This window comes from Panulirus ornatus, chromosome 10 (assembly GCF_036320965.1).
Source record: "Panulirus ornatus isolate Po-2019 chromosome 10, ASM3632096v1, whole genome shotgun sequence".
In the NCBI taxonomy this organism is placed as follows: Eukaryota; Metazoa; Arthropoda; class Malacostraca; order Decapoda; family Palinuridae; genus Panulirus; species Panulirus ornatus.
In genome coordinates, this window is record NC_092233.1 from 52,948,369 (window position 1) to 53,020,457 (window position 72,089).

The 72,089-nt window shown below is 40.5% G+C and overlaps 1 protein-coding gene across 1 annotated transcript; it reads left to right on the forward strand.

Annotated features, from left to right (window-relative positions):
• The first annotated feature begins 1,173 nt into the window (after positions 1-1,173).
• On the forward strand, positions 1,174-46,243 carry LOC139750944 (uncharacterized). Its single transcript, XM_071665867.1, has 9 exons — positions 1,174-1,258; positions 10,094-10,298; positions 10,594-10,842; positions 14,915-15,102; positions 21,934-22,113; positions 28,918-29,152; positions 30,088-30,206; positions 32,685-32,820; positions 42,743-46,243. The coding sequence occupies exons 2-9, from the start codon at positions 10,116-10,118 to the stop codon at positions 42,818-42,820; spliced, it is 1,368 nt and encodes a 455-aa protein (XP_071521968.1). The 5' UTR covers positions 1,174-1,258; positions 10,094-10,115; the 3' UTR covers positions 42,821-46,243.
• Positions 46,244-72,089: the final 25,846 nt, after the last annotated feature.

Genomic DNA, 72,089 nt, shown 5'->3' on the forward strand with positions numbered 1-72,089 from the left:
ATTAGATGGTTACCATATCGAGGCATTCTTTCCTTGCGACCCGCACTCATTACCTTACATTCACGTGGGCTGAACTTTATCAGATCTTCTGAGGCGTCTTTCAAGGCCTCCCTGTAAACTGATGTAATCCTCGCCGTTTTCTACCTCCACCATGACCACTTCCTCATCTGCAAACATATCCAGATAGGAGTCCATTCCTATGAGCAAGTGACAGTCCCAGAACATACGGTGAAATTTCATCTGGACCATAATCCTTGTGTGGGTTATAACCCTTTAGTATTCCGTTAACATCTTTTCTACATATTCATTGCTTCATTTCTAAAACTACGTCATCATTCTACGTCATCATTCTACGTCATCATTCTGTTTTAAAATCCTAAAGGTTGTGATCAGGGCATCCCTCGCTCTTCTCTCTTCCATGGTAGACAAATTTAAAGCCTCTGCCTTTCTTAATTCAAGGGCCATCTTTGCTACTTTCCTCTGAACTTGCAGAATCATCTCTTTGTCCTCCATTAAGTGTGGTGACCGAATGTGGGATGCATACTCTAGTTTTGGCCTTATAGAAGATGTGAACAACGTACTGAATATTTCCTTATCCACAAACTTGAATGCAATTTTCACATTCTCTACCAGACGCCAGATCTCCTTAATTGTCCACCTAAGATGAGTTTCAAATGCCACATCTTTTTCACACATCCCTGCAGCTTGTTTCGTATTATATCATTATAATATTGTGGCCATGATGCACTTTGTCTGATCCTCATTACTTTACATTCAGTTTGGTTGAATGTCATCTACCATGTATAAGACCAGTTTAAGAGTCTTGCAAGGTGTGTGTGTTGTGTGTGTGTGTGTGTGTGTGTGTGTGTGTGTGTGTGTGTGTGTGTTTGCTCGCGCGCGTGGTTATTCGTATTCAATCATATTTTCTTTTGATTTAGTAAAGATAAATACGAAGGAACATTGCCAGGAACAGTTAGTTTTATCCACTGTGGTTTTCAGAATATCATATCATATCCAAAACACATTCTCCTCTCAAATATGTTTGATTCAATGAACATATTCCGCCAGACAAGTTATAAAGGGGTATGACAATGCAAAGATAAGCCAAGCAAGGGGAGATACGAGAGATAACAGATAACTCGTTGATAACAGTTTTGAGGGTACTGATCCTTCAGTTTCAAGCATGTTCCCAGTGTTGTCGGGTCATATAAGTGACGTGTGGAAACATATCATTAAGGTAGCACAGAACATCATACAGGTAAGAAACGAACCTAAGAATATGCAAAAGGAAATTGGCGATGGGAATGAATAAAGGCAGCGTGAATTGTGTGCATGTGTATAGATGTATGTGTCTGTGTGTGTATGTATATATGTGTACATTGAGATGTATGGGTATGTATATTTGCGTGTGTGGACGTGTATGTATATACTTGTGTATGGGGGTGGGTTGGGCCATTTCTTTCGTCTGTTTCCTTGCGCTACCTCGCAAACGCGGGAGACAGCGACAAAGCAAAATAAATAATGAATAGAATAAATATATATATATATATATATATATATATATATATATATATATATATATATATATATATATATATATATCCCTGGGGATAGGGGATTAAGAATACTTCCCACGTATTCCCTGCGTGTCGTAGAAGGCGACTAAAAGGGGAGGGAGCGGGGGGCTGGAAATTCTCCCCCCCTCTTTTTTTTTTTTTTAATTTTCCAAAAGAAGGAACAGAGGGGGCCAGGTGAGGATATTCCAAAAAAGGCCCAGTCCTCTGTTCTTAGCGCTACCTCGCTAACGCGGGAAATGGCGAATAGTTTAAAAGAAAGAAAGATATATATATATATATATATATATATATATATATATATATATATATATATATATATATATATATATATATATGTGACAAGTAGAGACCGAGTGTGAGCAAATGTGGTCTTCTTTCGTCTGTTTTCCTGGCGCTATCTGGCTGACGCAGGGGGTGGCGATGTTGTTTCCTTAAGGGCTGGGTGACGCTGGGAATGAATGAAAGCAAGCAGGTATCATTATGTACACGTGTACATATGTATATAGTTGTGTATGTGTATGTATATGTATGTATCTATGTATACGTTGATATGCATATGTACGTGTATGACAGTGTATTGTATATATGTGTATATATGAGTGGGGGGTCTTCCTTCGTCTGTTTTCTGGTGCTGCCTCACTGACGGAGGAAACGGCCGATCAATTATGATAAAAAAAAAATTATATATATATATATATATATATATATATATATATATATATATATATATATATATATATATATATATATATATATATATATTGGAAAGGATCACAATTTTGCGCGTGATCAAGATATTCCTGAGTCCAGGGGGAAAATGAAACACGATAAGTTCCCAAGTGCACTTTCGTGTAATGATCATATCATCAAGGGAGACACAAGAGGGAAATATAACAGTCAGTTGATATACATCGAAGAGACGAAGCTAGGACGCCATTTGGTAAACATGCAATTGTCCAAAACAGGCAACGAGCGTTCATAAAGTTATCATTTTACAAATTTCATCGACAATAAAGTTATCTAATTTGTATAGACCATCGCTAATATTAAGATTATAATTCTTTGTGTATTTAATAATAGAAGGTTTAATGATATTTCTCGTGGTAATAGAGTTAGAGTTAATAACTGAGATGGCTTTACTCCGGTCAATACAATGATCATAGATTTTAACGTATTTAAACAAGGCATTTGATTCTTGTCCCGTTCTTGTACTATATTTATGTTCCTTAAGTCTAACAGAAAGATCCTTACCAGTCTGCCCAACATAAAACATCACAATTTCTACATGGCACTTTATAAATGCATCCAGGAGAATTTTCTGGTGAATTCCTGATTAAGATATTCTTTATTGTATTATTGTTGCTGAAGGCAACATTTACATTAAAGGATTTAAGCAACATGGGAAGTAAAGTAGAATTATTATTAAAAGGGAGAACTAAAAGATTCTTGGTGTCAATGGGAGGTTTGAGCTCAACTCTATAAAATCATTTCTTTACTAACTTAAGGGATTGATCAATGAAAGATTTAGGGTACTTTAACTTAGATCCAATAGAACATATCTTCTCAAACTCATCATCAATAAACTCTGGACTGCAAATGCGTATTGCCCTAAGGAACATAGATTGAAATGATGATAATTTAACTCTGTCATGTTGAGATAAGTAATAATGGATATATGAGCATACATAGGTAGGTTTTCTATATATGCTAAACTTGAACTTGTTTCCTTCCCTATGGATCATGCAATCTGAAAATGGTAACCTACCATTATTTTCATTTTCTGTAGTAAAATTGATGGAAGGTACTAAATTGTTAAGTATGGGAAGAAATATTTGTAAATTTTCATTTGTCGGCCAAACACAAAGAACATCATCTACATACCTAAACCAAATTGCATTAGAAGGTAAGATATCCTTTAGTAATTTTGTTTCAAAAAATTCCATATAAAGATTACTTAGTGCAGGTGAAAGAGGGTTACCCGTTGCCATACCAAACTTTTGAGCATTATAATCTCCATTAAACTGAAATACACAGTCTTTTATACACAATTTTATCAGTTCAATGAAAAGAGACATTGAAACAGGTAAATGAATATCATCCAAGACATCAAATGAATATTCTAAAAGGTCATCAACTGGAGCTTTTGTGAAAAGTGAGGAAACATCAAAGCTAACTAGTTTGAAATCAAGATGAACATTGATATTGTTTAGCTTGTTGACTAAATCTACATTGTTCATGATATTAGAATTTGATACCTTACACACACTACCAAACTCAGTCACCAGCTTCTGCAGTTTCTCACTCGAATCAGCCACCAGCACTGTATCATCAGCGAACAACAACTGACTCACTTTCCCAAGCCCTCTCGTCCACAACAGACTGCATACTCGCCCCTCTCTCCAGAACTCTTGCATTCACCTCCCTAACAACCCGATCCATAAACAAATTAAACACCATGGAGACATCACGCACCCCTGCCGCAAACCGACATTCACTGGCAACCAATCACTTTCCTCTCTTCCTACTCGTACACATGCCTTACATCCTTGATAAAAACTTTTCACTGCTTCTAACAAGTTGCCTCCCACACCATATACTCTTAATACCTTCTCACAGAGCATCTCTATCAACTCTATCATATGCATTCTCCACATCCATAAATGCTACATACAAGATGAGAAAAAAGGAGAGGTAGGTAGTATGTTTGAGGAAAGGAAACTGGATTTTTTGGCTGTGAGTGAAACGAAGCTCAAGGGTAAAGGGGAAGAGTGGTTTGGGAATGTTTTGAGAGTAAAGCCAGGAGTTTGTGAGGATTATGTGATAGAGTGTAAGGAAGTAAACTCTAGATTGATATGGGTAAAACTGAAAGTGGATGGAGAGAGATGGGTGATTATCGGTGCATATGCACCTGGGCATGAGAAGAAAGATCATGAGAGGCAAGTGTTTTGGAAGCAGCTGAGTGAGTGTGTTAGCAGTTTTGATGTACGAGACCGGGTTATAGTGATGGGTGATTTGAATGCAGAGGTGAGTAATGTGGCAGTTGAGAGAATAATTGGTGTACATGGGGTGTTGAGTGTTGCAAATGGAAATGGTGCAGAGCTTGTAGATTTGTGTGCTGAAAAAGGACTGTTGATTGGAAATAACTGGTTCAAAAAGAGAGATATACATAAGTATACATATGTAAGTAGGAGAGATGGCCAGAGAACGTTATTGGATTACTTGATAGGTGTTAATTGATAGGCGCGTGAAAAAGAGACTTTTGGATGTTAATATGCTGAGAGGTGCAACTAGAGGGATGTCTGATCACTATATTGTGAGGGGGAAGGCGAAGATTTGTAGAGGTTTTCGGAAAAGAAGAGAGAATGTTGGGGTGAAGAGAGTGGTGAGAGTAAGTGAGCTTGGGAAGGAGACTTGTGTGAGGAAGTACCAAGAGAAACTGAGTGCAGAATGGAAAAAAAGTGAGACGTAAGGGGAGTAGGAGAGGAATGGGATGTATTTAGGGAAGCAGTGATGGCTAGTACAAAAGATGCTTGTGGCATGAGAAAGGTGGGAGATGGGCAGATTAGAAAGGGTAGTGAGTGGTGGGATGAAGAAGTAAGATTATTAGTGAAAAGAAGAGGGAGTCATTTGGACGATATTTGCACGGAAATAGTGCAAATGACTGGGAAATGTGTAAAAGAAAGAGGTAGGAAGTTAGGAGAAAGGTGCAAGAGGTGAAAAAAAAAAGGGCAAATGAGAGTTGGGGTGAGAGAGTATCATTAAAATTTCGGGAGGATAAAGAGATGTTTTGGAAGGAACTAAATAGAGTGCGTAAGACAAGAAAACAAATAGGAACATCGGTGAAGGATCTAATAGGGAGGTAATAACAAGTAGTGGTGAAGTGAGCAGATGGAATTAGTATTCTAAAGGTTTGTTGAATGTGTTTGATGATATAGTAGCAGATATAGGGTGTTTTGGTCGAGGTGGTGTGCGAAGTGAAAGGGTCAGGGAGAATAGTTTGGTGAACAGAGAAGAGGTAGTGAAAGCTTTGTGGAAGATGAAAGCCGGCAAGGAGGCGGGTTTCCATGGTATTGCAGTGGAATCTATCAATAAAGGGTGTGACCATGTTGTTGACAGGTGGTAAGGATATTCAATGTATGTATGGTTCTTGGTGAAGTGCATTGTGCCATTGTACAAAGGCAAAGGGGATAAAGGCGAATGTTCAAATTACAGAATTATAAGTTTGCTGAGTATTCCTAGGAAATTACAAGGGAGGGTATGGTTGAGAGGATAAAGGCATGTACAGAGCATCAGACTAGGGAATAGCAGTGTGGTTTCAGAAGTGGTAGAAGATGTGTGGATCAGGTGTTTGCTTTGAAGAATTTATGTGACAAATACTTAAACAGATGGATTTGTATGTAGCATTTATGGATCTGGAGAAGGCATATGATAGGTTGATAGAGATGCTTTGTGGAAGGTATTACGAGTATATGGTGTCGGAGGTAAGTTGCCAGAAGCAGTGAAAGGTTTTTACTAAGGATGTCAGGCACGTGTACGAGTAGGAAGAGAGGAAAGTGATCGGTTCCCAGTGAATGTCGGTTTGCGGCATCTGTTTTTCTAAGTATTTGTCACATACAGATATATATATATATATATATATATATATATATATATATATATATATATATATATATATATATATATATATATATATATATATATATACATATATATATATATATATATATATATATATATATATATATATATATATATATATATATATATATATATATATATATATATATATCCTTCTTTTCTTTTAAACTATTCGCCATTTCCCGCGTTAGCGAGGTACTGTCTCCTTGAGACATACCATGCATTGCGTATTGAAAAATCCTATGAAAATATAAATCAAATTATCTGAACTCCTACCGAACTGCGTTTATTTTTACCTTTATGCCTCTCACCAGGGCCTAGTGTGATCATCATATCAACACCTGTATACTAATAAAGTTCAAATGATGGAGCCCCACGAGAGTAAAGTCTATCCCAGTACAGTACAAAACAAGGCCGTAGTGGAGGAGCGATGACATAAAGAAGTGCTTTTCTTGTCAGAAAGTATCCAGCCGTGTTCATAATGAGAGTAAGGGGCAAGGATGAATGCAACAACTACTCGTCACTTCCCTGATATATGCTAGGCTACAGATAAGATAAGCTACCGCACAGGAAACAAGGCGGTGAGGGAAGATAGTAGGATCGGTCTGGTATAGTGTAGGTTGGAAAACGAGGCAGTAGAGGAACAAGGTGAAATATGACAACTTGAGGTTACTTCCCAGGTAGATAGGAGAGCAATGCAGGGTAGCGAGCATGGCACGACAGGTGAAAGCAAAGTTCAGGTAGATGGGTAACCTATTGCCACTACTGCTCTCTCTCTCTCTCTCTCTCTCTCTCTCTCTCTCTCTCTCTCTCTCTCTCTCTCTCTCTCTCTCTCTCTCTCTCTCTCTCTCACACACACACACACACACACACACAGATACTAGTGATGAAAAGTCTCAGTAATGCATTATAATATCTTAAGTTGATGTGCGGAGTTCAGGTTACAAGTTTTCTGTTAAAGACAACTGCTTGGAAAGATAGCTACAATTAGATGACTATTTCTGAATATTTGTTAAATACTAAGCAGGAATTCATTGCCGAATACGAAATTCCTGGGTAAACTCTATTCAAGAGTGACTGGGGAAAATAAAGTAGATGATGGTGCCTTACGCTCCGTTAAAACTCGTCTGAATCCCTAACTGGAAAACGTTGTGATTGTTCATGAAATCGACTCTGTGTCGAAATTAAAGATAAGCTTTGCAAGAAAAATAACAGTAGGACTAGTTTATAGCCACCGCCACAAACTACACAAGTACATGAAATATTTCATAATCATTTAGTAGAAATTTGTAACGAACAAGATTCTACCATAGTTTGAGTTTTTCACCAATCAGCATCTAAGACAGGAGAATACCTTCCAGTAACAAGGGACAGGGGATCTACCTAGATTTGCTTGATAGCGCCCCAACACAATCTGTTAAGAAACCCGCTCGCGACGAGAACCTGCTCGATGTATCAACTTACAAATATCAATGTCGTTTAAAACATTGAAGATGGAGAAAAGTCTGGTGCAAATCATCACCAGCAACTCACTTTTGAGGTAACTTGCAACATGGATGCAATGCTGGTCAGCATGGAAGTTGCAAAAAAAAAATAACATCTTAGAATTGCAAATTATAATGATCTTTGTTTTGCCCTTGACAGGCAAATCTGGGATGGTACTATTAATGAAAACGAACATGCACGTAGGTGGGTAAGCTTCAGCAAAACTTTCAAAGTATCGGAGAGGACATTTATACCAGTGGGTATTAGAGAGACTTCTTCCAAAACGAAGCCGAAGTAGTGGAGCGATGACATAAAGAAGAGTTGGTGTCAGTTGTTGTCAGAGAAAAGCAGCACATAAGAAACTCAGCGAGCCCAATAACCAACATGATTCTGTAAATACGCATAGAGAAACTAAGAGACTCATACTACGTCAAGCAGTATGAAACGTTCATATGTGACTGAAAATAGCAAAATAAGCCATAAAGGGTTTTATAGTTAGCTCAGCTAAAAATACAACTTATGTCCTAAATCCAGTTCCAGTACTAAGAGGGGAACTGTTTTGGAGTGTGTTTTATCCAACGACTATGAGAGAGGCGAAAAATGAGAGTTAAACGCTTGACTGCTCTATTCCATAAGTCACTTGTTACGGGGTATGTTAAAATGATATTGGTAACAATGAGCTGCATATAAATTCAAGGACGATACTAAATTGAGAAACAGATTTACAACAGAAGCTGGATGTCTGCAGCTTCAAACTGGTATAGACAGACTGATCACAGGGATCACAGGTTCTACATGATATCTTGATATTGACAAGTGCAAAGTTTTGCGCATCAGCAGTAAAAACGAAAGGCAAGCTACCAAAGGTGAATGAGGAAAAAATCTTGGGTGTAATAATATCTTGGTGACTTAATACCAAATAAGCAATTCACAGAAGCAGTATAAGAGGCATAAAGAATTATCTTAACTCTTCACAAGCCGCTGGTGCGCTTGTCCCCATCTAAGATGTTGTCTTCAGCTTCTGGTCACCCTACTGCAGAAAACACATAGACTGAACGGAGAAAGTGCAGGAGAGAGCTACGCAGATGATTTCCAGACTGAACGTAAATCCTATGAAAGCCGACTAAACTTGAATTCATTCAGTAAAGAGAAGGTTAAAAGAGGCGATTGAAAATGATCAAAGTCTTCGATGATCTCGATCTAACAAGCTTATCTGAGACTTGATTCTTCTGGTGTCACTCGTAGACATGCATACAGACTCATGGGTAAACGCATTACCTCAAATGCAGCGAGTTACCTTTTCTTTAACAGCCTTGCTAACATACGGAAGGATTTACCAATTAGATTAGTTAAAAGCTGTACTGTAGGTACATTTAAGCACAGACTTGACAGATTGTTTGCTTCAAATTCACGATTGCAATAATTTGCGCCTCCTTGTCTTTATGAAAATTTAAAGGCTTTTCTCTTAAAAAAAAAAAAAACCTTATATGTCTTTCTGTTCTCACTCCAGTAATCCATGATTATCTGTTCTCCACCACCACAAACAGCCTCGTTAAGACCAGGTGAACTATTACTGTTTGACATCCTTTGTATTCCTTTGTCTGCTTCATTTGCTTCGTGTGACCAGGAAAAGATGAACAATTCTTTAACGTTTCCTGGTCTAACGGTCATGAAAGAGACCTTGAGGGTTCCTTTCACTGATCTTGTATTATACATGCTAAATGTCACATCCACTTTTAGGAGAAACAGATCACTCTTATCCATTCAGTATTCAATGTATGTATGTATGACGTTATGTACAGGTATATGTGCAAGCACACACACACACACACACACACACACACACACATGCCATAAATTTTTCATTAGCTATTTGTTATCATCATTTCACCGTGAGTTACGCATAGTTCCATCACATAGAATGTTCCCACGGGCTCACTGTTCTCACGGGCCGCTGGTAATCAGGATGTTTGAACACGTAAGAGCTAATCTGTTGTTTGAACATGTTGTTGAATGGGTGTTGACGGACTCCAGTAAAACCCCTGCCAGTGTTATATGAGGGACACACTGGCCAGCCTCGTTCACAGGCCCAGATAAATAGCTGGGCTCAGTATTAGTCAAGTCATGGACACACACTGGCCAGCCTCGTCCCATCGTTCACTAATGTGTGTCGTAGTGTGTCATAAGACCATAACCCAGAATACTACAGATGTACGTTCTTACTTTTTCTAATAAAACTGCAAAGGTCACCTGATCTTCATTGAGTACCACGAAACGAAGAAAGGCCCGATCTCCTTTTTATCAAGTATTGTGTGTTGGTCTGAAAATGATCATCTTTAACATTAATGTCCAGCATTGCCCACGAAGAGTGACATATGACGTTCCCTCCGCAGCAGTGACAAGTGGGGTCAAGAAATGAAGCGGTTAATAGTGGTGGTGGCCATGTCGGCGATGTTCCTCCTGCTGTACATTATGTCCCGGAATGTCATAACCAAAGACGACTTGTTTAGTGCAACCAACTTCAAGGTCCACCCACACACCCTCGGGACAGAGTACAAAGTTTGGCCTGCGTTCAGCAGCAAAGGGAAACATTCAAAGGTAAGGTTTATCCAGTTAGAGTTCGGTCCATTTGATATGTCCACTGTCTCAATAAGCATTATCAATAAGTAAGATGGATTTCAGCGACATTAGATGTCATAGATTTATGTCATATGATTATTCATGTGACTTTTCTTACCCATTTTCGTTTATCTTTGTTGTGCTTTGATATAAGGTTATGCTTTGGTTCGATCTACAAAAAGACATACAGAACCATATTGCTATCATCCTAAGCCTATCGGTGAGGTGACTGGTAGTATAAAGTGACTAAAAAAAACCTGTCTTCCTTTTGTAGGAGTGGTACGTCAAGAACTGCTTCGGTGGAGCTTTCACGGAGGGTGTGAAGGAGTTGATTTTAAAGCAGATCCCCCAATGGTCACGGTCCACAGTGCCGGACTGTGTTGACTTGTACGACCAGTTCGATCAGCTATACGAAGTCCACCATCGCTACACCCCTAAACTGACCTTTCCCCAGAAATACGCCGAAAAGATGGAAAAGAAATTCCATGGGAACAAAGCTTTCCTTGAGTCTGTCCATCACCAGGTATTCACATTCTTGCTTCCTGTTTGGTTCGTAAACTATACAATCATGGTATTCCTTGTGGCAATAGATCATCTACAAACAAAAGACAGCAGCGACGGCTCACCATTTCCCAGACCTGATTGGTGATGCAGTAGATCATCCAGTAAAGTGAGTAGACTCAATGTGGCGTATCATCCGCGAACAAAATACTATCGTTTTAGCACTCCATCCACTAAAAACGTCACTATATGTCATATGACTGTCACTGCAACACATCATCCTATAACAAATTATTGTCACAGTAGCATATCATCCGATAACAAGAGAAGTCACAGCAGAATATGATCCAGGAACAAAATACTGTCACCGTAGCATTTTATCCACTAACAAAGTAATAACGCTGTAACACTTTAGCCACAAGCAAAGTCCTGTCCTGTAGCACATCATCCACTGACAAAGTACTATCACTATAGTACACACATCCAATGACGAAGTAGTGTCACTGTAACATATCATCCATCAGCAAAGTGCTACGATTGTAGTACATATCCAAAAACAAACAACTGTCATCTATTATGTCTCATAGTAACATGGAACTCTCAGTGTAGCACACAATCCAAAGAGAAAATAGTGATAGTGTGGTACATAATCAAATAACATAATACTGTCACTGTAGTACATCTTCCAATAACATAATGTTGTCACTGTAGTACATCTTCCAATAACATAATACTGTCACTGTAGTACATCTTCCAATAACATAATGTTGTCACTGTAGTACATCTTCCAATAACATAATACTGTCACTGTAGTACATCTTCCAATAACATAATGTTGTCACTGTAGTACATCTTCCAATAACATGATACTGTCACTGTAGTACATCTTCCAATAACATAATGTTGTCACTGTAGTACATCTTCCAATAACATAATACTGTCACTGTAGTACATCTTCCAATAACATAATATTGTCACTGTAGTACATCTTCCAATAACATAATATTGTCACTGTAGTACATCTTCCAATAACATAATACTGTCACTGTAGTACATCTTCCAATAACATAATGTTGTCACTGTAGTACATCTTCCAATAACATAATACTGTCACTGTAGTACATCTTCCAATAACATAATGTTGTCACTGTAGTACATCTTCCAATAACATAATATTGTCACTGTAATACATCTTCCAATAGCATAATATTGTCACTGTAGTACATCTTCCAATAACATAATATTGTCACTGTAGTACATCTTCCAATAACATAATGTTGTCACTGTAGTACATCTTCCAATAACATAATATTGTCACTGTAATACATCTTCCAATAACATAATATTGTCACTGTAGTACATCTTCCAATAACATAATATTGTCACTGTAATACATCTTCCAATAACATAATATTGTCACTGTAATACATCTTCCAATAACATAATATTGTCACTGTAGTACATCTTCCAATAACATAATGTTGTCACTGTAGTACATCTTCCAATAACATAATACTGTCACTGTAGTACATCTTCCAATAACATAATGTTGTCCCTGTAGTACATCTTCCAATAACATAATATTGTCACTGTAATACATCTTCCAATAACATAATACTGTCACTGTAGTACATCTTCCAATAACATAATACTGTCACTGTAGTACATCTTCCAATAACATAATACTGTCACTGTAGTACATCTTTCAATAACATAATGTTGTCACTGTAATACATCTTCCAATAACATAATACTGTCACTGTAGTACATCTTCCAATAACATAATACTGTCACTGTAGTACATCTTCCAATAACATAATGTTGTCACTGTAGTACATCTTCCAATAACATAATATTGTCACTGTAATACATCTTCCAATAACATAATACTGTCACTGTAGTACATCTTCCAATAACATAATACTGTCACTGTAGTACATCTTCCAATAACATAATACTGTCACTGTAGTACATCTTCCAATAACATAATACTGTCACTGTAGTACATCTTCCAATAACATAGTGCTGTCACTGTAGTACATCATCCAATAACATAGTGCTGTCACTGTAATACATCATCCAATAACAGTCACTGTAGCGAATTATCCAATGATATAATACTGTCACTCTAACATATCATCCTATAACAAAGTACAGTCACTGTAGCACATCATCGTATAGAAAATGAGTGACCTAAGCACATCATCCAATAACAAAGTACTGATACTGTAGTACAACATCCAGTAACAAAGTACAGTAACTATAGTACACCACCCATTAACATAGTACCCTCATTGTAGCACATCATCCAGAAACAAAATTATGTCAGTGTAGCACATCATTCATATATCACATCATTTAATGACAAAATACTGTCACTGTAGTACATCATTTAACGACAAAATACTGTCACTAGCACATCATCCAATAACAAAGTACTGTAACTGTAGTATAACAACCAATAGCAAAATATTGTCACCTAAGCACCTCATTCAATAACAAAATAGTCACAATTGCCCATCATCCAGTAACAAAGTACTGTTATTGTAATATATCATCCAGTAATATCGTACTGTCACTGTAGAACATTTTGCCATAACGAAGTTCTGTCACGGTAGCACTGTAGTACTGTCACTATAGCATATCATCCAATAACAAAGTACTCTGTAGTATATCTTCTAGGACCGCTGTAAAACGTCATCCAACAGCAAATTACTGTCATTGTGCCACATCATCGAATCAATTTGTCACTATGATGTATCACTCAATAACACAGTACAGATATCAAAGTACTGTCACTGCAGTACATCATACAATACCTAAGTACTGTCGCTGCAGTACATCATACAATACCAAAGTACTGTCACTGCAGTACATCATACAGTACCAAAGAACTGTCACTGCAGTACATCATACAATACCAAAGTACTGTCACTGCAGTACATCATACAATACCAAAGTACTGTCACTGCAGTACATCATACGATACCAAAGTACTGTCACTGCAGTACATCATACGATACCAGAGTACTGTCACTGGAGTAAATCATCCAATAACGTCATGGTGACACTGTGACATATCATAGCGTACCAAGATTCCATCTTTAAGTGGGACAACATAATTTGTGGTGTACCCCAGGGTACAAAGTTAGGACCTAGCATATTCTCGGCTGTGATCAATAATATCTGTAATAACTCAAAACATCATGTAAAATATGTCGACGATCTTAACCCTCTGTGAGAGTGTTGATGTTAGTGATATAATGACCTTCACAATGCAAGCCACCTTAAATGAATTTGAGCATCACTGTGTCACAGTCATAATTGAATGTGAGGTTAGGTTTGTGTTACCACCAAAACGATCCACTGTTCTTCCACAGTCGGTATTACATGGATGTAACTTACCCATAGTGCATAACTGTAAACTGTTAGGTGTGCACATTAACTCAGCTCTCATTTGGAATGCTCACGTCGAATGAATGGTCACGAAAGCCAACAGGTAGATGTTTATTTTGTAGCGAGCGAGACAATTTGGTTTTAGTAAGGAAACAATGTTCACATTATACAGTTGGTTTATACGTACATTTCTAGATGATGCAGCTCCAGTAATGACACCCTGGGTTGACTCAGGCACAACACTCACACCTCGAACGTATACAGAAACGATCTTTCCCAGTTATATTTGGCAGTCAGGGCACAAAAGAAACTGCTTTAACAAGCCTGAGCTCCCTATTATTATATGAAAGGAGATATGACTTAACAATGTAATTTGGAAAAGTCTCCTAAACTCTGACAAACATCATAACTTGCCACGACAAATATTGTATAACTTACATGACTAAAGATACTAGAAGTGATAATTATTGCATGCTATAAGAAGTAGAACTATACGTAATCAAAATTAAAGTTTGCTATATATAGCTAGAAAATTTCATGTCAGGTAAAATTCTGTTTTGTAATATCTGACTTTGCTGTTTTTCACTCGCATTTTCTTTTATTATCTTCAGCCGCCAGTAGAGTGTTGTTCTAATATATCGTTCATTGATAAAGGACTCTATTGTTCATGTCTTATTCATTAAGTCTCGTATTTTCAGATGATCATACACGTATTCCAGCCCCTAACTGGAGAGCACTCGATGTACAACGATGTTCGGACGAAGCGGCCACGACCTAAAGTCTTGGTCAACTTGCACGAGTGGGTGGACCGGCAGGCCAACGAGACCCAAGCCAATTGTGACTTCTGCAACATGAAGAACATGACAGCGACTGATGCTTTCGGCAGGTACGACGCCCATTGGCTACTTAGTGAAGGGAATGTGTCGCTTATCATGTAAGGATAAACCAGAACATTATAATGACGAGAGAATAACCCAGAATGTATAACAAGAACCATCGTCCGTAAATAATTCAGTGCAAATAGTAAGTAATGATATGTATATATATATATATATATATATATATATATATATATATATATATATATATATATATATATATATATATATATATATATTTTTTTTTTTTTCGTTTTTTTTTTTTTTTTTTTAATTTTCCACAACAAGGAACAGAGAAGGGGGCCAGGTGAAGATATTCCCTCAAAGGCCCAGCCCTCTGTTCTTAACGCTACCTCGCTATCGCGGGAAATGGCGAATAGTATGAAAAAAAAAAAAAAAATATATATATATATATATATATATATATATATGTATATATATATAACAATATATATATATGGCCAGAGAGCGTTATTGGATTACGTGTTAATTGATAGGCGCGCGAAAGAGAGACTTTTGGATGTTAATGTGCTGAGAGGTGCAGCTGGAGGGATGGCTGATCATTATCTTGTGGAGGCGAAGGTGAAGATTTGTAGAGGTTTTCAGTAGAGAGAATGTTGGGGTGAAAAGAGTGGTGAGGTAGGTGAGCTTGGGAAGGGGACTTGTGTGAGGAAGTACCAGGAGAGACTGAGTACAGAATGGAAAAAGGTGAGAACAAAGGAGGTAAGGGGAGTAGGGGAGGAATGGGATGTATTTAGGGAAGCGGTGATGGTTTGCGCAAAAGATGCTTGTGGCATGAGAAGCGTAGGAGGTGGGCAGATTAGAAAGGGTAGTGACTGGTGAGATGAAGAAGTAAGATTATTAGTGAAAGAGAAGAGAGAGGCATTTGGACGATTTTTGCAGGGGAAAAAATGCAAATTAGTGGGAGATGTATAAAAGAAAGAGGCAGGAGGTCAAGAGAAAGGTGCAAGAGGTGAAAAAGAGGGCAAATGAGAGTTGGGGTGAGAGAGTATCATTATATTTTAGGGAGAATAAAAAGATGTTTTGGAAGGAGGTAAATAAAGTGCGTAAGACAAGGGACAAATGGGAACTTCAGTGAAGGGGGCTAATGGGGAGGTGATAACAAGTAGTGGTGATGTGAGAAGGAGATGGAGTGAGTATTTTGAAGGTTTGTTGAATGCGTTTGATGATAGAGTGGCAGATATAGGGTGTTTTGGTCGAGGTGGTGTGCAAAGTGAGAGAGTTAGGGAAAATGATTTGGTAAACAGAGAAGAGGTAGTAAAAGCTTTGCGGAAGATGAAAGCCGGCAAGGCAGCGGGTTTGGATGGTATTTCAATAGAATTTATCAAAAAAGGGGGTGACTGTATTGTTGACTGGTTGGTAAGGTTATTTAATGTATGTATGATTCATGGTGAGGTGCCTGAGGATTGGCGGAATGCTTGCATAGTACCATTGTACAAAGGCAAAGGGGACAAAGGTGAGTACTCAAATTACAGGGGTATAAGTTTGTTGAGTATTCCTAGTAAATTACATGGGAGGGCATTGATTGAGAGGGTGAAGGCATTTACAGAGCATCAGATTGGGGAAGAGCAGTGTGGTTTCAAAAGTGGTAGAGGATGTGTGGATCAGTTGTTTGCTTTGAAAAATTTATGTGAGAAATACTTAGAAAAGCAAATGGATTTGTATGTAGCATTTATGGATATGGAGAAGGCATATGATAGAGTTGATAGAGATGCTCTGTGGAAGGTATTAAGATTATATGGTGTAGGAGGCAAGTTGTTAGAAGCAGTGAAAAGTTTTTACCGAGGATGTAAGGCATGTGTATGTGCAGGAAGAGAGGAAAGTGATTGGTTCTCAGTGAACGTAAGTTTGCGTCAGGGTTGTGTGATGTCTCCATGGTTGTTTAATTTGTTTATGGATGGGGTTCTTAGGGAGGTGAATGCAAGAGTTTTGGAAAGAGGGGCAAGTATGCAGTCTGTTGTGGATTAGAGCTTGGGAAGTGAGTCAGTTGTTGTTCGCTGATGATACAGCGCTAGTGGCTGATTCATGTGAGAAACTGCAGAAGCTGGTGACTGAGTTTGGTAAAGTGTGTGAAAGAAGAAAGTTGAGAGTAAATGTAAATAAGAGCAAGGTTATTAGGTACAGTAGGGTTGAGGGTCAAGTAAATTGGGAGGTAAGTTAGAATGAAGAAAAACTGGAGGAAGTGAAGTGTTTTAGATACCTGGGAGTGGATTTGGCTGCGGATGGAACCATGGAAGCGGAAGTGAATCATACGGTGGCGAAAATTCTGGGAGCGTTGAAGAATGTGTGGAAGTCGAGAACATTATCTCGGAAAGCAAAAATGGGTATGTTTGAAGGAATAGTGGTTCCAACAATGTTGTATGGTTGCGAGGCGTGGGCTATGGATAGAGTTGTGCGGAGGAGGGTGGATGTGCTGGAAATGAGATGTTTGAGGACAATATGTGGTGTGAGGTGGTTTGATCGAGTAAGTAATAATTGGGTAAGAGAGATGTGTGGTAATAAAAAGAGTGTGGTTGAGAGAGCAGAAGAGGGTGTTTTGAAATAGTTTGGTCACATGGAGAGAATGAGTGAGGAAAGATTGACAAAGAGGATATATCTGTCAGAGGTGGAGGGAACAAGGAGAAGTGGGAGACCAAATTGGAGGTGGAAAGATGGAGTGAAAAAGATTCTGAGTGTCTAGCTGTCATGTAATAATGCACCGAAACCACAGCTCCCTTTCCACATCCAGGCCCCACAGAACTTTCCATGGTTTACCCCAGACGCTTCACATGCCCTGATTCAATCCACTGACAGCACGTCAACCCCGGTATACCACATCGATCCAATTCACTCTATTCCTTGCCCTCCTTTCACCCTCCTGCATGTTCAGGCCCCGATCACACAAAATCTTTTTCACTCCATCTTTCCACCTCCAATTTGGTATCCCACTTCTCCTAGTTCCCTCCACCTCCGACACATATATCCTCTTGGTCAATCTTTCCTCACTCATTCTCTCCATGTGCCCAAACCATTTCAAAACACCCTCTTCTGCTCTCTCAACCACGCTCTTTTTATTTCCACACATCTCTCTTACCCGTACGTTACTTACTCGATCAAACCACCTCACACCACACATTGTCCTCAAACATCTCATTTCCAGCACTTCCACCCTCCTGCGCACAACTCTATCCAAAGCCCACGCCTCGCAACCATACAACATTGTTGGAACCACTATTCCTTCAAACATACCCATTTTTGCTTTCCGAGATAATGTTCTCGACTTCCATACATTCTTCAAGGCTCCCAGTATTTTCGCCCCCTCCCCCACCCTATGATTCACTTCCGCTTCCATGGTTCCATCCGATGCCAGATCCACTCCCAGATATCTAAAACACTTTACTTCCTCCAGTTTTTCTCCATTCAAACTTACCTCCCAATTGACTTGACCCTCAACCCTACTGTACCTAATAACCTTGCTCTTATTCACATTTACTCTTAACTTTCTTCTTTCACACACTTTACCAAACTCAGTCACCAGCTTCTGCAGTTTCTCACATGAATCAGCCACCAGCGCTGTATCATCAGCGAACAACAACTGACTCACTTCCCAAGCTCTCTCATCCCCAACAGACTTCATACTTGCCCCTCTTTCCAAAACTCTTGTATTCACCTCCCTAACAACCCCATCCATAAACAAATTAAACAACCATGGAGACATCACACACCCCTGCCGCAAACCTACATTCACTGAGAACCAATCACTTTCCTCTCTTCCTACACGTACACATGCCTTACATCCTCGATAAAAACTTTTCACTGCTTCTAACAACTTGCCTCCCACACCATATATTCTTAATACCTTGCACAGAGCATCTCTATCAACTCTATCATATGCCTATCATCTCTATCATATATATATATATATATATATATATATATATATATATATATATATATATATATATATATATATATATATATATTTTTTTTTTTTTTTCATACTATTCGCAATTTCCCGCGTTAGCGAGGTAGCGTTAAGAACAGAGGACTGGGCCTTTGAGGGAATATCCTCACCTGGCCCCCTTCTCTGTTCCTTCTTTTGGAAAATTAAAAAAAATTGAGAGGGGAGGATTTCCAGCCCCCCGCTCCCTCCCCTTTTAGTCGCCTTCTACGACACGCAGGGAATACGTGGGAAGTATTCTTTCTCCCCTATCCCCAGGGATATATATATATATATATATATATATATATATATATATATATATATATATATATATATCATTCCTGGGGATAGGGGAGAAAGAATACTTCACACGTATTCCCTGCGTGTCGTAGAAGGCGACTAAAAGGGAAGGGAGCGGGGGGGCTGGAAATCCTCCCCTCTCGTTATTAATTTTCCAAAAGAAGGAACAGAGAAGGGGGCCAAGTGAGGATATTCCCTCAAAAGCTCAGTCCTCTGTTCTTAACGCTACCTCGCTAACGCGGGAAATGGCGAATAGTATGAAAATATATATATATATATATATATATATATATATATATATATATATATATATATATATATATATATATATATATATATATATATATATATATATATATATATATGTATATATATTTATATATATATATATATATATATATATATATATATATATATATATATATATATATATATATATATATATATATATATATATATATACATATATATATATATATATATATATATATATATATATATATATATATATATATATATATATATATATATATATATATATATATACTCTCCTTCCAAGGAATCTCAATAACCCTTTTCTGTTTCAAGAAACGGGATATGCCACTATACTTTCAACTTTTGCATTAACCTGTCGTACATCTCTTTGTAACACAATATAACTTAAGTACACAAACAAAATTACTTCTACTGAAGTTTACGGTGAAATTTGCCTTGTCTAACCTTCTAAACATTTTCCTGATCGAGGAGACGTGTTCATTCCACTTTCTAGAACACAACACAATATCATCAATATATACAGAACAATGATCAACATCACGCAACACTTCGTGTACTAACCTCTGAAGACGACTTTCACTGTTCTTCATGCCAGTTGGTTACACTTTATCCATCCATGGTTACAAATGCTGAGATGGATTCTGCCCTCTCAGTCAGGCCTACCTGCCAATATCCTTTCAACAAATCTCACTTACTCACAAACCACGCATCTCCCACTTGGTCATGAGTCATCGACTCCAGGATCAGGATAAGAATCAGTTTTGGTCACATTATTGACTTTCCTATAGTCTGTACATAATCTGTAAGAACCGTCAGGTTTAAGAACGAACACACAGGGTCACTTCAAAGGGCTGTTTCTTGCCTCTATCAAGTCATGCTCGAGCATGTGTTCTACTTCCTTCTTCATTATCTCCCTCTTCTTCAGACTCACTTGGTAAGGATGTCGTTTAACTGGAGAAACACTTCCTCCTTGTACATCATGGATTACAACACCCGTTCTTCTGGGAGCATCAGGAAACAATGATTTGTACTCATTTATGATTTCCAGAATTTCACGCTTTTGTGAAGTGTTCAAAACGTTCATTGTGAGTTTGAATGGGGAAACATTGGAGGAAGCAAAGTGTTTTAGATATCTGGGTGTGGACTTAACAGTGAATGGAACCATGGAAGTGGAAGTGAGTCATAGGGTGGGGGAGGGGGCAAAGGTTCTGGGATTGATGAAAAATATGTGGAAAGACAGAAGGTTATCTCGGAGAGCGAAAATGGGTATGTTTGAAGGAATAGTAGCTCCAAGAAAATTTTACGGTTGCGAAGCATGGGTTATAGATAGGGTTACACAGAGGAGGGTGGCTGTTTTGGAAATGAAATGTATGAGGACAATATATGGAGTAAGTTTGTTTGATCGAATAAGTAATAAAAGGATAAGAGAGATGAGTGGTAATGAAAAGAGTGTGGTTGAGAGAGCAGAAGAGGGTGTATTGAAATGGTTTGGTCACATGGAGAGAATGAGTGAGAAAAGATTAACAAATAGGATATATGTGTCAGAGGTGGAGGGAACGAGAAGAAGTGGGAGACCAAATTGGAGGTGGAAGGTTGGAATGAAAAAGATTTTGAGTGATCGGGGCCTGAACATGCAGGGGGGTGAAAAGAGTGCAAGGAATAGAGTGAATTGGAACGATGTGGTATACCGGGGTCGACGTGCTGTCAATGGATTGAACCAGGGCATGTGAAGCGTCTGGGGTAAATCATGGAAAGTTTTGTGGGGCCTGGATGTGGAAAGAGAGCTGTGGTTTCGGTGCAATATACATGAGAGCTAGAGATTGAATGTGAACGAATGTGGCCTTTATTGTCTTTTCCAAGCGCTACCTCGTGCGCGTGCGGGGGAAGGGGGTTGTCATTTCATGTGTGGCGAGGTGGCGACGAGAATAAGGGCAGCAAGTATGAATTATGTACATGTGTATACATGTATATGTCTGTGTATGTATAGATATGTATGCATTGAAATGTATGGGTATGTATATGTACGTGTGTGGACGTGTATGTATATACATGTGTATGTAGGTGGCTTGGGCCATTCTTTCGTCTGTTTCCTTGCGCTACCTCGCAAACGCAGGAGACAGCGACAAAGTATAATAATGATAATAATAATGTGACACTGGCAAAGGCGAAATTATACATGGTCAGACTTGCTGTGGAGTTTAAATAGTGTCATGGATATGGAACACCATGATCAGATTGTAAAGCCATTGGTTAATATGGAGTAATGTATTCACATAATGAGTTTCCACGCTTCCCTGATGAGTATTGCCATTACCCGCAGACACCCGACCCCGAAGACAATGCGTGTGAGCAACACCTTCAAGGCCGAGAGGTGGCACTGCCTTATTATCACCCGTCACCAGCATCATCCACTGAACTTCACCCTGGACACCTTCATCGCCTTCTTCGACGAAGCCTTGATCTATGCGAGAGAAGTCGCTCATGCTGAAGAAAAATATATGTAAGGAAGTGAGATGTTGTGAGCCATGAAGTAGATCGATGGAAATGTTGCCATGTGAAAGTTTTACGTAGTCTAGTCCTTAACGAAGTGATTTGTACCAGGGAACATCAGTAAATATAGAAGGCACAGTATTCTCTTCAGCAGCTATCTACATTGGACCCTTTTTCTTCCTCTGTAATGTCTGCCTCTCCCACATATCTATTCCATTCTATCTCTATACTTATCATGCCAATAAACATGTCTGTTACATCTTTTCATACCAACATTCTCCCAAATTTAATTTCTGTGGTCCAGTTTCTAACTTCTAGATTCACTACTTATTTTCAAAATCATTTGTTCATCTGTTTTGAATCATCATTATTTTTCCTACCTATATCTTAATTCGACGTTCATATATTCATTTTACTGTTCTGTAAATTGTTAAAGTTCATTTTCCGCTCTCTTTACCTTCCCCTTCACTTTGGCCAAATACGTGCATAGTGAGAGTTGATGTGATTGGATGTACCTACGTCTCTTACCTTTTTACTTTTATATTTAGACCTCTTCCCCAGAACATCAAGCTACATCTGTTCCTCTTTCCCAGTTTCCTCGAGAGGTTCAACATCAGTGTCTCTTCCTACAGTACACGGTGCTCCTCCAGAGGTACATTCCTGCTGATGTACCAGAGGGAGGAGGTGGGATTTGGTGATGCACAGTGTCCAGGTATTCTTTCACCTCCATCATTTTCACGGGTGATGTCATACCTGCCTACCTCCTGCACGGTGCACTGTCCCATCTGTTCAAGTCAAGCAACACGCAGATTTTCTTCTTTCTCCCCCAGAGTTAATATCCTCTAATTTCCTTTCAAGTCTTCTTCAGAAAGTATGAATAACCTCCCCTTCTCCATCATTACATGGTGGATATACAACCATATCAGATATTCATAGCCTTCCACGCTTGACCCAGCCACCGATTGATAAATCTGGTACACACTTAGAGTCAAAAAACTATTCACACAACTCATTTTTCTTTAACAATGCCAAGATTTATCCTGTATCTTGATCATCTTACAAGTCTGGTTTTACTCTTCACTACATTTTTCTCAAAGGTCCCTTTATCCCTCAGCGTCTGCCGTACAAACCTATCATGTCTCTTTATCTGACTCTTAAACGTGTCTACACCTTCTATCCTCCTACGATCTTTATCTGTTTTCCTCACACTTTACTCACCAATATGGAGGTGAATCTCTTGTCGAAAGCGGCTGTAAGTGCACTGCTTTCGCCCTGGACCGTATGCCAATCTTGTGGTGAACATTCGCACAACGGGGATCTTGGAGCCAGCTCCCCGGGTTAACAAGAGATAAAAGGACGCTTATCTCCCGAACGTAGAATTGCAACCCTGCTACCCTTTATGATCTTATCGAATGGAGGAGGTGGGGGTATAGGTGGAATGGTGAGCAAGTGAGGGTATAGGTGGAATGGTGAACAAGTAGGGGTATAAGTGGAATGGTGAGTAAATGGGGGTATAAGCGGAATAATGAGCGAGTGGGGGATATAGGTGGAATGGTGAGCAAGTGGGGGTATAATAGTGAAATGGTGAGCAAGATGGTGAAGAGTGAAGGTGAAACTGCTGTGGGACTGATATGTAAAGTGTGTATGGAGGCAAGTCACAGTAGCCAGGTGCCTGATGCCTAAAAGAAGGTGATCATTCTACTGTCCAAAGGAAAGCGGAGTACATCTGTAAGATGTTTATAGGAACAGTTGGTAGAATGTATAAAAATCAGTGGCTTTACGAAGGGAAGCGAGTGTGTCTACCAGATATTTTTATTTAGACTAATAATGGTGATACAGGGAGAAACAAGAAAGTCTTATGCAATGTTAGCTTTAGAAGTCATATGATACAATGAACGGATGGTGCTCTAGGAATACCGACCCTGCACTGCTGGCATGAAGACTTGTAAATGCTACTACGAGCTTTTGAACTGGAAGGAGTGAGAGATGTGTGTAAGTTGTGGTACGAGTGAGAGATGTGAGTGAAGGTGGTGGTGGTACGAGTGAGAGGAGCGAGTGTAGGTGGTAGTACGAGTGAGAGGTATGAGTGTAGGTGGTGGTACGAGTGAGAAGAGCGGGTGTAGGGGGTAGTGCGAGTGAAAGGTATGAGTGTAGGTAGTGGTGCAAATGAGAGGTGCGAGTGTAGGTGGTAGTGCGGGTGAGAGGTATGAGTGTAGGTGATAGTACAATTGGATGTATGAGACTGGAGTGGCAGTACGATTGAGAGGTGTGAAAGTAGGCGGTGGTACGAGTTAGAAGTGTAAGAGTAAATGGTAGTACGAGTGAGGGGTGTGATAGTAGGCAGTAGTGCGAGTTAGAAGTGTAAGAGTAAATGGTAGTACGAGTGAGAGGTGTGATAGTAGGTGGAAGTGAAAGAGAAATGTAAGAGTAGGTGGTAGGCCGAGATAGAGGTGTGAGGGTACATTGTGGTACGAGTGAGAGGTGTGATAGTAGGTGGTAGTGAAAGAGAGATGTAAGAGTAGGTGGTAGGCCGAGATAGAGGTGTGAGGGTACGTTGTGGTACGAGTGAGAGAAGGTGGTAGGGAGAGAGAAAGGTGTAAGAGTAGGTGATAGGGCGAGTAAGAGGTGTGAGAGCACGTTATAGTACGAGTGAGAGGTGTAAGAGTACATTATAGTACAAGTGAGAGGTCTGAAATTGGTGTTAGAATGAGTCGTGTGTATATTGTTACTATGGTGACTCAGTTGTATCTATAAGTGGGACAATACGTGCGATGAGAGCGAGAGGGGTCATTATTGCGTAATACTTATCTCCAGAGAACACAATGTAAGTTCCGACAGTTGTTGGAGGTAGACAATGCTGTGATATCAGCCAGAACGGAAGAACTAGATGATATAGCGAGCCGTTTCCATTAGGTACGTAAACGGATACAGACGGTAACTCAGCGAAACGAAGACGCTATTTGTTTTTCTAATCGTGGAAGATCAGAGTTCTAGCTTAGCTTGCATGGTGAAGAACAACAAGTTGTGCGCAAGTTTGCATATCTGGGAGTACAGTTTGGTGAGGAAGGTATTGTGGTAGCTCATGTTGGAAGCAGTCGTGCAGACGAGAGTAGCTGGAGGTTCACTGGAAACTTCGTGAATGGAAAATAATGAAGTGTAAGATGTACAAAAAGTTGAATTATTTTGAGCTGCGTCGCTATCTCCGCCTACATTACTGTGCGCCCCAAGATAGTTCCGTGAGCAGTAGGGCTTAATGAGCACATTGGTCACAAAGGGTCTTTGTCACACACCCGGTGAGATAGTAATCATTACATAAATTGATTAGTTGATTCCTTATATAAGCTCAGTGTCTTTCATATGGTAGATACATCGACCAAATGAAAAAAGTGGACAATTTCAGAATTTCAGGTAATCTTATTATTAAGAATGTGTTATGCCATTTCTTGCAGCTTAGGTTTGGACCTATCAATAATAGGCTTTTTTTTTTCAGTCTAAGACATAGTGTTCTAGTTTGTGTCTATATCTCTAGCTACAGGCTTTAAAATCTACATAAGCAACATCTTCATATAGGTCAGAGCGCCTGCCGTACATATAATGTAGCCTTAATTTAGCAGTAACTTGTGTAGTCTCATCATTACATTCTCCTTTTACATGTTTCCCTTTACATATATCCTTGTGATGGGATATATTTCTTTTAGTTCCTATTTGCGACTCATCTCTTTGCTTCAAAGAAATTCATTAGCTCCTTCCTGATTACGATTCTAATCCTTTTGTATGGCTAGCCAATGTTTCTTAATACAGCTTCTTTGCGAAGTGCAAGTTTAGCTAAAGCATTCCTATCATCATGATGTTCCCTGAATCCTACGTGAGAGAGATTTAGGTACACTTTGATTTGAATCCCTTGACGATAATGCACCGCCTATCTTGCCTATCTTGCTTGCTGTCTATCGTAGTAATTGCTACTACAAGGTCGAGAGCGATGAGTATAGCAGACAATTCAGTTTGTAGGATAGTTGCCCAATTGTTTACTTATTTTCCTTTAATCTTTTACCAATGGGCAAAGTTGAGAGAGAGCATCAGTACAGATACATTGTGATATGTTAATCTAGGTCTGGCATTACTTTTTCTATATTGAGTAGCATAGTATTAGTCGAAGGTGGAGAATGTGAGTTATCACTTACGTGGGTGAATGAATAGCAAGGTGAAGTCAAAGGGAGTAATCTGGAAGGAGAGGGAAAATGCTACTGTTTTCCAATTTTCTACAACCAATGCACTAAAAACATTATCAGGTGAGTTTTTTTTTTCTTTTTGATCCATTTCCGTTCCCTCGTTCTATGACATATATGCTTAATGTGGTCTGTAGAGAGACCGTGAACTGAATTGCTACGAAGTTCCATTTCTAGCATAGGATTGATTTCAAGTATTCTACCCGTAGCGGTAGGTGCACTTAGTCTCTCCCCTGTACTAAGGACTGTTCTGGTGTGTGGACAACGAATCATAATTCTTCCAGTGCATTTCTTAATGTTTAACCGCATTCTTTCCTGTTAAGTACCACTAAAGCTGGTGGGTAGTAACCTACTGACTACCCTGAAAGTGTCAAGACACCTTACCTAAACACCACCCACCCTGAAAGTGTCAAGACACCCTGCCTAAGCTAAACCCACCCTGAAAGTGTCAAGACACCATGCCTAAGCTAAACCCACCCTGAAAGTGTCAAGACATCCTAACTAAGCCAAACCCACCCTGAAAGTGTCAAGACACATTAGATAAGCCCCATGCAACCTGAGGAGTCAGAATAGCCTACTTGAGCACCACCCACTCTGAAGTGTCACGACACCCTACTTATTTACCACCCACTCTGAAGTATCACGACACCTAGCCTAAGCCCCACCCAACACTGAAGTGTCAAGACAATCTACCTAAGTACCAACCACTCAGAAATATCAAAGCAACCGACCTTATCACCACTCACCCTGAAGTGTCAAAACGCTCTACCTATGCGCCACCCCACCCTAAAGTGTCAAGGCACAATACCTATACACCATCCACTCTCAAGTGTGAGGACACCATAACCAACGCATCAATCACCCTTAGGTATCAAGACACCTTACCTGAACATCACCTGCTCTTCAATATCAACACAAACTTCCTGAAAACACAAGCCCTTGTATCAATACACCCACCATAGGCATCACCTGCCCCCTGTTAAGATACCTACCCTAAGCTTCGTCTTTCCTTATCATCACCATACTTAGCATGAACATCACCCTGTAGTAGTGTTATCACACCCACACTGAGTATCAGTTAGCACAGCCTAAAGCATCACCCAGCCTTCACTCTCAACATACTAAGCCATCATCATCAACATAACTACCTGAGCATCACTCAGCCTTCATTCTCAACATACCCAACCATCACCATCAACATAAATGCACTGAGCACCACCCTACTTTCACTCTCAACATACCCAGCCATCACTATCTCCATAACTATCTCGAGCATCATCTGACCTTCACTGTCAACATACCCAGCCATTACTATCAACATAACTGCCCTTATCCAAAGCATTATCCACCCTAGAACATCACACACCCTTCATCACCTTATCAGAGTCAACATTGTAATCAAGAACACAATCCATCAAAAAGTGGTGGTCATTTACTCCTTCCGTGTTAACATTATTACACTGAGAACCATCAGGCTTTTACTGTCAACATTCCTATCAGGAGTAGTACCCTTCCGTCAGTGTCAACACGATTTGTCTGAGTTTCATATGGCCTTCAGTGTCAACATAACCAACCAGAACATCAACTCATCAAACCTGCTCAGAATATCTATCCACATTTCAGTATTATCGTACCACTTCCATGTCAGCATCACTTCTGTAGATATTCCTATCGTCAGCATCAGTTACTTTACAGTGATCAACATCCTCAACCTGAAAATTACGCATGTGCCCTTCCCTGTCTACACAGCATCACAAGCCTTTCTCTCGACACACCAATGGTAAGACTAAACGTATTCTAATGTCAGTACCTACCGCGGTAGGTGAGGCGTTGCCCGACCTTCAGTGTCAACACATCCACCTTGAGCATCATTGCCCTTCTGTGTATACAGACTCACTCTGTGTATCACCCATTCTTCACTCTCTGTATGCCCACTGTACATGTCATCTACCTCTCAGTATCAACAAACTTACCCTCGCCATCATCCGCCCAAGTGTGTTAAAATATTCATTTTGAAGTTCATTGTTTGCACATCAATACTAGGCTTCAACTGTACAGTGATGTCCACACTGACCTTCAGTGTCAGATTAACCAGCTTGATCATATATTGTCCTTGGACGTCACCATACTCATCCTGATCTTCAACAGTGTCAACACTGCCGACCTGGGCATCACTTGTCTTTCCGTGTCTCCAAACGTACAAGCCCTACACATCAACCACCTTTCTGTGTCAGCTTACCCACCCTGATCACCACTTGTCTTCCACTGTAAACAAACTCACTTGAAAATCAGGCATCCTTCAACTTCAGAAAGCCCACCTTAAGAATTCTCTGCTCTTGAATGTGAACATGTTCACCTTGAACATCATCAGCTCTTTCGTGTCAACACATCCTCTCAGAGAACTACCTACCCTTTGGTTTCAACACACCAAGCGTGGATATCATCCACTCATTAGTGTCAATACACCTCAAAACACTACCTATCCTTTGGTTTCAAGACACCAAACCTGGAAATCATCCGGTCACCAGTGCCAACATACATATCTAAGCACTCACTGTCTAACTCACACACTCGATACTCTACCACAGATACCCAAGTCTGACATGGGACTCGCTCTACCAAGCTGGTGTGTCACAGTTGCATCCGCACATCCACATCATGATGACACCCGACCACTACTATGGTTTCTACGAGCACCTCCGTTCCGCTGGCCAACGATACTACGATGCCACCGGCAGGAACTACTTCGCCACCCTGCTGGAAATCCACACCGCTCTGGGCCTAACTGTCCACTACGGCAGAGCTGTGGCCTTCCCCACAATAGTGAGTGGCAATGATTTTCGTCCGTAGGAAAATTTAACGCTGTACTTTTATACTCACGTGCTATGTGGGCTTATGACAGGGAAATTTGAAGTATAGTATTCAACACTATGTATTCTCAGAGTAATCTGCATAGACACTGAGGCTTTGTGGGTGATTGATAGATACTGCCCGAAGTTATTCAAACCATCCCATATAAATGATATCTACCTCAACGTTTTTACTTAGTCTTCACTTAGTGTCTATAGTATCTAAAGTTTTCCAACCTGGTATTTATTCTGCCTGACTAGGCTTAATATATGCTTAATTTATTCTCTCCCCACAGTCTGGTGTCTCTTCTGTTTTGATCGTAACCCGATATCTACAGTATCAATCCTCCCCTACTTCCTCCTGTTGTTCCTAACACTTCCAATCTTCATTCCGTTACTCTAATATTTACCTTCTCAATCTGACGTCCGAAGTAATTACCATCTCGCTGGTGTTCCCTATATTTCAATCGGTCTTCACTTTGGCGTCTATAGAATTTACCTCTTTCTTAACTGACTTCGCTCAAGTGTTTACAATATGCATCTTTCCTCACTTTAGTGTATCTGTTAAACTCTGTCCTCATTCCAGTGCCAACATCCACTCTATCCTCACTCAGGCATTTCCTTTTTAACTGAGTCTTGACTCTGGTCGCTACAGCATAATACATCACTTCCAGGTCTGACGTATCCTCCACTGGACTGGATCTTCACTCTGATACCTGTGATATTTACGCTCTTATCACCCGTGTGTTTCCTGAGTTTAATTTCTATCATCCATATGACCACCAGTTCTATACTTTTGCTGCACTTTATTGTTTACAGCAACGGCTACCATGTCATCACTGCAGGATGTTCCTTCTCTTTCCTCTTGTGTTTGCTCCAGTTACCATATCTTTAATGTCTATTATCCAGGCTGGAAAGGCGGACATGGAAATAATGTTTCTCAGTGAGGCGCCCGGGGAAGATTTATACCGCCTCATCTTCTTCTCTATAGCTGCCTACCACGACACCTACACTCAGCTTTGTAAAGGGTAAGTAAAGGCTAACACCACAGCTACACCAGATTTGTCAGCGTGGATGTATTCATACGTCCAGCTGTGTTTAGGACAAGTGGAAGATTTGCCATCACAGGCAATCAACTCTGCTCTGAATTTCTATAATAAACACTCATCCCTACCATGGGTGGGTGTAGGAATTCCAGCACAGCACTATTAAAGTTAAGATTACGGCTGCCACCGCAGCACCGAGTACATTTTATTGAAAGCAGTTTCCGAAGCCTCTCACTCCGGTTGTCCAAGTCAATAATGCCTTAGACGAAGGGAGTAAAAGGCCATCTAACAATATTTTTCAATACCACCAGAGCAATTAAGAAAAACGGCCTTCAGTCCTTCAGGGTCAGCAAATGGCTACCACTGTAGACCCAGTCGTATTAGGGTCAACGAAACGGTGTCGCTGCAGGCGCTCAAAACTCCGTATAGGGTCTGGGTTCACCTTACACCGATCACTGATATTATTCCTGCATGAAGCAGCGAAATTATTAGGCACCCCTGTGGATGGGGGCGGAAAAGACTATATGGAGTGCACAGATAATCAAGGAGCTGTGCCTTTATGTCACAAGCAAGACAATACACAGTGCACAGATAATCAAGGAGCTGTGCCTTAATGATCACAAGCAAGACAATACACAGTGCACAGATAATCAAGGAGCTATGCCTCAGTGATCACAAGCAAGACAATACACAGTGCACAGATAATCAAGGAGCTGTGCCTTAATGATCACAAGCAAGACAATACACAGTGCACAGATAATCAAGGAGCTATGCCTCAGTGATCACAAGCAAGACAATACACAGTGCACAGATAATCAAGGAGCTGTGCCTTAATGATCACAAGCAAGACAATACACAGTGCACAGATAATCAAGGAGCTATGCCTCAGTGATCACAAGCAAGACAATACACAGTGCACAGATAATCAAGGAGCTGTGCCTTTATGATCACAAGCAAGACAATACACAGTGCAGAGATAATCAAGGAGCTGTGCCTTAATGATCACAAGCAAGACAATACACAGTCCACAGATAATCAAGGAGCTATGCCTCAGTGATCACTTGCAAGACAATACACAGTGCACAGATAATAAAGGAGCTGTGCCTCAGTGATCACATGCAAGACAATACACAGTGCACAGATAATCAAGGAGCTGTGCCTCAGTGATCACATGCAAAACAATACACAGTGCACAGATGATCAAGAAGTTGTAACGGTTGTGCGGAGGAGGGTGGATGTGTTGGAAATTAAATGTTTGAGGACAATGTGTGGTGTGAGGTGGTTTGATCGAGTAAGTAATGGAAGGGTAAGAGAGATGTGTGGTAATAAAAAGAGTGTGGTTGAGAGAACAGAAGAGGGTGTATTGAAATGTTTTGGTCACATGGAGAGAATGAGTGAGGAAAGATTGACAAGGAGGATATATGTGTCAGAGGTGGAGGGAACAAGGAGAAGCGGGAGACCATATTGAAGGGGGAACGATGGAGTGCAAAGGGGTGAATGTGTTGTTGATTAGTTAGTACGGATGAGATGGGAAAGTTTTGGGTAGCGGGAGGCTATAGTCATGAATGAGATGGGGAAGTCTTGGGCAGTGGAGGTTTAGAGCCATGAATGAGATGGGAAAGTCTTGGGAAGTGGAGGTTTAGAGCCATGGATGAGATGGGAAATTCGTGAGGAGTTTCAGAAATAGAACAAAGAAGAAAGTGGATTTTTGAGTAATCAAAAGTAACCACCCAACACGGGGTTGATAAAGGCAGTCGTTACTATACGAAACTCCGATTGGACATGAGAAAATGAAACAGACTTAAAGAACGCCGAAGAATGCTGAAGTAAGGAAATCACTGATAATAATAAAAAAAAAAAAGGACATAGTGCAGAACCTTGAGCGATACCGTTGTTGATTGGGAAAGAGAGACGGATTAACCCATCAGCAATGAAGACCATGGACCGACCAATGAGGATGACGAAACAAAGTCAGGGAGGGAAGACAAGGCCGATGCTACTGCCCAACACAGTCGGAATTATTCGGTATGGACATAAGGTTTACCATCAAAGGTTATCAGTTCACGCATTCATCTCTTTGAGCTGTGAGTAAGAGGTAAAAGGCCCCCCCAGCTTTCCAATGATACATGACACGAATAGAGCTACTGGTATATACATTAACCTCTGTTAAATATGAGAGCAGAGCAACCAACATAAACTCGTATCTACTTGGGGCTGAGGGAAATGATACTGCCACCAAGAGTCACCTCTGTTGATACAAAGGAAACACAACGTTTTGTAGGTTAAGCGTCCACCTACTGCCACAGCTACTTGATCTTGTTTGAGTCTCGAGCAACCATTACAAACTTATAGTACAGAACTAACAATACAAACACTCAGCTTTGTAGGGGACGAGTGTACTTGGTAAACACTGAGGTATGTTAGGGGTAAATGCACTACAAGAGTGTGTATCATGTTCAGGTTTTCGGCTTCGTACCCGGCGGAGGGCGACTCAGGGGCCGCTAGGCTCGGTCGCATTCCAGTGATAGCCAGACTCATCTCCCGAGGCGACTGCACCTCTCCAAGAACAGACTACACCTCTTACGAGATCTTCCTGGTAAGCAACTATTACACCTTTTTTAAGTGTTGGAGGATGGTAAGGGGCGGTCCAGATATTATAGGGGTTATGGTAAGCTAAACAGTTTGTGCGCGCTATTGCGTACCACTAGGATGCTCTAGGCTCAGTAAGTGACGTCATTAAGTAGCCAAGTAGATGAACTGCACGTCTTTAGTTAGCCAGAGAGAGTGGATGAGAGTAGAAGAAGGTGTGTTGAAATGGTTTGGACATGTGAAGAGAATGAGTGAGGAAAGGTTGACAAAGAGGACATATGTGTCAGAGGTGGAGGGAACAATGACAAGCGGGTCACCAAACTGGAGGTGGAAGGATGGAGTGAAAAAGATTTTGAGCGATCGGAGACAGAACATACAGGAGGGTGAGAGGCGTGCAAGGAATGGAGTGAATTGGAACGATGTGGTCTACCGGTGTCGACGTGCTCTGGTTGGATTGAACCAGGGCATGTGAAACGTTTGGGGTAAACCATGGAAAAGTCTGTGGGGCCTGGATGTGGATAAGGAGCTGCGGTTTCGGTGCGTTACACATGACAGCTGGAGACTGAGTGTGAATTATATTCGTATTCATGTTTGTACAGTAAGGTTCTGTAAAATGATAATTGCTGGTAATGTGAGCCTGATGGGATTTTACCAGCGTAGACCCCGTTGATCATGGATGTTACAAGAAAGGTATTCGATTACTTATAATCGAATTTCAATTACCCTATTAAGAGCAATCATAACCGAACTGATAGCGTTCCCAACCACCATGCAAAAGTCCTTGGTTCGAGTCCTTGCTGTTGGAGAGTATAATGTGTTCTGTGAAAGTGCGTGTTCATATGCACTATGATCCTGTTCATATACCTCCACGTTTACCGGTAAGGTTCTGTAAAATGCTCGCTGCTGATAATGTGAGCCTGGTGGGATTTAACCGGTGTAGACCCCGTAACTCAGAGAGGTGAGACGAAGGGTATTTGATTACTTGAAGACAAACAGTCATTTTCCCATAAGAGGCGATCATAGCCGAGTGGTTAGCGTTCCCAACTACCACGCAAAGGTTTCGAGTCTGTTCGAGTCTTTTCTGTTAGTGGGATTTATTTGTTCTTGGAAAGTGCCCGTCCATATGCAATATATATATATATATATATATATATATATATATATATATATATATATATATATATATATATATATATATATATATATATACACGTTGATAACCACGAGGAAAATGAAATACGATGGGTGCAGTTTCGTGTAATGATCACATCGTCAGGGGAGATAAAAGAATGAGATAGAAGACTTAGTTTATATACAAAGAAGACGCTGAGTTCAGACTCTGTTCGTAAACCAGTGTCTCCGGTTTGCGGTGTCGGGTTTGGCATCATGCCCGTCATAGAATTCTATTGTGTGGATAAGACAGGGAACCATCTAAAAATTCTGCCCTCGACAAAACTATCCAGTTTGTATAGACCTTCACTAATATTAGTTTTCCAATTCTTTGTGTATTTGATACGAGAAAATTCAGTGACATTTCTCTTGGTTGAGGAGTTACAGATGATCACTTTATCAGCATCACTCCAATCAATACGATGGTCATAATTTTCCATATCATTAATCAAGGAATTTTATTCTTGTCCTGTTCTTATACTACATATATTTTGCTTAAGTCTAACTTTAGGATCCTTGCCAGTCAGCCTGATATAAAACATGTTACTGCTTTTACAAGGTATTCTGTAGATTCCTGATGATGTCTCGGTCAAGGCGAAAGCTTGATTGAAATAGATGGATAACTTTGGACAACTGGTGTTTGATCACCCACCTAATGGCAGAATAATGAGAATATTAGAGAACGTAAGAAAGAAGATTAATAACTCTGAATATGCTGTCTTTTTCAATTACACAAATATATATTCATTTTTTATTATTATACTTTGTCGCTGTCTCCCGCGTTAGCGAGGTAGCGCAAGGAAGCTTTTCTAAGTATTTTCACATACATTCTTCAAAGCAAACACCCGATCCACACATCCTCTACCACTTCTGAAACCACACTGCTCTTCCCCAGTCTGATGCTCTATACATGCCTTCACCCTCTCAATCAATACCCTCCCATATAATTTCCCTGGAATACATTAACTATATATATATATATCCACTCCTAGATATCTGGGAGTGGATCTGGCAGCGGATGGAACCATGGAAGCGGAAGTGGATCATAGGGTGGGGGAGGGGGCGAAAATCCTGGGGGCCTTGAAGAATGTGTGGAAGTCGAGAACATTATCTCGGAAAGCAAAAATGGGTATGTTTGAAGGAATAGTGGTTCCAACAATGTTGTATGGTTGCGAGGCGTGGGCTATGGATAGAGTTGTGCGCAGGAGGATGGATGTGCTGGAAATGAGATGTTTGAGGACAATGTGTGGTGTGAAGTGGTTTGATCGAGTGAGTAACGTAAGGGTAAGAGAGATGTGTGGAAATAAAAAGAGCGTGGTTGAGAGAGCAGAAGAGGGTGTTTTGAAGTGGTTTGGGCACATGGAGAGGATGAGTGAGGAAAGATTGACCAAGAGGATATATGTGTCGGAGGTGGAGGGAACAAGGAGAAGAGGGAGACCAAATTGGAGGTGGAAAGATGGAGTGAAAAAGATTTTGTGTGATCGGGGCCTGAACATGCAGGAGGGTGAAAGGAGGGCAAGGAATAGAGTGAATTGGAGCGATGTGGTATACCGGGGTTGACGTGCTGTCAGTGGATTGAAGCAGGGCATGTGAAGCGTCTGGGGTAAACCATGGAAAGCTGGGTAGGTATGTATATTTGCGTGTGTGGACGTATGTCTATACATGTGTATGGGGGGGGGGGCATTTCTTTCGTCTGTTTCCTTGCGCTACCTCGCAAACGCGGGAGACAGCGACAAAGTTTTTTTTTTTTTTTTTTTTTTTTTTTTTTTTTTTTTTTTATACTTTGTCGCTGTCGCGACAAAGTATAATAAAAAAATAAAAAAAAAAATATATATATATATATATATATATATATATATATATATATATATATATATTTGAATGGCACGTTTCTTCTATCTTGGAGGAGGCTTTTCGGATTACAAGAGAGAAGAAACGTACCTTTCAAATGGCTATACCGACATATTGGAAGAAGCGGATGTTGGACTATTGCTATAATGGATTAAGGAATGAACGCAATAGGCTACAAATGACACTAAATTGTAAGATGGACCATCTTATCAAAAACAGCGACTGGACTAAGAACACAAACTCTTCTTTTGTGATAAACCTGTCCAATAAACAGCTAGATAAGGATTCCTTGTGTTTTAGGCTATGGATTAAGTTTTGTGTGCTCTAACAGGGAAGCCAGCTGTGTTGATGTCATAGTCTTTTTGCAATTTAGAGAAATACAGTAATTTAACTAATGATGAAATTGATGTCTGTAAGGGTTAAGTGTATGCCAGTTTGTCAAAACCAGTGGAACCTAATTGCCCTAAAAGATTCATAATAGCTATTGACACCTTAAAGAAAAGACAATGATATACATATTACTAAAGCGGATAAGGCTAACACTGTTGTGATTTTGGACAATAGTGATTATTTATCTAAGATGAATTATCTTTTTAATGATGACACAACATATTCTAAACTCAATAAGAATCCTCTAGAAGCAGTTAATTCCCATTTCAATAAAGAACTGAACTTGTTGTTGAAAGGTAATGATTCTCTTGTCAAGTCTGTCATGTTTGTCCCTTCATTGCCATATATGTATGGACTTATTAAAACATAAAATTTTCCAGCAAGACCTATAGTGAGTTCAGTAGGCTCCATCACATATAAATTGTCTAAATGGTTAGTTTCTTTATAAGCCCTTTAGTGGGTAAGGTATCAAATTCTAATATCATGAACAATGTAGATTTAGTCAACAAGCTAAACAATATCAATGTTAATTTTGATTTCAAACTTGTTAGCTTTGATGTTACCACACTTTTCACAAAAGTTCCAGTTGATGACCTTTTAGAATATTTATTTGATGTCTTGGATGATATTCATTTACCTGTTTCAAAGTCTGTTTTCACTGAACTGATAAAATTATGTATAAAAGACTGTGTATTTTAATTCAATGGAGTCTATTATGCTCAAAAATTTGGTATGGCAATGGATAACCCTCTCTCACCTGTAGTAATTTATCTTTATATCGAATTTTTGAAACAATTACTAAAGGATATCTTACCTTCTAATGCAATTTGGTTTAGGTATGTAGATGATGTTCTTTGTGTTTGGCCAACAAATGAAAATTTACAAATATTTCTCCCCATACTTGAAAATTTAGTACCTTTCATCAAATTTACTGTATAAAATGAAAATGATGGTATGTTATCCTTTTTAGATTGCATGATCCATAGGCAAGGAAACAAGTTTAAGTTTAGCATATACAGAAAGCCTACCAATGTATGCTCATATATCCATTATTACTCAACATGACAGAGTTCAGTTATCATCATTTCAATCTATGTTCCTTAGGGCACTATATATTTGCAGTCCAGAGTTTATTGATGATGAGTTTGAGAAGATATATTCTATTGGATCTAAGTTTAAGTACCCTAGATCTTTCATTGATAAATTCCTTAAGTTAGCAAAGAAATGATTTTATAGAGTTGAGCCCAAACCTTCCATTGACACCAAGAATCTTGTAAAGTTCCCTCTTAATAATGATTTTACTTTACTTCCCATGTTCCTTAAATCCTTTAATGTAAATGTTGCCTTCAGCAACAATGATACTATAAAGAATATCTAAATCAGGAATTCACCAGAAAATTCTCCTGGATGGATCTATAAAGTGCCACGTAGAAATTGTGATAAGTTTTATGTTGGGCAGACTGGTAAGATCTTTCTGTTAGACTTCAGCAGTAAACATATAGTATAAGAACGGGAGAAGAATCAAATGCCTTGTTTAATCACGTTAAAAACTGTGATCATTGTATTGACTGGAGTGATGCCATCTCAATTATTAACTCTAACTCTGTTACCACGAGAAATGTCATTGAATCTCCCATTATCAAATACACAAAGAATTATAATCTTAATATTAGTGATGGTCTATACAAATTGGATAATTCTATTGTTGATAAAATTTGTAAAATGATAAGTTTATGATACGCTCGTTGTCTATCTTGGACAATCTCAAGTTTACCAAATGGCGTCCTAGCTACGTCTCTTCGTTGTATATCAAATGACTGTTATATTTCTCTCTTGTGTCTCCCCTGATGATGTGATTATTGCACGAAAGTGCACTTGGGAACTTATCGTGTTTCATTTTCCCCGTGGACTCCTAGGAATATACTTGATCACGCGCAAAATTGTGATTCTTTTCCGATATATATATATATATATATATATATATATATATATATATATATATATATATATATATATATATATATATATATATATATAAATATATATATATATATATATATATATATATATATATATATATATATATATATATATATATATATATATATATTTTTTTTTTTATACTTTGTCGCTGTCTCCCGCGTTTGCGAGGTAGCGCAAGGAAACAGACGAAAGAAATGGCCCCCCCCCCCCCATACACATGTACATACACACGTCCACACACGCAAATATACATACCTACACCGCTTTCCATGGTTTACCCCAGACGCTTCACATGCCTTGCTTCAATCCACTGACAGCACGTCAACCCCTGTATACCACATGACTCCAATTCACTCTATTTCTTGCCCTCCTTTCACCCTCCTGCATGTTCAGGCCCCGATCACACAAAATCTTTTTCACTCCATCTTTCCACCTCCAATTTGGTCTCCCTCTTCTCCTCGTTCCCTCCACCTCCGACACATATATCCTCTTGGTCAATCTCTCCTCACTCATTCTCTCCATGTGCCCAAACCATTTCAAAACACCCTCTTCTGCTCTCTCAACCACGCTCTTTTTATTTCCACACATCTCTCTTACCCTTACGTTACTTACTCGCTCAAACCACCTCACACCACACATTGTCCTCAAACATCTCATTTCCAGCACATCCATCCTCCTGCGCACATCTCTATCCATAGCCCACGCCTCGCAACCATACAGCATTGTTGGTACCACTATTCCCTCAAACATACCCATTTTTGCTTTCCGAGATAATGTTCTCGACTTCCACACATTTTTCAAGGCTCCCAAAATTTTCGCCCCCTCCCCCACCCTATGATCCACTTCCGCTTCCATGGTTCCATCCGCTGACAGATCCACTCCCAGATATCTAAAACACTTCACTTCCTCCAGTTTTTCTCCATTCAAACTCACCTCCCAATTGACTTGACCCTCACCCCTACTGTACCTAATAACCTTGCTCTTATTCACATTTACTCTCAACTTTCTTCTTCCACACACTTTACCAAACTCAGTCACCAGCTTCTGCAGTTTCTCACATGAATCAGCCACCAGCGCTGTATCATCAGCGAACAACAACTGACTCACTTCCCAAGCTCTCTCATCCCCAACAGACTTCATACTTGCCCCTCTTTCCAGGACTCTTGCATTTACCTCCTTTACAACCCCATCCATAAACAAATTAAACAACCATGGAGACATCACACACCCCTGCCGCAAACCTACATTCACTGAGAACCAATCACTTTCCTCTCTTCCTACACGTACACATGCCTTACATCCTCGATAAAAACTTTTCACTGCTTCTAACAACTTGTCTCCCACACCATATATTCTTAATACCTTCCACAGAGCATCTCTATCAACTCTATCATATGCCTTCTCCAGATCCATAAATGCTACATACAAATCCCTTTGCTTTTCTAAGTATTTCTCACATACATTCTTCAAAGCAAACACCTGATCCACACATCCTCTACCACTTCTGAAACCGCACTGCTCTTCCCCAATCTGATGCTCTGTACATGCCTTCACCCTCTCAATCAATACCCTCCCATATAATTTACCAGGAATACTCAACAAACTTATACCTCTGTAATTTGAGCACTCACTCTTATCCCCTTTGCCTTTGTACAATGGCACTATGCACGCATTCCGCCAATCCTCAGGCACCTCACCATGAGTCATACATACATTAAATAACCTTACCAACCAGTCAACAATACAGTCACCCCCTTTCTTAATAAATTCCACTGCAATACCATCCAAACCTGCTGCCTTGCCGGCTTTCATCTTCCGCAAAGCTTTTACTACCTCTTCTCTGTTTACCAAATCATTTTCCCTAACCCTCTCACTTTGCACACCACCTCGACCAAAACACCCTATATCTGCCACTCTGTCATCAGACACATTCAACAAACCTTCAAAATACTCATTCCATCTCCTTCTCACATCACCGCTACTTGTTATCACCTCCCCATTTACGCCCTTCACTGAAGTTCCCATTTGCTCCCTTGTCTTACGCACCCTATTTACCTCCTTCCAGAACATCTTTTTATTCTCCCTAAAATTTACTGATAGTCTCTCACCCCAACTCTCATTTGCCCTTTTTTTCACCTCTTGCACCTTTCTCTTGACCTCCTGTCTCTTTCTTTTATACTTCTCCCACTCAATTGCATTTTTTCCCTGCAAAAATCGTCCAAATGCCTCTCTCTTCTCTTTCACTAATACTCTTACTTCTTCATCCCACCACACACTACCCTTTCTAAACAGCCCACCTCCCACTCTTCTCATGCCACAAGCATCTTTTGCGCAATCCATCACTGATTCCCTAAATACATCCCATTCCTCCCCGACTCCCCTTACTTCCATTGTTCTCACCTTTTTCCATTCTGTACACAGTCTCTCCTGGTACTTCCCCACACAGGTCTCCTTCCCAAGCTCACTTACTCTCACCACCTTCTTCACCCCAACATTCACTCCTCTTTTCTGAAAACCCATACTAATCTTCACCTTAGCCTCCACAAGATAATGATCAGACATCCCTCCAGTTGCACCTCTCAGCACATTAACATCCAAAAGTCTCTCTTTCGCACGCCTGTCAATTAACACGTAATCCAATAACGCTCTCTGGCCATCTCTCCTACTTACATAAGTATACTTATGTATATCTCGCTTTTTAAACCAGGTATTCCCAATCATCAGTCCTTTTTCAGCACATAAATCTACAAGCTCTTCACCATTTCCATTTACAACACTGAACACCCCATGCATACCAATTATTCCCTCAACTGCCACATTACTCACCTTTGCATTCAAATCACCCATCACTATAACCCGGTCTCGTGCATCAAAACCGCTAACACACTCATTTAGCTGCTCCCAAAACACTTGCCTCTCATGATCTTTCTTCTCATGCCCAGGTGCATATGCACCAATAATCACCCACCTCTCTCCATCAACTTTCAATTTTACCCATATTAATCGAGAATTTACTTTCTTACATTCTATCACATACTCCCACAACTCCTGTTTCAGGAGTATTGCTACTCCTTCCCTTGCTCTTGTCCTCTCACTAACCCCTGACTTCACTCCCCAGACATTTCCAAACCACTCTTCCCCTTTACCCTTGAGCTTCGTTTCACTCAGAGCCAAAACATCCAGGTTCCTTTCCTCAAACATACTACCTATCTCTCCCTTTTTCACATCTTGGTTACATCCACACACATTTAGGCACCCCACTCTGAGCCTTCGAGGAGGATGATCACTCCCCGCGTGACTCCTTCTTCTGTTTCCCATTTTAGAAAGTTAATACAAGGAGGGGAGGATTTCCGGCCCCCCGCTCCCGTCCCCTCTAGTCGCTTTCTACGACACGCGAGGAATACGTGGGAAGTATTCTTTCACCCCTATCCCCAGGGATAATATACATATATATATACATATACACACACACACACACACACACACATATGCACATACACACACACACACACACATACATATATATACATATATATATATATATATATATATATATATATATATATATATATATATATATATATATATATAGTTAATGAGATGGCCTTGATTTGAGCATTTGGCTATCGTGCTGCCTTAGATGAAATAAGATAAAAAGAAATAAAAAGAAATGTAGTTTTCAAGTAGCCAAAATTTCATCCTGCTGCCACTTTACTTTGACTCAAATATGAAGAACCGTCTTCAGGCAGCGTGGAAGCTTTTGATCCTCCTATTGTCAACAGCCTCTTAAGATGTCTGGAGAAGCCTTGCGGTAGACATGCACGTCAAAGTGGTCTCATCATTTGTAGGCTGTGCTGATGTAACTTAAGACACGTCTTCAGGTAACTAGGTTACTACCACATTGGAAATGATCCCACATATGGGATCAGTTTTCAGCCACAGCTCACGATGCAATATGGAATTGTGGTTCCATAGTTACAGGAACAATCAGTTTACCATATTCCCTACCAGAAATATCAACATATTGGCAGATGATAGTGTAAGTGTGCACGTAACTGAATATAAGTGATAATAAGGATGATTTATATGAGATGGTGAAGGTTAGCATCAAATCATCTCTTCCCTCATTAATATATATGCTGGACAGCACCCACTTCAATACAATGTTAGATAAGCTTTGGTTTTACCACGTAACTAGTAACAGAAAATATCAGTGGCATCTTTATAGCTAAAAAGCAAATATTGATTCCTACTCACGTGAAATGCTACTACAGTAAAGAAGGTTGTTGTTATTGATAAACTTCATGATTACTTCTGATTATCAGAATTCTTCACCTCGCATAACATGACAAGCATGCAGTGACTGAGCCTGTACCGATATTTTTATGTAAACCCCATTCGTAAACAGTAAATAAACCTTTTGCCTATAAAGACACATATGACAAGAAGTTACCCATGTTTAAATCTCTATTGTCAAAACCATAATGAAAGCAAGTAAGATCATTCTCTTCTTTTTCTTTCTTTTTTTTTTCCAGTTTGTGGACAGATATCAAGACCCTTGGAACGTTGCACAAGCCATCAGGACAGCTATTGAGAAACATGATAAGGCGTAGTCATAACGTTGGTCTGCTTGTGGTCTTATACGAGAAACATCTGAAGGTCGCAGGCATAAAATGAAAGGAAAGTTAGTATCTTCAAGATAATGCCAAAACCACAAGGCTATAGCTAGATTCAGTGCAACTTGTACAACAAAAAACACCATATTTTTGCACCTGCAATATCTGGTTGGCCAGCTGCTGCCGGGCCCAACTGAATGTAATCATTTCTCGTCGTCCCCTCAGCTCCTCCGTCCTCTGCTTGGATTATACACTTTTCTTGTGTACTTTTTAATATAATCTTAATAGTTAAGTCACTCCCACAATCTTAGTATAGACCTTTTCCATTTTTCATTTTTCCTCAAATTTACTATTTTCAGTGGAAAGCATAAACTTGAGCTCCACAGCTGGCAAGTAATCATAATGTAATCACGATTACAATTACTCCGGGTTTGGAGACAATTGTGATTATGATTCCTCAAAAAAATAGAATCGATTCCAATGACTGCTACTTCTGATTACGACAATATCATGTCTGCAACGTAGTACTGAACGAAGGTATAGGTAATCATTACGAGAGCAAAACATAATGACGTGTGACAAGTATTAACTATTATACGTAATTTGCTGTTATCTACAGTTTAGAAATACTTTGGCACATGACATCAAATTTCTCCTCCGTCTGCCTCTCTCTCTCTCTCTCTCTCTCTCTCTCTCTCTCTCTCTCTCTCTCTCTCTCTCTCTTGTCATGTTCATGCATGTTTCTCTCTTCATTTGGAAACTTTGAAATGCTGCTACCAATTCGAAGGATAAGAATGATAGGGAGTTGATCTCTCTACGACAGGTTGACTTTAACTAATGAGAAACTTGATTACAGTTTACGTAATCCTCGAAATTGTAATCCTTTTCACCTTGATCATCCATAATAACCAGCTAGTATATGCCTGTGTACGCAGTGACCACTATCACTGCAACAACCTCACCAACACGACACACTGTAGCAGTTATTTCATCACTGTTGCATCCTCTTCATTTGTCCAACAACTTTTGCAGTGCCCCATACACCTAATGAGCTTCCCACACTGTCAGTTACAAGCTCATCATCATGGCTCAATAGATTAAATGATATGGTTGATCGCCCGGGTCACTGTAGCGGTGTGTTCGTTTGAGCTTTAACACTGAACCACTCTCAGGTGTTCCTTGTGAATAAATAGCAGTCATGACCCCAGCTGATTATCCCTATGGAAGCCAAGTTTTAAGGGAACTGCAAGTAATATTTTGAAATCTGCATTTCCTAGAGTGCTGGAGCTTGAAGAAAAGTAAACCCCATTTGCCATTAGAACCTCAGCCTTTCCTGTATGATAACTTGTATCAAATAACATCTCTAACTTTGTGTTTATTGATTTCTCAATTGGCCTGAGTATCTAAATTTATCAATCGTTTTCGTGAGGTCGTCAATCACTAAGTGAAATTGTGTTAGATGTTAAAAACAGAGCGGTGGTCACGAGCGAGTCAAAATTATCCTTGTTGGTTAATAATTGGTAAGATTATTATTACAATCCATTATTACAAGTCCTGACTCACTTGGAAATGAGATTCACCGTAACATTTTTAAATCTACTTCACTCTACTATAACAATTCAACTTTGTTATAGGAATCTACCGTACGTACGCCTAAGAGACAATGTGGAAAGCTTGGTCAGTTGTTCTATTAACATGCAATCCATTATGATACATTTGGCCTACCCGAGACAAGTGCATCATTGCACAGTAGTGTGAACATATCATAGCCATAATCATGGTATATTGTTGCATACAGCAGGGTCAAATACAGTCTCCCTATTCAAGGTTAATGGTAGGTAATAAGGTTTATTCTTGATAAAGGTGAATTAAAAGTAAACAACATCCAAATAGTTTGTCTAACAGCAAACAAGTTAAAAAGCTAAAATTTCTGATAAGGAAAGGCCAGAGTGGTCCATCCTTCAAATCCGTCAACAGCAATTGCTCAGCAATTTTACTATTTTTCTTCATAGACTTACATTTTCTTCCTTACCACTGACAAACAATGGGTAAAACCATCTTATTAGTAAGTGTAGAACAGTAGTACAGTGTGAGGATTGAAATATTCAAGCTCAAATATTTGTAGCTCAAGCGAGAAAAGTACAGCACTCTGAGCAGTTGAGGGAAGTGGGGTATATAGAGGAACACACGATCTACCGCTCTATGTCTCAAGATAATATAGGCCATAAGAGAATGGAAACTGCTGAGGGGGGTATTGGTGTGGGGGTATGAGGCGCACCGCACGATTTCCAACACTATTCCCACCTGCAATAGAGTTTAAATAGCCATAGCTAAAAAAAAGAAGAAAAAAAAAAACAGTTGCCAGCTTGCCTATTAACACTGACGCCTCCAGTGATAATCAGTTGGTGGATGGAGTGGAAAAATTAGTTTTGAATAATCAAAATATTTACAAAGTCTTTCCTTACACAATAGTATGCTGTAATGCCATTACCAGAGGAAAATATTACAGCAATTTCTCTTTGGATCATAAAATGTTGATTTGGGGAAAAAAATTGACGTAGGCAGGTGTCGGCCAATGACAGCAATGCTAAAATGAAACTCCAACATACAGGAGTGTTCGTAGCAGCAGCCAGACAACTTAGTATGATTTTCCCCGTGTTTACTTTCTTAGTCGCGAGTCCAGCCACCATTCTCGATCACAGCCCTTGATCTGTCTGGCATACAGGACACATGGTTGTGGACGAGGTGAGGTTGGCTCCTGAACAGTTCCCATTGATGACTAGTGTAGGCCAAAAGTTCCTCTGGTGTCCGCTCCCTCTCTGGCTCACAGCAGATGACGATATTTGCCCAAATATTGTCATTGGGGATCATATCGCAACCCATGCTTGGCCACTGGAGCAACTGCAGGTCCTCTCTGCCAGCAAACCATCGCTGAACAGCCCTGGCCGTGTGGATGGAGCAGCGGTCGTTTAGAAAGAGGATGGGGTTGGCAGGGAATGGAAAGTTCCGCTCCTGGAGTGAGGGGAGGAAAAATATCCCGCGAAATATTAATATATTTTGCTGCAGTAAACCTGTCGCCTTCAGTCCCAGTTAGGCCTGCCATACGATACAGGGAAATCCACCCCCACACGTTCGCTGCCACATGCCCACTCCTGGCTTCTCGTACCTGCACAAAAATACAGATGGTGTAATAGTTCACATCTTGTTTCACTGCAGTGTTTCAAGGTTTTATTAAACAGCTAAAGTTAGTTAACTTTAATCAAAATTCTTATTACAAGTATTTTTTTCCTTTTCAATTAACCTGACTTAAATTGATATACAATAAGGAAGGACTTTGAACATATACTTTTTGTATTTTTATATATCATTGCCGTTTCGCAGAATGACATGTACGAAAATAAATGATCAGATAAATGAAAAGCATCATAGTCACTATCCTCCTCCATCATTAGTTCACATTAGTCTTAATATTGAAGCAGACCAGACTCGTTCTTATGATGGTTAAGGAAAGTAAAACAAATATCCATACTATCTTAGTATGAAGTTTGTATGTGTTCATGCATTCCAGTATTATATAAATCATACTTATGCTTATCTTGTATTACTGCGTCTTCTTAAGTGTATTTTGCCTTGGTTGTTGCTGGTAAAAGTCTTATCAGTGAAGACCATACGGGACCACATCTTCTGCCACATACTGGCGAGCAAAGGCGAGGAGGCCAGCCTGGTGTTGGTAGGTTAGGCGGGCACAACAGGACCCCTGTGGTGAACTCCCCTGGGCCTCGTGTAAGCTCCACCGGATAGTCTTCGCTGACACCTGGCAGCCGCAGGTCCTCGCGGCTCCTGACTGCGTTGCTGAAGGGGTTGTCCTGCACTGCATGTAGTATGTTCTCGTCTTCCTGGCGGATGGTCAGCCGTGGTTTCCTTTCTATAATAAGATCAAAAGCATGGAAACTCATAACCTATAACTCATGATAGAACAGAGGAGATAAAAGCTTTACTACTTACCAGAATCATAACACTATATACAGTGATGATTACATTCGAACTATGTCCAGCTTACCAAGGTCTGTTAAATCACCAGTTTCCTCGTTCCCTCTGATTCACTTTGCCGCCGTGGAAGGGGAGAGGCATAGTCGCTGGGCGATGATGACCCAAATGGAGAGCTTGAGCAGTCCCGCGATGATCTGGTTGTGCTTAATTAGCTGGTGTTGTTTTGCTGGTGTTGCCATGGTGAGCACGAGAGAAGCAGTGTTCCACCTCAAGCAGTGAAGGTATGAGACACCTTGGGTTTGTGTGTGTGTGATTGGCTACTTATAAGATGATGTCATTAGCTGGTTTCATTAGTTATTTTCACTCAGTTTTATTCTTAGACTTTTCCTTTACTTCCAAACTAGAATTACACCATGCGATTAGTACAGTACAATCAAGATAGAATTTTCTCGGCAAATATTACATTATTGTGATATTTCAGCATATGAACAATACAGTCATTCCCGATACCATAGACTTGCCACGTCCTTAAATACTGCTGTTATGATAACACTGTAGGAGCTACTATATGGCATCACACATTCGTTATTTACTATTACTCTACATAAAATGTGGCAGATTTAATCATTATTTCTCTCAGTTTAACGACAACACTCTAGTCTGCACCTGCTGGCCAAGTGGCCTGAAGGAGGAAATGATTCTCACTCACTACATCACTGTAAAATCACTGCCATGTTTACATGTGATTATGTCACAAACAGTGCGAGTTTAAACAGTATGGCTGGATGACCTCTCATTGATATGGACTTTTTGCTGTCCCAAATATTACTTTAACTTGCCCCATCTTATTGGTTTGCAATAAGCACGCAGGCAATAAGCTCCCGTAGTATTACATTGTTGAGCAAGCACTGAGTCTATTACACCAGGACAAAGTACTGTATATGTTCTCAGGTTACATGTTTGGTAGGCTTTTCTCTTATACAGTATGTCTTTCTTATCATTGTCAATATCAAGCAGAGGAAATTTGATCCTGATCGTTTTTATCCTAAACATTGATTTTGATTGTAAGGAAAGACCATGACAGAGTAAGGAGAACAGTGATATTTAATTGCTATTTTCGCACTACTAATCTTAGCTAAATTTGGAAGAGTATAATACGTACTCACTAATATCGTTCTTTGCTTGTTTCCTCCTTACAAATTACGCTTCTCATTTGTTTATAAAAATGGCAACATTGTGTAATCATAATATACCAAACACTACTGGCTCTCTGTCTCCCCTAATTTTTCCACCACAACTCGTCTCCCTCCTTCGAATACAGACAAGCAGATTTTCACTCTACGTGGAGAACAGCATTTTGCAACGCTAACTGTACCGAGTGGAACTGTAGGCAGCTGTATCTATCTATATTCTCAAGCTCACTATGTCATCACGTTGGCAATATTGTCATGGGAATGTCTGTATCTTCATGATGGCCAAATTTTCATAATGTATTATTGTCTTGGTGGCTATATTGTCTTGGTGGCTATCTTGCCAGGATGGCTATATTGTCATAATGTGTATAATATCCTGTTGACTATATTCTCGTGGTGGCTATATTGTAACGATGATGATTTTGACCTTTTGGATATTTTTTCTTTCTCTTGGCAGCTAAATTGTCATTGTGTCTTTGTTGGCAGGAGACTTACTTACGTTGTCAAGATAACTATATTTATCATGGGTTCGATATTGTCATGGTGACTAAATCATCATGGTGGCTATATTGTCATGAAGGCTATATTGTTATAGTGACTATATTGTCATGATAGCTATATTGTTATGATGGGTATAGCGTCATGGTACTACACTGTCATGGTGGCTATATTGTCATGGTATTCATATTTTCATGTTGACTATTGTCATAGCGCATATCTATATTTTCATGGTGACTATATGGCCTTGGGAGCAATACTGTATTTTCATGGTTGCTATATTGTCATGGTAGCTATTATTTGATGCTTACTATATATTTCTTATGTTGAAGACTTCAGTTACAAACAAAAGTCCACATCAAGGCCAGGCCTAAACTGAAATATAGAGAGAATTATGAAAGGGAAAAGGAAAAGTAATTACGTATCTTGGAGGAAGTGAAAAACCTGTCTTTTGAGTTGTGTCAGGTCATAGTTATTGGGAAAGACATAAGAAGGTAGAGATTTCCAAAGCTTCGACATGTAGGGAAAGAAGCAGTTATCAAAACGGCCCACCCTTGAGTTGCTGATAGCCACACAATAATCATGTGACATATCAGTTTGCCGAGTATTGCGCGGTCTAGATAGTGGTTTGTGCACACAAGTAGCCAGTTTTCGGGAAGAAAACCAAAGTAATACCTATAGAAAAGGGAAAATGAACCAGCATAGCGGAGTAGGGCATGAGGATCAAGTTTGGAAGTTAGCCTCGGACACTTTATGAGGTGCTCCGCATTCGACTCAACTTTGTCAAGTAAGGATGCAGAGATAGAGCCACCCCAGATGTGAGAACAGTACTCCATATAAGGACAAATCAATCCTTCGTATAAACGGAGCAACTGTTCAGCAGAGAGGTTTCGACATCTACAGGACACCCAGTTTTTTAAAGGCAAACTTAGCTATTCCTGTACTGTGGGGTTTCCAAGAGAGATTGGATTTTACAGTAATGTTCATTGGGTCATGAGCTGGAATTACAGAATCGTCAAATGAGAGACGAGAGTTGTGTGGAGTTTTTGATAAAGAGATGGATAGAAACTGCGTCTTGGAGGCATTAATCTTAACAAGATTTTGCCTATCCCACTGAGATATCCTGTACAAGTCTGAGTTTACTGAGGAAGCTGTGTCAAGACGCGATGCAGATCGAGTGAGAGAAGAGGGAGTAGAATTGAAAGATATTGATGAATACTGTGTTGAGTCGTCAGCGCATGAGTGCATTGGATTATTTGTGGAGAAGAAATCGCTGAATAAAAGGGGAAAAAGTGTAGGGATCAAGATAGACCTTGAGGAACGCCGCTGTTGATGGACAAAAGGGAGACGCTAATCCATCATCAACCACAAAGATTGATCGGCCAGAGAGGAACCTAGATATGAAGGAGCAAATTGAGGGAGGGAAGCCAAAAGAGGGGAGCTTAGAGATGATTCCCGATGCCACACCCTGTCAAAAGCCTTAGATATGTCAAGGACAACTACACATGATTCCACAAAATCTTTCAAGGATGATGACCAGACATTAGTAGGATAGGAATGAATATCACCAATGGATTTCGCCTTACGGGAGCCATATTGGAAATCAGAGATGATTGTGACCTTCGAGGTATTTAAGGATGCGGGAGTTGAGGAGAGATACAAAGACTTTGAAAACGGTAGAAATCAAAGCAATAGGACGATAGTTAGAGTGGTCACCCTTCTTAGGGATGGGATGTATCAATGTATGCTTCCAAGAAGACGGAAAAAATTTTGTTTTCTAAACAGAAACGGAAGAGACGAGCAAGCACAGGTGCAAGTTCAGAGGCACAATCTTTCAGTACACGGGGATGGATGCCATCGGGACCATAAGCCTTGCATGGGTCCAGAGAAAGAAGCGCTTTTCGGACAGTCCGAAAATAGCTTACGAGGATGGGCATAGGATCAGTAAGAGGGCCATCAGGGGGTGAAGGAATGGTATAATCATCCAAGGTGGAGTTAAAGGAGGAATGGGAACCAAAGAGAGTTACTTTGTCCACGAGAGGGAGATAGGCATAATATCGTCAGAGAGGAAAAGTGAAGGGAAGGTGGAGAGACGGGAGTCGTTAGAGAAGCCGTTAGCTGAAGACCACAAAGACCTATCAGCGAATGACGAGGAGAGGTTATCGTACTTCCTTGGAATAAAGGAACGCTGAGCCTCACAACAGCAGATATATCCATTACAAGTACATCAGCAGACATAAGTATTACAAGTACTGCAGCATATATAGATGTTAGAAGTACAGCAACAGATATAAGCATTACAAGTACAGCAGCAGATATAACTATTGCAAGTACAGCGGCAGATATAAGTGTTATAAGTACAGCAGCAGATATAGATATTAGAAGTAGAGCAGGATATATGGTGTTACAAGTACAGCAGCTGATGTACGTGTCGCAAGTACAGCAGTAGATATGATTGTTGCAAGTACAGCAGTAGATATAAGTGTTGCAAGTACAGCAACAGATATAAGTCTTGCAATTACAGCAGCAGATATAAGCGTTGCAAGTACAGCAGCAAATATAAGTGTTGCAAGTACAGCAGCAGATATAAGCGTTGCAAGTACAGCAGCAAATATAAGTGTTGCAAGTACAGCAACAGATATAAGTCTTGCAATTACAGCAGCAGATATAAGCGTTGCAAGTACAGCAGCAAATATAAGTGTTGCAAGTACAGCAGCAGATATAAGCGTTGCAAGTACAGCAGCAGATATAAGTGTTGCAGGTGCAACAGCAGCTATAAGTATTGAAAGTACAGCAGCAGATATAAGTATTGCAAGTACAGCAGCAGATATAAGTCTTGCAATTACGGCAGTAGATATAAGCGTTGCAAGTACAGCAGCAAATGTAAGTGTTGCAAGTACAGCAGCAGATATAAGCGTTGCAAGTACAGCAGCAGATATAAGCGTTGCAAGTAAAGCAGGAGATATAAGCGTTGCAAGTACAGCAGCAGATATAAGTGTTGCAAGTACAGCAGCAGATATAAGTGTTGCTAGGACAAAGGAATATACAAAGGAATTCAAACAGTAACAGAGTATTGGTTTCTTTCGAGGCTGTTTGTGACAGTGGAAAATAACAAACACTCACAGATTACTGTGGGCGAAGTTAGAAGGTGTACAGATAATTCAAAGAGAATACATTGCAGATTGTGAATGCTATTAAGTAGGTGCAAAGAGTGTAAGTTATGGATTTAATGCGAAATATTCATCGTCTATTCTTAAACGTATCTCTGTTGCTGATTTCAACCACTATACTTAGCAAATCATTCCAAATGGTAACAATCCCGTTGGAGAAAAGGTACTTCACCTGTTTCGAAGTAAAAAATTTGCCCATAATTTCTAATCATTACTACGAATGACATCAAACGAAGCAAGCTTAAGTAACTTGATGGATCAAGATCATTAAGCCTTAGATCATTTTGAATATTTGTATTATTTCAACTCTTCACCTTCTCTTATCTAGATAGATTCAAGTCGTTTAAACTATTCTCGTAGGGTTTGTTTCTCAGCGCAGAAATCACTCATCTTAGTCACTCGACGCTGCACTCTCTCCATTCTTTCCCTGTCTTTTTTTTTTATTTAGGTAGGGTGACCAAAGCTGGACACAGTATTCAATATAAGGTCGAAACAATAAGTTGTACAATGTTAAGATGATTTCCCGGACGTAAGATCTTATGAATCCAAGAATGTTTTCGCTCCTCTCACTGACTGTGTGCACTGCTTACTTGGTTTTAGGTCACGAGAGATCATTACGCCCAAGTCTTTTTCCTCATTTACCTTTTACAGTTTAACAGAATTCATGCTGTAGTTCTCCTTTTCGTTTTCTCATTATCGAGACGTAAAACTATGCATTTATCGATATTGAGATTCATTTGCCTCTTATGAACCCAGTCCATCAGTTTTTCTGTATCAGCTTAAAGCTATAAACGTTCATGTTCATTTATAGATTTATTTCCAAAACTTTGCATCATCAGCGAATTTTGCATCTTGTAATGCAGCCCATTATCGATAACACTAACATATATGAAAAATAGAACCGGTCTCAAGACTGATCCTTGTGGTACTCCACTTGTTACGTCTAGCCATTTTGAGGCTTGACCATTAATCACAACTCATTGTTTACGGACAATTAACCAATTTCCTCTCTATCGAAATACCGTCCCATCATTGCTATGAAACTTTTTGCCTGTAAGCTTTGATGAGAAACCTTTTCAACTGTTTCTTTTCTTATTTGGAGAAATATCATCAACTGCTTTACTTTTGTCACATTTGTTGATTACATCATAAAAGAAACCAAGCATCTATGTCAGACATAAGCGATTTCGACGAAGATTATGCTAAGATTCGTTATTAGATAGTGGTCCTCTAAATGGTGTACAAATCTATCTCGATTGATGGTTACCATAAGATTTCTAAATATATACGTTAAGCAAATGATTTGGCCGATGATATCGGTGTTACATTGACAAACTTTCATATTTCTGAAACTCTTCCCGTAGCAAGTGATTTTCTTTTTCTTTTGCCTCTTTCGTTACCCTCGGGCAAAACTTATCAGAGCCTTCCGTTAATTCATTTTCATTTCGTTTATGGCTGATGATATGTCTTCTGTTATCATGTAAGTTTGCTGAAGAACGTTCTCTTTTCTCATATGTGAAATTGGAATAGGGACATGGGTTTGTCTTCGATCGAAAACACAATTCAAAAAGTAATTTCGGATTTTTGCCAAGGATTCTTTGTCTTGAACCAAGTCACCGTTTTCCGTAATTGATGGACACAACTGTAAAACTTCGTTGAGTTCCTTTTGCCATTTTCAGTTATATGTGCTCATATTGACGTTTACTTTTTCTACACAAGTTAACGTAACTTACCCTATCATGTTAGTTAATTGTCTCTTCGAGTATATGAGCTATCTTTTTTTCCGAAAACAGACGCGCTTTTATTTCACTGTTCCACCACTAAGGCTTCGCTTTACAATAGAACGTCTAGTACGTATTTGCACGTATGTTCCATCGACTGCTTTGAAAATTTTACTGAAGCTTTTCCAAGCTACGTTCACGTAGCCTGTCAAGAGCAATGCAAACATCATCAAAACTTGCACATCTAAAATCGGGTATATTTTCACGACTGTCAAGTTGACCAAACATTACATGTAGTGTAGAAAACTACCTCAATACTCATCTCTCGATGGTCACTTGTGCCAAACTTTTCTCTAACTCCAACATAATTAACGAGATCCTTGTTTGTAATTAGAATTAGATCTAATTTATTCTCGTCGCAGATGGTTTATGACTAGAGATGTGAGCGAGAAACATAAAGAGAATAAGAGTGGTAAAGTCGAGGAGTGAAAGTGTGATATGTGCCTGAGAGGACCCGAGACAAGTCAGGTTGAGGCTAAGTTGATTGTAGAGATATCCTAAGACTGTTTTACTGGAGAGGATGGCTGCGAGGAGGCATGCAGTAAGACTTGCATTAATATGTGGAGTGATGGTCTAAGACTAAGTGGCTAGCGGAGGATAGAGATAAAGTTTGGAAGGATAACTTAGTTCTGTCATGACAGTATGTAGAACAATCCTAAAATAGATATTCTAAATAATAGGAAATATTAATGAAAGAAAAGAAGAAATCAGATAAAATTGAAGAATCAGAATTCAAGAGTAGACAACCATCTGTTGTGGAGGGCAATTAATAAGAGAGGTATTTGTAAAAGGAATGGAAGCATACAAGACAAGTCTGGGAGGGAGGGTGTTGATAACAAAGGAAGAAGTCTGTAAGAAAAGGAGAGCAAAGGTTAAAGAAATGTTTTGAGATGACGCTGAAAGAGACCAATCTATTAATAAGGTTAAAATAGAGGTAAGGATGGAGAGAATGATATATATGGAAGAAGACAATACAAACGAGGATGTAATTAGAGTTTTTAAAGAATGGATTAAGTTTTAATATGGCGCGGCGAACCCTCTTCCTTAGACTGAGTTCAGAATGGAGAAGGTATCGGTGAGGCAGTTATTTGTATGGTCGTAGCTGTGGTAAATAGTAGATAGTTGGTGGGGATGAAGCAATTTGTTTGTGTGGTGGTAGTTGTGATAAACAACAGATAGTGGCAGTAAAGCACCTGTTTGTGTGGTAGTAGCTGTGGCAAGCAGTAGAGAGTAACGGTGAGCACTTTTTTTGTGTGGTGGTGGCTGTGGTAAACAGTGATAGAATCCGTGAAACTCTTGTTTGTGTGATGGTAGCTGTGGTATACCATACACTATAGCTGTGACGCACTTGTTTTCGTGGTGGTAGCTGTACTCGGCCGACACCGTGAGGTCAGACTGAATACTTCCTCAGCTTCGGCACAGTGCAGCAAGGTGGCATATTTGCGCAGGGATGGTGACGCATAGAGGGAGCTCGAAGGAAGCCGTCCGCTCCACACTGACTCATTGTGTTGTATGTGCATCAGCGACGTGGCCCGGCTCCGGGGTCTGCAGCTGCTCCTGGTGCAGGTAGGCGTTACTCAGACCAGCCTTTACTTGGAACAACTCACTCTCCTCCCTTCCTGCTTGTGTACACGTCCCGCACACTTGATAAAATTGTGTCATTGCTTCTAGTAGCTTTCATCCTACACCATATATATTTGAGTCCTTCTACAGGGTATTTTCATCAATCCTATTATATGCTTTCTCCAACTCCATAGATGTCACATGCAAATCCTTTTGTATTGCTCACTCACATTCTTAAAGAAAGAAAAAAAAGAAAATCCTAATCCACATACCCTTTACCACTTCTGAAACCACACTGTTCCTCCCCAGTCTGGTGCTCTGTACATGCCTTCACTCTCTCAGTCACCTCTCTCCATTGTAATTTACCAGGACACACTCTACAAACTTGTACCTCCATAATTTGAATTCTCACTCACCTCTGTCCTCCTTGCCTTTATGCAGTGGCACTATAAATGCATTCCGCCAATTCCCAGGCACCTCAACATGATCTATATATACTCTGAAATTCCTAACTAATCAACAGCAACACAGTTACCCACTTTCTTATAGAATTCAACTGGAATACCATCCATTCTCGCCGCCTTGCCGCATCTCATTTTACATTATGCTTTTATCATCTATTCTTTCTTTACCAAACCACTTTCCATGACTCTTTCACTTTGCATATCACCCAAACCCAACCTTATCATCAAACACATTAAACAGTCCTTCAAACTGCTTATTTCCTCTCTTCCTCACTTCATCAATACTTGTTTCCACACCCTCACCGATGTTACCATTTGTTTTCTAGTTTTTCGAACGCTTTTAACCTTCCAAAACATATCATTCTCCCAGACGTTTATCAATACTCGCTGACCCAAACTCTCATTTGCCCTCTTTTTCAACCTCTGCACCCTCCTCTTGACTTCCTGCCGATTTCTCTTACACATCTCCCAACCACTTGCACTCCTTCCCTTTAAGTACCGCCCATATACCTCTGTTTTGTTTTTTCTTTCAAAGCAACTTTATTTCAGCACCCACGACCTTTCCCAATCTACCCACCTCCCACGTTACGCATGCTACAAGCATCTCGCACACATGCCATCACTGCTTCCCTAAGTATTTCCCATTCGTAACCCATGCCCCAAGCTTCAATTATTCTCACATTTGCTATCCTTCACTCATTCTCTCCTGTCATTTCTTCACACAAGCCTCTCTTCCAAGCTCGGTTACTCTCACTAATCTTTTCTCACCCTAACTTTTTTCCCTTTGCGAAACACCTCTACCAATCTTCACCTTCGGCTCCACAAGGTTTTGACCAGACATCCCAGCAGCTGCCCCACTCAACATCTTTACATGCAGAAGTTTCTATTTTGTGCGTCTGTCAATTGATATATTATCCAATAATGCCCTCTGACCGTCTTTCTTGCTCACGTACATATAATAGTGTGTCTATCTCTTTTCAAAACAAATATTCTAAATCACCAGATCTTTTTCAGCGCAAAACTCCATAAACTCTTCACTATTTACATTCACTTTACTGAATACCCAATGCCCTCCTAATTATACTCTCAACTGCCACATTATCCACCTTTGCTTTTAAATCACCCATCACCAACAGACGGTCTGCATCAAAGCTGCTGACAGACTCACCCAGTTGCTCCCAGAAAACTTGTCTCTCATGGTCTATTCTCATCATGACCGGGTACATAAGCGCTAAATATCACCCATCTTGCCCAATCCAATTTCATTTTCACCAACATCAGTCAGGAGTTCACTTCCTCACATTCTTTCACGCACTTCAACAACTCCAGTAGTAGCACTACCTTCCGTCCCTTCCTACCCTTAGCTTTACCTCTCATACCAACCACTGACTTTACTCCCAGGGTATATCCAAATCATTCTTTCCCTTTACACTTGAGTTTTATTTCAAGTCTCTCTCTCTCTCTCTCTCTCTCTCTCTCTCTCTCTCTCTCTCTCTCTCTCTCTCTCTCTCTCTCTCTCTCTCTCCCACATTTATACAGTAAGGTTCTTTGAAATGCTAACTGCTGGTAATGTGAGCCTGATTGGATTTGACCAGTGTAGACCCCGTTGCTCATGGATGTGAGACGAAGGGTATTCGATTACTTGTAATCACATAATCCATTCCCTATTACGGGCGATCATAGCCCAGCTATTCCATCAACTGGTAACATGTCGTCAGCCGTGGATTTTGAGTAATTGTGCTGCCACCTGGTCGCTGGGCGTGTGTGTGCCCGTGGCCTAGTGATGGGCCCTCGTCCCATCCACGTCATGCCGGTCCTTGATCGCATCTCACGCAGCGCCGTACCGCGCCCACTGCGTCAACCACGCCCTAAGCTCGTCCTCGGCGATGCCCACAGGATCAGTCGTCACACATCTAAGACTCTCCCCAGCTGGGATCCTGTTTGAAATACAGGCCGTGAGTGTCCCTGTAGACATATTCCTGGCTCGTTACCTATACGGGGAATGAACCTTGCACACTTTATAAAGACACCTTTTGTAACAGATCGAGGTGTAGCTTACCGGGTTTCCTAGTAGATGTTAAATGCTGGGCGACTGTCTCCAAAGGATAAGACACTCGTTGACACTCGGTCTCGTGTGTGTACTGCATGACATGGAATGTACATGATGGATTACCAAGGCGATTATATCATTTTCCTTGGTTAATTATTTTACTAAGTCACTCTAACACTTTTCCACACTCGATACATTTCCTATTATGCACTTGGCTTAGTCCTACATTGACCTGCTACAGGCAATCTCGTGGGCTGTGTGAGTTTCAGAATTCTTACTCTATAGTTAACCTACAGCTATACTCATGATATATATATATATATATATATATATATATATATATATATATATATATATATATATATATATATATATATTATACTTTGTCGCTGTCTCCCGCGTTTGCGAGGTAGCGCAAGGAAACAGACGAAAGAAATGGCCCAACCCCCCCCCCCATACACATGTACATACACACGTCCACACACGCAAATGTACATACCTACACAGCTTTCCATGGTTTACCCCAGACGCTTCACATGCCTTGATTCAATCCGCTGACCGCACGTCAACCCCTGTATACCACATCGCTCCAATTCACTCTATTCCTTGCCCTCCTTTCACCCTCCTGCATGTTCAGGCCCCGATCACACAAAGTCTTTTTCACTCCATCTTTCCACCTCCAATTTGGTCTCCCTCTTCTCCTCGTTCCCTCCACCTCCGACACATATATCCTCTTGGTCAATCTTTCCTCACTCATTCTCTCCATGTGCCCAAACCATTTCAAAACACCCTCTTCTGCTCTCTCAACCACGCTCTTTTTATTTCCACACATCTCTCTTACCCTTACGTTACTTACTCGATCAAACCACCTCACACCACACATTTTCCTCAAACATCTCATTTCCAGCACATCCATCCTCCTGCGCACAACTCTATCCATAGCCCACGCCTCGCAACCATACAACATTGTTGGAACCACTATTCCTTCAAACATACCCATTTTTGCTTTCCGAGATAATGTTCTCGACTTCCACACATTTTTCAAGGCTCCCAAAATTTTCGCCCCCTCCCCTACCCTATGATCCACTTCCGCTTCCATGGTTCCATCCGCTGACAGATCCACTCCCAGATATCTAAAACACTTCACTTCCTCCAGTTTCTCTCCATTCAAACTCACCTCCCAATTGACTTGACCCTCAACCCTACTGTACCTAATAACCTTGCTCTTATTCACATTTACTCTTAACTTTCTTCTTCCACACACTTTACCAAACTCAGTCACCAGCTGCTGCAGTTTCTCACATGAATCAGCCACCAGCGCTGTATCATCAGCGAACAACATATATATATATGGAAAGGGAGCTGTGGTTTCGGTGCATTATACATGACAGCTAGAGACTGAGTGTGAACGAATGTGGCCTTTGTTGTCTTCTTTTTTTTGTAGAGCTACCTCGCGCGCGCGCAGGGGGGGGGGGTCATTTCATGTGTGACGGGGTGGCGACGAGAATGAATAAAGGCAGCAAGTATGAATATGTACATGTGTATATATGTATATGTCTGTGCATGTATATATATGTATACGTTGAAATCTATAGGTATATATATATATATATATATATATATATATATATATATATATATATATATATATATATATATATATATATATATATATATATGTGTGTGTGTGTGCGGGTGTGGACGTGTATGTAAATACATGTGTATGTGGGTGGGTTGGGCCATTCTTTCGTCTGTTTCCTTGCGCTACGTCGCTAACGCGGAAGACAGTGACAAGGTATAATGAATAAACCTATAAATATGAAGGCGAAATCGCAATGCACTAAGTCAGATCATTTTGTTGAACATGCAATTGTTCTAGAAATGTAGCACATATTTCACAGAGACAATTCGCCTCATCAAGTGCAAACAATTCATAAAGTTTTGTAAATGCCAACACCACCAAACACACACACTCCGTCTATCGTCTGCTATGCTCGACTACACACTGGCCTAACCGTTAATGGAAAATTGGGGGTATTTTGTGGTTAAGGGGGGGATGCGTGTGTGTGTGGGGGTGGTGGCTTGAGAAGCAAGATGTGTGTTCAACTATTTTTCTTATGTTTTCGTTTCTTGATCATTATTTCATAATAATTTGGTTGATAATAGGATAGGCTTTAAAGTTACCTGGTGGACAAATTAAAGTTCAAAGTATTAGCAATTAAGACATAGTCAGTGACGTTACGAGCAGCATAATCCGAAGATGAGGTACAATGCGACTTGGTTGTTAAGGTGTACAGGGTGATCAGGTCAATGTTTAGTGATGGCATTACTGTGGTCGCCTCTGCGTACTGAGTGACGGTGCCAATAACATCTCTCACTTACAATTTTACCGGCCTGGTCAATGTATACATCTTTACATGCCATACATTTGACGGTGTAAACACTGCCAATTTTTGGATGATTTTGCCTACTTTTAATTAAGGTCTTACCGATAGTGTCATTGTACTAGAAGGCAACTTTAAAAGCGCTGTATTATAGCACCTGTCTTACATTGGCTAAGTTAGGAGAATAGGGCAACGCTAAACATTTAGACTTATCGTCATTCATTACATTTTTGTTACTAGATGCATAAAATGCCTTCCTAGCTTTCCAATAAGCCTTATTCACAAACATATAGGATAACATAACTGCCGAAAGATACGTCTTATATGACTATATTCGTCTACCAGAATTATGGGATCACATATCCGTAATGCTCTTAAAAACATAAACATAACTACAGGCATATTCACAGAAGGATCACGTACTGAAAAATAATGAATATAACTCTCACAGTTGGTAGGCTTCCTGTACATCTTCAAGAATGATCAAAATCCCGAGTTATCAACACATCAAGAAACGGCAATTTGCCTTATTTTTCCCATTCAATCTTGAATTTGATGGTGGGGTGAATATCATTCAATTCATTAAGAGAAAAAAAAAATACAATCTTGGGAAGATGGCCATAAAGACCGGGTGGATCAGTGACGCGTTACTCCTGTCCTGAAACGGTGGACCCAGTAAAGTGGGACGTCACAGTTGCCTGTGACACCTATCCTAAAACGGCATTAGGTTTACGTCCTATTGGCGGGCCATCAAAGAGCTGTATGGCGGTATATATATATATATATATATATATATATATATATATATATATATATATATATATATATATATATATATATATATATATATATTTTTATTAACACTATTCGCCATTTCCAGCGTTTGCGAGGTAGCGTTAAGAACAGAGGACTGAGCCTTTGAGGGAAATCCTCACTTGGCCCCCTTCTCTGTTCCTTCTTTTGGAAAATTAAAGATGAGAGGGGAGGATTTCCAGCCCCCCGCTCCCTCCCCTTTCAGTCGCCTTCTACGACACGCAAGGAATACGTGGGAAGTATTCTTTCTCCCCTATCCCCAGGATAATGTATATATACATATATATATATATATATATATATATATATATATATATATATATATATATATATATATATATGTGTGTGTGTGTGTGTGTGTGTGTGTGTGTGTGTGTGTGTGTGAAGGTGAAATCACACTTCAGTACTTCATACAGTTGTATTCAACATGTAATTTTTCTATACATCTGGCACGACATGTTTTATGGAGACAATCCACCTCATCAGGTGACAGTACTTAACAGAGTTGTTTAAATCCCAACATCACAGTTGGTTCCCGCCGTCCAACACCAATCATTATATACCAACCACTGTCCGATTCGTCTGGCCGTAACCGTTGTAAGGGAGAGTGATCTAAGGAGGGTCAGGTGGCGGGGATTGACTGGGTAGCTGGGTGTGTTAATGAACAACTTTCTTTTATGTTTTCGTGTGTCGTCAATTCTCTCATAATGATTTGGTTAATGCTAGGATGGGCTTTGAAATTATCTGGGGACAAATCAAAGTTCTTAGTATCAGCAATTAAGACAGATTCAATGGCGTTACGTGTGGCATAATCAGCAGAGGGGTATAAAATAACGGGATTTTCAAGATCTATGAGGTGATCATTTTCATGACAAATGTTTAACGATCGCATTTTTGTCATCCCTCCGTACTGCATGACGGTGCCAATAACACCCCTTCGTTACAGTTTTACGTGACTGGCCTACATAGATATATTTACGTGTCTGGCCTACATAAATACATGCCTTGCATCGGACGGCGTAAACACTCCTAATTGTTGCATGATTTGGCCTACTATCTATCAAGGTCTTACTGATGGTGTTATTGTACTAAAAAGGTACATTACAAACACTGTTTTTTGAGATCATGTCTTCAGTTAGCTAAGTTAGGAGAATAGGGCAACACTTAAGATTTAGGCATCCTTATTTACCACATTTTTTGTTACAAGAAGCATAAAATGTCTTCCTAGCTTTCCAAGCAGATAGGAAGGGGCAACAAGTGGCTGCTTCACTTGTAATTTGTGGAGTTGGATCCCTCTGCACTGTGTAGGAGACTTGACCAGTGCTGAGGGAAGGTTTACTGCTGATCAGTATTTGGAAATGCTCGAGGAAGTTAGGCTTCCCCAGTGTTCGTGGCTACGCTCGGCCATACGCAGGAATGATTGTGTCCTGTGTATACCGCCGGGGTTGTAAGGCGATGGTTCCAAGAGCAAAGGAAAATGCGATCTTCTCTCGTGACCCTGCGAAGGTTGCCACCTCGACCTGATAGAGAACATCTGGACTGATAAAGGCAACGCTTGGCAACCAGCAGTGGGAAGCGCCTCGCAGCAACTGCTGCTGGATCACGCAAGAAATGAGTGGGAGGTCATCAGACGGTGACAACAATTCGCAAACTATCGTGTTGCCTCATTACCTGGAAGAATGGTAAACGAAGCACTTACTGCTTGAACTTTATGTATTATATTTTGTTACAGTTCATTATGTATTCTAGGATTTTCTGTCATATGTATTCTGGTATTACATCTTTGATTTGTTCATTTATTTTCTGCTACAGTATCCCTTGTATTGTTTGTGTGTTCTATTACATAACCTTTCTCCCATCCTCTAGATACCATTAAAGTTATTTTAGTTTTCAAAATACAAAAGAAAACATGGACATGAATGGTTTGTGGAAGGAGAAAGCTGAGAGTGAATGTGGTTGTAAACAAAATTATGAGAGTTTATTGGCGGAGGAGAACGGGTCAGTTGGAGTGTCAATCTGTATGGAAATAAACTGGAAACAGTGGATTGCTTTAGATTCCTGGGTGTGGATATAGCGGCGGATGGCACCATGGCAGCAGAAGTGAGTCATAGAGTAGGGGGGTGGGGGGGGGCGGTGAGAGTCCTTGGTGCTTAGAGAAATCTGTCGAAGGCGAAGTCAGTGTCAACTGAAGGGAAGATGGTTAGGTTTACTGGTATAGTAGTGCCGACGGCGTGGTGTGGATGTGGGTCATAGGGAAGAACCACTGAAAGGAGGTGTCAATGTGCAGGAAATGAAGCGTTTGAGGACAACATATCGATTGAGGAGGAATGATCTTACAAGAAGTTAAAGGGTGAGAGAGATGTAGCTGTGAGTGTAGTACGTAGGAGAGAGATATAGAGGGTGTGTCAAGTGGTGTGGTCATACGGAGTGGATAGGATGAGGAGGGATAGACAAAGAGGTTATACATGTCGAAGGTGGGAGTAACATTAAGAGCTGTCAGGTTACACACCGGTCACAACCCTAAGCTCAAAGCAACCAGCCTGTTACAGCATGTTACAACATGCACGTCACACATGTTATAGGGTCATAACAAATAGCATGCAGGAGACTGAAAAGTGGGCAGGGGATAGAGTAAATCGGGACGTTGTGGTTCACAGGGGACGACGTGCTGTTAATGGACTGAACCAGAGGCGCGGCGTAGTAATGAGAGTGGGTACAGCTCTGCACTGGGCACAGTTGATATAGTGATAGATGATTGGAATGACATAACAGCCCTCTCAATCTGTAGGTGCCACAGACAAGCAGACAACACAACTTTGAAATAAATGTGTGTGAAACAGATGATCACAGGCAGTTTGGATGACACGAGAAGGAGGAAGAAGGGGGAGGGAGGGAATGGGGGGAAGGAAGGGGGAGGGAATGGGGGGAAGGAGGGAGAGGAATGGGGAAAATGCTGTCACGTTACACATCGGTCATGACCATCAGCTCAAAGCAACCAGCCTCGCGATACATGCTCAGAAGGCTGAAATGAAAGAGCAATAAGTATATATAAAAGACACTAACGACCATATGGATTGTAACACTACAGTCCTGACACCAGTGACAGACGAGTCCACCAACATATGTATGACGTCATGCATAATGACCATAATTAACAAGGGGCAACTCCTCCCTAATAGCAGGCTAGTTGAAGGTCGTGATGATCAGTAGGCAATAAATGGATGACGTTTGTCACTGTTATGCTAGTGTTACAACATGCACGTCACACATGTTATAGTGTTATAACAAATAAAAACATAACAGGATGTAGACTACTTCCTGCAGCGCTCACTACCTGGTCGTGCTGGTGTATTACTGACGTTGTTGTAACGTTGTTCTTGATTCTTACATTCGGATGACGTCACGTGAAGAAGACGTAACATATCCATCATCATAAATGTTTAGTAATAAAGTCCCGTATGTAAGTCATGCGTCACAATATGGCAATTGTTATAGAGGAAAACTTGTATTATAGGATGAAGGAGACGAGTGGAGAGTTGTGTCTACCAATCATTACATACAATCTCTTGTGGATTCATAACATTACGTTCATCAGGTAAGTTATTATCATCACATGTCATAAGATACTATAAGTTATTATCATCACATGTTATAAGATACTATAAGTTATTATCATCACATGTTATAAGATACTATTAACACGTAGATCAGATCACAGTGACACATTGATAACAATAACTTTCAATATCCAACTACAAACACAAATGAACATGTTAATATTGTGTCCATCTTCCTTCGTGGTCACTCACACTCTTGATTCTACCAGTCAGTCGTCTGACCATGTCTGGCTTCCTCCTAAATACTTGCCACTCCTGCTGATGTGTGTGTGTGCTGGTCGCAAGGCTTGTGAGGTCCTCTCTGCACCAGGTTCCCACGTAGTCACTACGTTGGCCCATAATATTTTCAATGGGATTACAATCACGGGGTCTTCTTGACCAGTCTGACAGTTGGATGCCTTGATGGTTAGCGAACCCAGCAGCGTTGTACTGCTCGAGCCGTGTGGATGGGGGATCGGTCAGGCACAAAGGTGAATTTCTCTGGGTAGGGGAACACACATACCCACACTGACAGTAGCATAACTTCTTCGAGAGTTTGTAGAAATTGTTGCGCTGTGACCCGTCCATTGTATGGGTGTGATTTCTCCAACGCCGTGCGTAAACATTCACCCTCAAACATCCTTACACGTTACAGGACCACTTCTCACAGTGTCGTATATATTATCCCGCTCACATCTGGTATCATTCTACCGCCGACGGTGTGGTGTACCATGATGGGTTGTGGAAGAACCAATGTCTTTTCGTGACTAACACGTCCCCAGAAGCCCATATCGTTGTTGGTGCGCTGCCTTGCGAAGGTGAGTCGTCCCTCACGATGCGTGTCAGTTATCATCTGGTGCTCTGGGTTGTATGACACCTTCATGCAGTCCTGGTCGTCGTCATACTGTTTCCGCTGAAACATCGATGTGCAAAATTTCCGTAATGGTGAGAGCATTCTGGAAATGGTCTCTGTCACAAGCATCTCTGATGACCTGATCTTCAGTTGTGGTACGTGGTCGTCCTGTTCTCTGATGACCTGATTGATCTTCAGTTGTGGTACGTGGTCGTCCTGTTCTCTGATGACCTGATTGATCTTCAGTTGTGGTACGTGGTCGTCCTGTTCTCTGATGACCTGATTGATCTCCAGTTGTCACACGTGGTCGTCCTGTTCTCTGATGACCTGATTGATCTTCAGTTGTCACACGTGGTCGTCCTGTTCTCTGATGACCTGATCTTCAGTTGTCGCACGTGGTCGTCCTGTTCTCTGATGACCTGATTGATCTTCAGTTGTCGTACGTGGTCGTCCTGTTCTCTGATGACCTGATCTTCAGTTGTCACACGTGGTCGTCCTGTTCTCTGATGACCTGATTGATCTTCAGTTGTCACACGTGGTCGTCCTGTTCTCTGATGACCTGATTGATCTTCAGTTGTCACACGTGGTCGTCCTGTTCTCTGATGACCTGATTGATCTTCAGTTGTCACACGTGGTCGTCCTGTTCTCTGATGACCTGATCTTCAGTTGTGGCACGTGGTCGTCCTGTTCTCTGATGACCTGATCTTCAGTTGTGGCACGTGGTCGTCCTGTTCTCTAATGACCTGCTTTTCAGTTGTGGCACGTGGTCGTCCTGTTCTCTGATGACCTGATCTTCAGTTGTGGCACGTTGTCGTCCTGTTCTCTGATGACCTGATCTTCAGTTGTCACACGTGGTCGTCCTGTTCTCTGACGACCTGATTGATCATCAGTTGTCACACGTGGTCGTCCTGTTCTCTGATGACCTGATTTTCAGTTGTGGCACGTGGTCGTCCTGTTCTCTGATGACCTGATTGATCTTCAGTTGTCACACGTGGTCGTCCTGTTCTCTGATGACCTGATCTTCAGTTGTGGCACGTGGTCGTCCTGTTCTCTGATGACCTGATTGATCTTCAGTTGTCACACGTGGTCTTCCTGTTCTCTGATGACCTGATTGATCTTCAGTAGTCGTACGTGGTCGTCCTGTTCTCTGATGACCTGATCTTCAGTTGTGGCACGTGGTCGTCCTGTTCTCTGATGACCTGATCTTCAGTTGTCACTCGTGGTCGTCCTGCTCTCTGATGACCTGATTTTCAGTTGTCACACGTGGTCGTCCTGTTCTCTGATGACCTGATTGATCTTCAGTTGTCGTACGTGGTCGTCCTGTTCTCTGATGACCTGATTGATCTTCAGTTGTCACACGTGGTCGTCCTGTTCTCTGATGACCTGATCTTCAGTTGTCACACGTGGTCGTCCTGTTCTCTGATGACCTGATCTTCAGTTGTCACACGTGGTCGTCCTGTTCTCTGATGACCTGAATGATCTCCAGTTGTCACACGTGGTCGTCCTGTTCTCTGATGACCTGATTGATCTTCAGTTGTCACACGTGGTCGTCCTGTTCTCTGATGACCTGATTGATCTTCAGTTGTGGCACGTGGTCGTCCTGTTCTCTGATGACCTGATTGATCTTTAGTTGTCACACGTGGTCGTCCTGTTCTCTGATGACCTGATTGATCTTCAGTTGTCACACGTGGTCGTCCTGTTCTCTGATGACCACGTAAACTGCCTCCGCCTTCTTCTTACCATCTTGGTAACCACAGGTAGACCGACCGTGTCTTTGGTCATTCACAATTCTCTTGATATTTCTGTTGGTAATTTCCCACCTTCACTCATGCCAATAATTCTGCCTCTGATTGATACTGTGTCATGATGATGGTCGTTCATCTTGTACTGGCTAACACTTGATCAGGACGATGATAGATATGATGTATTCTGGTCTGCTGTCCAACGATATGTTTGTTGAGTTTTACGACCATCGACCTATGAGGAAGGTCATTAGGCCTGCAACCCTATTTAATGTATGACTGATGTCATCGTTCCTAAATACCTATTAGAAAAAAAAGGTGTAATTTTGATGTAATGATAATAAATATAAATGATAATAAATATAAGTAGGGAAAATAAAAGATTCGTGGGTACTGGGCTGACGTGGCGTCAAATACCACCCAGTCGGCACAGTATCCTCGGTTTTTACGCAGAGATACGTCCGGTTTACGCAGAGATACGTCCGGTTTACGCAGAGATACGTCCGGTTTACGCAGTAATACGTCACATCTTGCTCACCCCAACAAACCTTGACACCTCGCATATGTTGCCTGTCTATGGTTCTGTAAACAAGTTCCCATATTTATAGTCTAGATAACGCATACTAACACAGGTATTTTGTAGTATATCAGATGTTACCAAGGAATAGTTATATGTATGATATAGATGAAATTTGTCTGGTAACAATCGTGTTGTCCTCCGTGAGCAAAGCTAAACCAGTTCAGTAGTTTTCAGTAGTACAGGTGCCAGGTGTCGCTATGTTGTTAACTCCCAGAGCGGACACAAGGTAGATATTCCCCTTCTTACTGGCACTGTAGATCACGTAGTCTGTCGTGTCTACAACATAATTATGCTATACAGATATCATATTGTTGGTCTTAAGTAAATACACGAAGTAACATAGGCCACTCTATCTTCCTTTTTTACGAAATGTTATACATATTGGCAAATATATCATGAACATATTAATAACTACTTTCAAAATTATGACGATCTTTATATTAACGTGTAATTGTGACTTTTTTATTTCATTCATTTATCTATTTATTAAATTTTTACTACACCGGACCAGTGTGACTTGGATAGGCTAGGGTCATACTGTGTTTAATGACAACCAGTGAACATGAGAGAGAATTACGTAGTGTGTGTGTGTGTGTGTGTGTCATACATTCGTTTCTCGTTATATTTTGTCGTGTCCTCCTCCCTCACCTCCTCACTACGTCACGCCTCTGTCTCCCTCGCCTGGCCCCACCCCAGATCGTCTGCCTCCTCCTGTCCTACACACTTCAACAAAAAATCAGTCACGTATCCAGCGTTGCCTCATTTTATTTTTCTTTCTCTTTTTTCTTTTAAGCAAGGAATAAACACACAATATAAGGATCAATACAAGTTTTATTTCATATATCGTCCGGCTATAGCTACATACTAGATAGATAATTTCTTATGCCAGAGTTTCCCATAGATGGCCGTGTTCCCTCACGAACTGTCACATTGAATCGTCCACTATTCTTGTAGTTTTGTGTCATATACATTGTCATAGCATTACACCTGTGCTTCAGTATATTCGAAACGTCAGTATCATGTAAGTTGTTTATAAAGGTTTCACATTGATTACCTGAATGTTGACAAATTGGTAAGTGTGGTGTTGTGTGTGAATATACAAAGAACATTCAGCAGCGATGACCCAATAACATCATCCCTTACATAGGCTTTCGGAACCGTGAATGACCACTACGATTACTGTGTGGTTACAACGTCTGGTTATGCCAGGTGTCACCAACGGTGTCCAGTGAATTTTCGTCATATATATATATATATATATATATATATATATATATATATATATATATATATATATATATATATATATATCTTTCAAACTATTCGCCATTTGCCGCGTTAGCAAAGTAGCGTTAAGAACAGAGGACTGGGCCTTTGAGGGAATATCCTCACCTGGCCCCCTTCTCTGTTCCTTCTTTTGGAAAATCAAAGAAAAAAAAAACGAGAGGGGAGGATTTCCAGCCCCCCGCTCCCTCCCCTTTGAGTCGCCTTCTACGACACGCAGGGAATACGTGGGAAGTATTCTTTCTCCACTATCCCCAGGGATAATATATATATATATATATATATATATATATATATATATATATATATATATATATATATATATATATATATATATATATATATAAGTTTGTTGAGTATTCCTGGGAATTATATAGGAGGGTATTGATTGAGAGGGTGAAGGCATGTACAGAGCATCAGATTGGGGAAGAGCAGTGTGGTTTCAGAAGTGGTAGAGGATGTGTGGATCAGGTGTTTGCTTTGAAGAATGTATGTGAGAAATACTTAGAAAAACAAATGGACTTGTATGTAGCATCTATGGATCTGGAGAAGGCATTCTGGAGAAGGCATATGATAGAGTTGATAGAGATGCTCTGTGGAAGGTATTAAGAATATATGGTGTGGGAGGTAAGTTGTTAGAAGCAGTGAAAAGTTTTATCGAGGATGTAAGGCATGTGTACGTGTAGGAAGAGAGGAAAGTGATTGGTTGTCAGTGAATGTAGGTTTGCGGCAGGGGTGTGTGATGTCTCCATGGTTGTTTAATTTGTTTATGGATGTGGTTGTTAGGAAGGTGAATGCAAGAATTTTGGAAAGAGGGACAAGTATGCAGTCTGTTGTGGATGAGAGAGCTTGGGAAGTGAGCCAGTTGTTGTTCGCTGATGATACAGCGCTGGTGGCTGATTCATGTGAGAAACTGCAGAAGCTGGTGACTGAGTTAAGTGAAGTGTGTGAAAGAAGAAAGTTGAGAGTAAATGTGAATAAGAGCAAGGTTATTAGGCACAGCAGGGTTGAGGGTCAAGTCAGTTGGGAGGTAAGTTTGAATGGAGAAGAACTAGAGGAAGTGAAGTGATTAGATATCTGGGAGTGGATTCGGCAGCGAATGGAACCATGGAAGCAGAAGCGAATCATAGGGTGGGGGAGGGGGCGAAAATTCTGGGAGCCTTGAAGAATGTGTGGAAGTCGAGAACATTATCTCGGAAAGCAAAAATGGGTATGTTTGAAGGAATAGTGGTTCCAACAATGTTGTATGGTTGCGAGGCGTGGGCCATGGATAGAGTTGTACGCAGGAGGGTGGATGTGCTGGTAATGAGATGTTTGAGAACAATATGTGGTGTGAGGTGGTTTGATCGAGTAAGTAATAATAGGATAAGAGAGATGTGTGGTAATAAAAAGAGTGTGGTTGAGAGAGCAGAAGAGGGTATTTTGAAATGGTTTGGTCTCATGGAGAGAATGAGTGAGGAAAGATTGACAAAGAGGATATGTGTGTCAGAGGTGGATGGAACGTGGAGAAGTGGGAGACCAAATTTTAGGTGGAAAGATGGAGTGAAAAAGATTTTGAGTGATCGGAGCCTGAACATGCGGGAGGGTGAAAGGCGTGCAAGGAATAGAGTGAATTGGAACGATGTGGTATACCGGGGTCGACGTGCTGTCAGTGGATTGAACCAGGGCATGTGAAGCGTCTGGGGTAAACCATGGAAAGTTCTGTGGGGCCTGGATGTGGAAAGGGAGCTGTGGTTTTGGTGCATTATTACATGACAGCTAGAGACTGAGTGTGAACGAATGAGGCCTTTGTTGTCTTTTCCTAGCGCTTCCTCGCACACATAAGGGGGGAGGGGGTTGTTATTTCATGTGTGGCGAGATGGCGATGGGAATGAATAAAGGCATACAGTATGAATTATGTACATGTGTATATATATCCACACACGCACATATACATACCTATAGATCTCAACGGATACATATATATACACACACAGACATATGCGTATATATACATGTACATAATTCATACTGTCTGCCCTTATTCATTCCCATCGCTACCCCACCACACATGAAATGTCAACCCCCTCCCCCTGCATGTGTGCGAGGTAGCGCTAGGAAAAGGCAACAAAGGCCACATTCGTTCACACTCAGCTTCTAGCTGTCATGTATAATGCACCGAAACCACAGCTCCCTCTCCACATCCAGGCTCCACAAAACTTTCCATGGTTTACCCCAGACGCTTCACATGCCCTGATTCAATCCATTGACAGCACGTCGAACCCGGTATACCACATCGTTTCAATTCACTCTATTCCTTGCACGCCTTTCACCCTCCTGCATGTTCAGGCTCCGATCACTCAAAATCTTTTTTACTCCATCCTTCCACCTTCAATCTGGTCTCCCACTTCTCCTCGTTCCCTCCATCTCTGACACATATATCCTCTTTGTCAATCTTTCCTCACTCATTCTCTCCATGTGACCAAACCATTTCAAAGCACCCTCTTCTGCTCTCTGAACCACACTCTTTTTATTACCATACATCGATCAAACCACCTCACACCACATATTCTCCTCAAACATCTCATTTCCAGTAATCTACCCTCCTCCGCACAACTCTATCTATAACCCACGCCTCGCAACCATATAACATTGTTGGAACCACTATTCCCACAAAAATACCCATTTTTGCTTTCCAAGATAACGTTCTCGACTTCCACACATTTTTCAACGCTCCCAGAACTTTCGCCCCCTCCCCCGCTGCCAAATCCACTCCCAGATATCCAAAACACTTCACTTCCTCCAGTTTTTCTCCATTCAAACTTACCTCCCATTTGACTTGTCCTTCAACCCTACTGTACCTAATAACCTTACTCTTATTCACATTTACTCTAAGCTTTCTTCTTTCACACACTTTACCAAACTCAATCACCAGCTTCTGCAGTTTCTCAACCAAATCAGCCACCAGCGCTGTATCATCAGTGAACAACAACTGACTCACTTCCCATTCTCTCTCATCCACAACAGACTGCATACTTGTCCCTCTTTCCAAAACTCTTGCATTCACCTCCCTAACAACCCCATTCATAAACAAATTAAACAACCATGGAGACATCAGGCACCCCTGCAGGAAACCAACATTCACTGAGAACGAATCACTTTCCTCTCTTCCTACACGTACACATGCCTTTCATCCTCGATAAAAACTTTTCACTGCTTCTAACAACTTGCCTCCCACACCATGTATTCTTAATACCTTCCACAGAGCATCTCTATCAACTCTATCATATGCCTTCTCCAGATCCATAAATGCTACATACAAATCC

Bases quoted from the DNA above. Each gene is read 5' to 3' on its own strand.
- LOC139750944 (XM_071665867.1), top strand. From the start codon at position 10,116: ATGAAGCGGTTAATAGTGGTGGTGGCCATGTCGGCGATGTTCCTCCTG. The intron at 22,114-28,917 runs GTAAGGAAGTGA...ACTCTACCACAG, and splicing joins CATGCTGAAGAAAAATATAT to ATACCCAAGTCTGACATGGG. The intron at 29,153-30,087 runs GTGAGTGGCAAT...TCTATTATCCAG, and splicing joins CTGTGGCCTTCCCCACAATA to GCTGGAAAGGCGGACATGGA.